Genomic DNA, 72,089 nt, shown 5'->3' on the forward strand with positions numbered 1-72,089 from the left:
AATTTTCATGCTTAACCAAATTTATTCAGATTAATTGACATCCTATCTGCACACTTGTCATGTAAACAAACACGGACAGACTTCACTGATCTCTTTGACTTCCAAAAGTAACTTCAAAACTATCTGACAAAACAACAACTTAACAACTAACTCGCAGCCTTGTTGCATCGCTTTTTAGAGAATTTGAACAATAACTTTCAAAATAAAACATTATTAATTTTGTACAATTTTGATGTCACAATTAAAATTTACAAAACGTAAAGAAACAGCCGAATAAGGTATAAAATACAAAATTAATTACGATAATGTCTCGTATTAGTTACGTAATTAATTACAGTTTGTATTTGGTTGCTAACATGTAATGGTATTAGAGAGCTCGTACTTTATCCGATTAAATACATAGAACGTACAAATAAGGCCACAAATTTTGGAATTAGCAAAACTGCGAGATGTAAACAATTGGAGAGTTAATTACAAATGCAGTTAGAAAGACTATTAACTGCAGAGTAAAACATAGAAATAAATAATAAATGAAAATACATTGCCTGGCAATAAGTTTTAAGCTGTTTCTTAAATTCAAGACGTTTTCCATTACTGGATTTTTAGATTACCATTTTAGATTACCATTTTGTTGATTTTTCTTGCCAACATCTCTGCAGTCTCTAGTTATTTATTGGTAAGGACTTATTACTTCAGTTTCTTGTTTACTTAATTTAGTGTATGTACATAATTTTATTAATGACCACAATCCACCGATAATTATGACAACGCACGATCTTCTAGAACATTCTATTCGCCTTTGCAATGAATATCAAGTTTTTTATCTGATAGGACTGAATATATATATATATATATATATATATATATATATATATATATATATATATATATATATAACACACACACACACACACACACACACACACACACACAAGGTCTTAAGAAGTACAGAACTGGCCGATAACTATACGGACGCATATAAAAAGAAGGTGGTATCAGACATTTCAATGAAAGCTGTATCTTTACAATTGGTTGACAGTTTTCACCTCCGGGACACGTGGCGTGTGCTCAATCCGGACAAGACTCAGTTCACCTACTTTTACGCCACCGGCCACAGTAGACTAGACAGGATTTATGTGTCATCGCTGCTCGCCGCCCACATCAGGACGAGGGAAGTGATGCCAGTTATTTTCTCCGACCACTGCAGTTATATGTGTCAACTCGTCCTACCACGTGCGCGACCACCTCGACGCAAAAACATTTAGAAGCTTAACTGCAGTTTTTTTGGATGACGCCAGCCTCACGTCACAATTCACTGACTTGTGGCGCAGGCTCCTGCGTGACAAGAGCGATGACGGCAGTACAACACGGTGGTGGGGGTGGCGGTTGCTCAGCCGGCTATCAGGCGTTTTTTAATCGATTTTAGTCGAGACGCGGCGCATTGGTGTCTGTCAACGACACACTTTTCACAGACCTCTCTGAAGGATCTCGCTCAGCGAGTCACAACGTCTCCTAATCTGCTTCCTGTTTTTAACCAATTCAAAGCAAAACTCCTCAATGATCTCCGATGGAAGAGTGTTGGGACAGTCACGTGGAGACAACCTGTAGGTGACGTAGAAGGGGAACGGCTCTCTCTTTACCGTCTGAACAGACAGCGAAAACGGCGAGAGAGGTTGGCCGTACGTGCCTAGATCAAACAGGATGGAACGACAACTTCTGATAGGGCAGAAATTGAGCGGGAGGTTCATTCACATTTTTCAACGCACTTTTTTTTTGCAGAGGATACCGCATGTTGTCATGTTGTAACAAGAGCGGACAGAGCCCATCTAAATGAAATTTTCCTTTGGCGATTTAGATGAAACAGTGAAAAGTGAAAATCCCGTGGGCTGGACGGGATCCCTGCAGAATTTTATTTAAAATTTTTCCGTCTTTTTAAGTGACGAGTTGATTGCAATAATGAGTGAAATCCACAGCGGCACTTATATACCGCCGGAGTAGTTTGGAAAAGGGCGCATTACACTATTCCCGAAATCGGACGCAACGCCGAATATCGACAGTACTGAAGGCGCGGTGTGTTACGCACAGAATGAAGGAAGTTATGCCGAAAGTCGTAAGTGAACATTAGATGTGCGCTGTGCAGGACAGGAACATTTTGATGCCATTCTAGCATATCGGAATTGCATCGGATATGTTGAAAGTAACAGGCTACGAACGGCTGCGATATTGCTGATCGAATTTAAGAATGCCTTTGATCGGATAACTCACGCTTATCTGCGGCAAGTGATGGTCGGAATGGGATTTGGAACTAAAATAACAAAGATGGTGGAAAATATTTTGCGGAATGTCACGTCACGAGTCGTCATCAACGGTGTTGCAAGTAGTGTGATGGCCGTTAGTTCAGTCCACGACGCTCCACGCCTTGGCGTTAGATCCGCTCGTCCGCTGCATCGCCCAGGAACGTCAGCCGATCTCCTGAGCATATGCTGACGACCTAGGAATGTTCCTCGACCAGCCGGCGGACATTGACAGACTGCACGGTGTTTTGAAACAATTTGATAGGGAAAGAGGGGCTCACTCGGAAAACCGTTTTACTCCCTCGTACACCTCGACTGCGTAGTGTACACGGCGATTGGTTCTGTATTAAGCAACGCCAAACAGTGCTCGGTGTCATTTTGATTGACAATCCGCAGCGCATGGAAGCTCTCAACTGGCGGTCCAAGTTGTATAAGATTCGGGCTGTTGCAAAAATATATGCACCCAGGAATTTGGCACTGCGTCAAAAGGTGGCTCTCGTCAGCACGCATATTTTGGCCAAAGCATGGTATCTGGCCCATGTCTTACTGGTGCCGAAATAACTGGAACGGGCCATTCAACAGGCGGTCTATTGACTGCTATGGAAGGGTGACATTTTTAAGGTTTAAATGGCAACCTGTACCTTGAGCCTGTTGGAGGGGGGAGGGCGGGTTAGGCTTCGTTGATTCTCACACCAAGTGAGCGGCGCTGTTAGTGAAGCCGACGATTGGAAATGGGCCACGCACTAACGGCTGCATTGTTCCATAAATACCGTCCGCAGCCGGTAATCGCTCCAGTGTCCGTCATTCACATTCCGATCACGTTTAACTTCGTGCTCCGTTTCTATATTCACAACAGCTATCCTGTGCTTGTTGATGTCTGTGAGTGCAGTGTTAGTTATCCCTTTCGAACTTTTCGCGGATCGCTGGAGAAACCTCGCCACAGTCGCCATTCCGGAAAAAGTTCATGTGACTTGGTACAAAGTAGCGAATCGTGCAATTCCGACCAGTGCCAAACTTCATTCTGTCGACTTTATGTCGTCGGGAGCATGCAGCATGTGATTCGTGCACTGGGGAGGAGACCATCACACATCGATTCGTGTGTCGCAAAGTCCGTGTTGTTTTGGATATTGCGTGTGACATGGTTCGCTTAATTAATAGGGCGGACAGGCAACATGTGACAGGCCTGGACGCAATCGTACCTCAGTACGCGGCTTACCCGACCACTAAACGTAATACCACACTTTGGAGTCTTGGACACACAATTTACTGTATTTTTTCCCTAAAATTGACTGATGTCTGGACTTCCTCTCTTACCTGTGGACGGAACATGGTCAGGACCTAGCTCGAGCAGCTTATCACCAATTTTTTTACGGATCGTCTTGGATCATGCATTTACCAAATTGTCAACTGCTTCATAGGACGGCCTACCTAATTTTGACTCATACCACATTATCGTCAGGTAATAATGCCAATAGTACTAATTAAGGTGATTCAGCGGGACTTTGATTACCAAGGTACTTACTTTAATCGAGTGATGGAACTATAGTTTGGCAAAGCTGTGTTTATATGGCACGAAAATTAACGAAAAAGTAAAATGCTCTAAAGTTATGTAAATGGTGTTTTGTCAGTAGGAGTTTATATGTGCTTCTTTCCGTTTGCTTTTTTCCCATGTGGATTGTTATTTGTTATTTTTTCAATCACAAAGAATGAAGGACAGTCTTGTGAAGATAGTTTTCATTAATTTTGATTTTGTATGTGCATTGAAGATGGATACCTTACCCTTTGTGCGGGTGGACATTCTGTTCTATTCTCAACGTAACCTCCGTCGACCATTGGCGGCGACTGTTCCGAATGGTTCTAATTTTTATTTCTGGTGGATTTAGTTTTTCGGCAGACGCCAAGTATTGGTTGCTTTGGAAGATTGTGGTCATGTGGTGACGAGGTGTGGCCAGGTGACACTGCGTTAAGAAGCCTATTTTTTCTGTTATTTGGAACACCATCAGGAAGACATTCTCATTTCAGGTCATTCTCAGGAATTGGAGAATATATTTCCTTTCTGTTTTCCGTACAGGAAGCCAACTGCACACATTACATTCAGAAAAGCTCGAAGATGAAGGCAATACTTGGAGAGCGTAAGGCTGGGCTACGAGGGGAGTTGGGGGGCCCACCAAAATTTTAAAAAAATAATAAGAATTAAAAAGAACACAAAAAGAAATCATCAGCAGCCAATTCAATCATTAAATGATGTGGCCTCTTCGTGTTGTGGATTCAGGTAGGCTTTCAGCAGGCTTCTCCAAGATGGACGGTCGTGGGCAGTTCTCTGCCAGGTGTTACCAGCGATCTTGATGTCTTTGTCCCATCTGTCTGGTGGTCTTCCTCTAGGACTCCGGTGCTCTCTCGGACTCCACTCCAGTATGTGCATCTGTTGTCTTTTCTTCTTGCGACCTGGCCAGCCCACTGCCATTCCAAGGAATCTACTGCCTCTAAGATGTCATTAACCTTCGTCACAGACCGGATGTCATCTGCCCTTTGCGTATCCTTGCTTGTATAGCCCAGCATTGATCTCTCCACGGCTCTTTGTGCTGTCCTAAGTTTCCCTTTTGTAAATGAGTTCAATGTCCATGTCTCGCAGCCATATGTCATCACTAGGAAGAATGCATTGATGAAATACTGCTTTCTTCAGATTTACTGGCATTTTTGATCTGAATACTGTCTGGCCGTATGCCTCCCTTCATATTTATATTCTGGCCAAGGTAGACAAATTCACTTACCTCTTGTAATAGACTGACCTTGACTTTCACATCTCCAGCTGGGACCCATTTGTTAGAATTCACTTTTGTTTTGGAAAGGTTCTTGTTCAAGCCAACCGATTGACATTCCGATGCAAGATCTGTAACTAAGTTTTGAAGCTTAGCAATGTCTTTGGCCAGTAAGGCAATATCATCAGCAAATCTTAAGTTGGTAAGCCTTCTTCGATTAATTCTAGTTCCCTTACCTTCCCAGCTCAGCTTTGACATAGCCATTTTCAGTACAGCAGAGAACAGTTTTTCGGGAGATGGGATTGCCTTGCTTGACACCCCTCATGATGCGAAATTCTTGAGTTGATTCGCCGATGTTAGCATAAGCTGAAGAATTCTCGTAGATTTTCCTGAGCACTTCAATGTATGCTGCTCCCACTCCTTGCTCACTCAAAGCTTGGAGAACAGCTACATGGTTAACATAGTGAAATATCTTTTCAAAGTCAACAAAGGCAATGCAGAGAGGCAGTTGGTATTCATTCGCTCTGCTTATCACTTCACTAACGGTCAGAATGTGGTCAACAGTGCTAAAATTGCTTCGGAATCCCGCTTGTTCTATAGGTTGGGTTGAGTCTGGGGTGGAACTAATTCGGTTTAACAAGATCTTTGCGAAAATTTTGTACAAAATTGAGAGCAAGCTGATAGTACGGTTGTTTTTAATATTGTGAATATATCCTTTCTTGTGTATCAAAATAATCTTAGCCTTGTTCCACGATAGTGGGATTGAAGCTTAGTGCAGGCAGGAAGTAAATACTTTTGCCAAGTGATTTGTTGTTACCTCTGCTGCCAGTTTGAGGATGTGAACACTGAGCTCATCATCACCCGGCACTGTTCCGTTCTTGGTGCTATCTAGAGCACACTTGACTTCCAATGGGAGTAAAAGAAATGAAAAAAAAAACAAACAAAAAAGGTGATGTTGGGTATCCTTCATTTTTCCATTTTTATGTAGCTAAGATAGGAAATTGCAGGAATTAACTCAGTTTGAGGGAGAATGTGCTAACAAAGTTTGCCAGGAAGTCTTTGAAAACGACAAAACTGTATGAATCGGCAGATATGTTTTGAAATACGTCAGCGCCTATTCTCCTGTAGCAGTGTGCACTTCCAAATTTGATTTGTAATCATAAATTTGTTCTTTAGTCGTCTCGTCTCCTCCCGCAGACATTTCGCGTGCTCGCGCTGTCGTACGGACCACGACCCGAGCGGCAGTCGAGCTAAGTCGGGACGAGTGTAAACGAGGAAAAGGACTGGTGGGAATGCAAACAGTCGGTGCACTGTGCTCGAGGAACTCGCTGTCGCTGAAGGCAGTGTCTCGCGTTAAATCCGTCCGATTGCGACCGAAAACTATGATTTGTGTGTCAGAAGAAGAGCCGAATGCGAATTCTGCCGTGCGCCTACAGTATACGAACGCCAACGGCCAGAGACCGGCCAGTACCGGGCCGGCGGGCCGGCTCCGGCTCCGCGCTCCGGCCGGCCGGTGGCGCTGGCGTCGATCGTCCGCCCTGCTGTGCCTCGCGGCGTATTCTTCGCTCTGCGTCTTCATTTCTTGTTTACAGTCGCACTCACGGTATGCGAAGATGGCGAGAATAAAAGACGGTGCGAATTCGACAGAAATGTAGCTCGTCCGTCCGCCTCAGAAATTTACCGTCGGACGATTGCCGAGTTGAAATTAACGGACAGTCACGTCACGGGATTCCAGTTAAACGTGTTCTCGTGTTGTTTCTTTGTGAACTAAATGACTCGGAAATCTGTGATACTATAGTAAACGTGATCGGTGGTGCGAGGAAGTTTAAGCGAGCCGACGGTAGTGTCAGCAACGAAAATGTGTCCGATGTCGCTTTTGGCGTACGTACTGTGCGTGTGTTTAATCTTCCTCTTGAAGTAAAGAACGAGACTATCTCCCGTTGCCTCTGCCCGTACGGAACTGTTCTCACGTTCGTGAAAGAAAAGTGGTCGTCTGCGTACCCTTTTCATGTTGAAAATTAAATTCGCAGTGTGAAAATGATCGTGCGAAAGCGCATTCCGTCATTCTCGTACGTGGCCGGTCACCGTGCCTTTATTACCTATAGCGGGCAAGCTCAGACTTGCTGCTACTGCGGTGAAACTGACCACTTTTGCCGACATCGGCCGCGTCGTAGGCTCGGCGGTGAGGACGGCGCACAGGCGACACGGGCGGCGGTTGCGCCCGCCGTGTGTCGTGCCGCTCGTGCCTCAGTTAGCTGGTGTGGACACCGCTCCGTCTGAGCGACCTCATGTGCCGGTAGATTCGTCTGAGGGGTTCACAACCTGTTCCGACTATTGTTCCTCACACGGAAATGACAACGTCGCCCTCAGATACAGCTAAGACGGAAATTGACCGCACGGTTTCTTCCAGCGTTGCAGTACCTGTACACTCAGACACTTCCGATTCTGTCCCTATTGACTGTGTTATCGTGTCGCCACAGACAGTATCTGACACGTCAGTGATACCATAAACAGAATGGCGCAGTGGTTAGCACACTGGACTCGCATTCGGGAGGACGACGGTTCAATCCCGTCTCCGGCCATCCTGATTTAGGTTTTCCGTGATTTCCCTAAATCGTTTCAGGCAAATACCGTGATGGTTCCTTTGAAAGGGCACGGCCGATTTCCTTCCCAATCCTTCCCTAACCCGAGCTTGCGCTCCGTCGTCATGACCTCGTTGTCGACGGGACGTTAAACACTAACCACCACCATAAACAGAACCTGTCGGAGTAAGTAGCCTACTGCTCCTGTTTCGAACTCTCGTCAGTCGGCTCCCGTTTCCGTGGCTGCTTCCGCCCAGACACGAGACGCTGGCGACCTCGACTCCCGTGTTGGCGCTCCAGGCCTCCACAGCAGCATCAGGCGGCGCCGCAGGCAGCCGCGCGGCCCGTGGCCCGTGGCCCGTGGCCCGTGGCCCGTGGCCCGCGTGCGGACGACCGGCGGCCATTTGAAGAGTGCATCACATTCTGAGAAAGTAGCCTCTGGCACGGAGACTGACGTGCAACCCGCGTCACGCCCGGTACAGTTTTCAAACGAGTGAAAGCTTCAGACCCCTAAGAGGCGCGCGCGCCCCTCTACGCGACACTTTATGTCGGTCCCTCGCAGACGAGACACGTCTATTTATTTCGGCAACCTCCGTATCACCACAACTGCCTGAGTAATTTGCCCTACACGCATCACTATGTTCGTTATTAGTTTATTAGCACAGTCACAGTATTTTGAGAGTACAGCCACGTCAGTGACCTTTCTGGTACGACCACTACTGCCACCCCTTCCCTGCCACGTGCCACCCAAAGCTGCGTCTTCTACAGTTTGATGCGTAGCCTGTTGGGCTGCATCCCTATCTGCGAGGTCTAATGCATAGTTGTACGCGTCCATTCTGAACGGGGTTAGGAACGTTGGTAACACCACACAGCGTAGCTCCAGCTGCTCTGCACAGCCTATATACCGACCTTTCATTCGTGCAATAAACGTCAGTGTCATTAATTTTCGATGAAAGAAAACTGAAGATTGGTATAAAGTGACTAGCCAGATCAATACAGCGTCCAACTCTGTTACAGAAAATCGGATCATTTATTTGGGTCGATATATTCAGAAAATTCCTTGCCCTCGACAAGCATTTCAGCATGTTCCAGTTTCCTAGTAGAAGTAATAGCAGGAGGAGAAGGTGCATAACTTCTGAGGATCACCTGCATTGGGATGTCTTCGTTCTTCCGTCATTGATGACATTGAAACTATATTCCCATTGACTACGAGCTGCTTTTCAGTTGTTTCTGCCAAATCATAATTTTGAGTAACTTTATACTAGTCCTAGTTATTTTTACGTGAAAATGCAGACAGTGAGTGGGAATGTTCTTCAAATAACTGTCACATTCACCACATGTAAATAATCAGTGAAAGCAAAGATATAAACAGATAATGAGAGAGCAACTTTTACAAACTGGCAAACACTGATATTTTGTATGTGTCAGATACCAACCAAACTAAACTGTGAACAGGTAGAGTCTGCAAATCGTGACAAAATGTTGACAGAATTCCAATTTGTCATGGTTGCACACGGGCAAAACTCGTATAGGGACTTCTGGTAGCACAATCTCGGTTCGCTGCCAGGGAATTTGGAGTGTCGAACGTGTATCAGACTTTCGTCATCTCCTTTTCTTAGTGTGTCATTTAAAGTGTTCCATATTTATTTTCATTTTGTAGTAGACAGAAGCGACTTTCCTCACATTGTGTTTCTGATTACAACTTCTTGGGTATATTGCACTCTTCTAGTTGTACTGTTAATTTGTTCCTCGTATTGTGCTTGACATTTGCTGGCATCCGTTACTTTGCGCAGAGTAAACGATTCTGTCCAAATCCCACACACAATAAAAGACCCTGTTATAAGAAACCAGCTATTTATTACGTCCTGGTGTGGACAGCTTCAGTACAAAGATACATAAAACTGCCGGTGAGAGACGGTGCACAGCTATGCTCATAGCATTTGCCAGCCGGGGGATCCTCGCCATCGGCAGCAGGTGGCAGAGGCACCTCACCTAGGTCAGTGGTCTCTGGGCCCAGAGCGCTTGAATGGTGTGCTACCTGAACAAAAGTACGTGTCGATGTGCACTGCGATGGAGGTGTAAAGGTGCAGTAATGTGTGAGTTACTGATCGCCTCCTTCCCTGAGCGGGGCAGACGGGGTGGGTAGCAGAAAAGCTGAGAGATGCCACCTCACCTACGGTGCATTGACTGTCGTCTGAAGTGGGCACCCTGGGGACGAGCAGTACGTGCTGGCAGCCAGGCAGGAAAGAGGTGTGAGCGCAGACACACGCACAGCCACCTGCACCTATTCCCCCTGCTCATCACCTCTAGGAGAGCAGGCGCAGGACCGTGGCATCCCGTACACGTCAGACTAGTGTCCAGAAAAAATGAAGGCGGCACTGGCAGGTGGACTGCAGTTGTCGACATCCGTGTAGCCCCGGCTATCCCATCCTGTGCCTGTGAGAGAAGGCACTGCAGGGGCAACGAAAGGCCGAGCCGTATCTGCCAGTCGACTGACGGAGGAGCCGGAGGGTGGCCGGCTGAGGCCCGTGGACGTGGCGCCTGCGGCAGACTGCAATCACGGCGGAAGAGTTGTGCGTGTGGTGATTCGCGGGGAGTCTGTACCCACCGAGTGCATGACTGATTATAATAGGGTGCCACGAGGTGATCGTCAGTTCGTGCCGTGAAAACGCGGTACCCCCACTGACTGTGACGGTGCCTAGAATCCGATGCGAGTGTCGTACGAATGCTCAGGTCTGGACTGCAGTTCTGGACACAAACCGTGACAGGTTCAGTGGCTCTGTATGACACAGGATAAAGAGCAGTGCCTGTGGCTGCTGGTCGTATAAGAGAAAAACGGTTATAAGTGCGCATTTTAGTTTTGAAGGTCCACACAGTACGTTCTGCCCCGCCATCGGATTACAAATGAAAGACGAACACTGTGACGTGTAGAAGGTAGGCCGCAGAGAGAAAAAGTTCTGACAGAGCCTCGACAGTTGCATCTGCTGTGGTACTGACGACGAACAACTTAAGGAAATGTGGAAAAGGCGTCGACAACCGATAACAGAAAAGTGTGTATACAGGTCCAGGAAAGTTGGTACGGAATCTTCCCTGAGGTAGTGTGGGTGCTGCCCAGGGATGTGACGGGACATTTCACAGCGGCACCTCTCTATTCCGACACTCGAGGCAGGCCACAACCGGAGCAGACGGGCAACCTGCGTGCCACACCACATTCCATTCCATTGTTGGCCAAATATATTCGACATGGCAGCAATGACGTCATCCGAGAAGGCAGCATGTAGACTTTGCAACAGCGCATGGCGTCATGCGAGATGGTGTCTTTTGGCTGGAAAAATAGACCAACTGTGCTATGCCGACTAAACTAACCTCCAGAAAAATGGGGGAAACTTGAATATTGGCGGGAAAATAGACTAGTTGGGCTACGTCCACTAACCTAAGCCTCCAGAAGAAATTGGCGCCAAATTCAAATTCCAACAAGATAATGCATGAATAACCATGCTTATCTTTATTATTATTTAGTATCATTTCTTCTTCTTCTTCTTGTTTTTATTATTTATTATTATTGACCAATCTCCACTAGAAAATTTGCGTCAAATTCAAATTCCAGCATGATAATGCCTGCAAAACGATACTTGTCTTTATTATTATTGATCATCATTCATTATTTATTACTATTACTACTACTACTACTACTACTACTATTATTATTATTATTGGTATTATTATTGGTCTACCTCCACTAGAGAATTGCGCCAAATTCAAATTCCAACACTATAATGTCTCCAAAACTGTTGTTCTATTTGTTATTATCATTTATTATTTATTCAAGGTGTCCAATTTCGGTGGGAAGAAATCTATTTGCGTTACATCCATACATCTCTCACAATTTCAAATTCCAACACCTTAATCTATCACACATATGAAGTAGCCCACATCCTACGAACTTTCGCGCTCATTTATCCTTTCACTGCTAAGCTTTGAAAATCGCGTCAAATAATAAAATGCACTTATATTAACCTAATTCACATCCTTTCATTTTGCGCGGGAAAAAAGGGCTTATGTCTTTATTTTAAGCAGTACGGTCATCACTTGTTCTTCAACACAATCAGTACACATCTTCGAGATCGCAGTGTGGTCGCACGACTTCCACGCTACAACTGAATTAGTTGAAATCACCGCCGCACCTGCCCCCCGTCTCTCAGGCGCCACGGTCGCCGAGCGAGCGACCGCATAGCTCCGCGCGCCCTACGTCACAGCCGGTCCGGCGCCATCGCTAACAACACGTTTTCACGGAGTGGCTAGTCAGCCCCCACCGACAAGTTGGCGCCAAAGCTGTTCGCTGGACACATTCAAACCTGTCGACGCCGACCGTCCACCGTCCACCACGTGTCTTCTGCGACCGAGAGTGCCGTGCTACACTTTTGGCGCCAAAGTTTGCTTGACAGTGGAATCCGCCATGACTATATAACAGCACGTCTGCTCGCCACGGAATCCCTCGCTAAGTTAATTGACTATCTCTCGCTCGCGCGTTATAACCGGAAACACGCCGCGCCGCTGCCCCGCTGACGTCCGACTGCTTACGTCACACACCCTCGATCACACCCTTCATACACAAGGCGGACGTAGTCTTCTGTAAATACGCTATCTCCCACATCCCTCATCTAACCTATCAATCACCTAAGTACTTAATTCCATTTCAATTTTAATCATATTAAATAATTCAATTTACAATTTCATATACATATACAAAGGTGTTCAACTACCTACTTTCAACTACTTTTCGAGAACCAGACCGCCACCTCAGTACGTCCATTCACACTTAATTCTCGAACACATAAAAACGATCAAAGTATAACAGACAATGCTATACATATTTCTAAGACCTCGCGCATAGGACTCGATCAATCTCTCTGCGTATGGCGGTCACAGAGCAATCTCGTCCTCTTACATTAAAAGACCATCATCACCTTGGCATTGACCAGCCTACCCCCGCAACATCGCTCCTCAAATGATGAGACTTTACCTCTCTTGACTGAATAGAGCTTTCATAGACCTAACCCCTCCAAGTGCACCACATTTCTCGAGATGTAACCAAGTCTTGGAGCTTAGCACACCATATCGATCTAAAGTAACAGATCTCAAAGTGCCTTAATTTAATAGCAGACAGTTAAGAAGAACTAGAACGGAGTGATATTTATACGCAACGTAGTACGACACATTTTTACGTAAATCATCCAATCTAGCATATGTAAAGTATTGTAGCTGCATACGAATAGAACGCAAGCTGTATCACGTGACTAAGACATCCAAGTAGAACACTGGGGAAAAAAAATTGACCTTGAGCAACTAGTCCTTCTCTGGAATAAATGAGTCAACGTTTAAATCTTACCTAGCTACAGCTCTATCTCAATCGATCATCCCGTACACTCCTTCCGCCTTCCGCGAGGTGTGCATGTACACAGACATACAGAAAACACTCTCTCCGAATGTGGAGGTGGCTGGATACGCCTGGGTTACATTTATACGCACTTTTAGAACACAGAACGATAGGTTATGTCGCGGTCGCATGGATGGATCTGACATAAAACAGAAAGAAATGCGAAAACTGATTATCGCATACGCATAAAGTAACCTAATATACACCGAAATGCAGTGTAAATGAGAACATACTTGCTTATGTTCTGGTTCGCAGGGGGCAATTTGTACATGGAGTCAAGTATGCGGCAACAAGAGGAGTGTAGGAAAACGATGACATCGAACCGAGAGGAATCAGGAAGATAGTCAATTTTTTTCTCGATGAGGTCGTATTACAACGTATGTGTACTGAGGTAGCAGCGATACACACGAGTTGAATGCTGTATTTGATGCTTTTCAGGAGGACAAAGAATCATTCATGTCTAAACTTACTCACATCTGTGTTAAAGGATACGTTGCATATAAATATGACTCCATTCTTGTTTTTCTTAATTGTATGCTATTAAATTAAGGCACTTTGAGATCTGTTTCTATAGATCGATATGGTGTGCTAATCTCCAAGACTTGGATGCATCTCGAGAAATGTGGTGCACTTGGAAGGGCTAGGACGATCATTCATCACAATAGTAATTACAATTTTTTTTCTCAAAGTCTGGGCAGTAAAAGAAAAAGACCACGGAAGTAGTGGATATCCATGCAGTCTTGAAGAAGTAGTGTTGTCCATCCAACGGAAAGACAGTGCTAACTCTTGACATGCAGACAGGTCAACAGAGCAAACCCACAACAGAGTCATTCGAATTTTTGAAGAATATTGGTAGGTAGTTCATCACAGAACAGACCCACTGTAGTCTTGGTAGAGAGTATGGTACTGGTTGGCCATCAAAGGTGCAGACCAACAGCAGTCCTTGTAGAGAGTGCCAGCAGCCATCTGTTGCGGCTGTGCAGGTGCACAATCACCATCTAAGAGTGATGGACAATGTAGCAAGTAGATAAGGCACTATTTATGCACTCACAAAGTTATTGGAATGGTCCTTAGAACCAGCAATGCTGTTAAACATGCCCTTGCTGAATTATTAACACACATGCAAACACTAACAGTCACAACTTTTAACATATTGTGCATATACTATGACCAACATAAATGTGTGCACTGATACGAATGCTTATAAGTTACTTAAATTGATGAACTGGTTTCAATTACAATTTTTTAACATTACATTACATTTGCAAAGGTACAGAAAACGTCATTAAATACATAATAATATGGATAACCTTTGTATTAATACAGGCATTATAAAAGAATAGAAATAAACACACATCAGTGTTACAGGAATTATGACATAAGTACAGCTTTGGAAAATAATGTCTAATCATCTTTACAAAGTAAATAACATATTATTAATGCAAATTACATTTGAGGATAACAGTATTCCTCATCATAGTGAAAGTAGCTTAGAAATGAAAAGATTGTACAACATAAACCTTGTTACCTAAACACATAGAGACAAGAAAAACACAAATACACAAGGGTACATAAACACATAACGGATTAACACAAAAGGAAAGGTCAGGGTTTGTTTCCAGTGTAACATTTGGTACTGCAGTCCGAACCAAAACTTCAACCCATAGATCTTTCCTCCTGTATCAATCTTTGTTCACACACAAAAAATTCTATTAAAGCATGCTTTCTGGATTTGCATGTAAACATATTTCTTACCTCATTATTTATTTTCCATTATCTTATCTCATCGTTTGTTTCCAAGAAAATCCTACCTAAGCCTGGCAATAGACACTCACATCAGCCACTGCTTCAACTCCTCGCACATTCTGCTACCCTGGCCCAGGTCCAGGCAATAGACGCTCATATTGGCCACCGCTCCACCTCCACACACCTGCTGCCACCCTGGATCAGGTCCTCAGAATAGGCGGTCACATCGGCTACTGTGCCATCTCCAAACACTGGCTGCAACCCTGGCCCAAGTGATGGCGATCTTAACTCACATCAGCGTCCGTGCCACATCCTTGCTCTTGCTGCAACCCTGGTCCAGGTCCTAGCAATAGACTGGCACATTAGCTACTGCTCCTCCTCCACGTGCCTTCTGCTACCCTGGCCCAGGTCCTGGCAATAGACACACCAGCCACGCTACACCTCCTCTGTCCTGCTGCCACCCTGGACCAGGTCCTGACAGTAGACACTCACGTTGGTCACCGCGCCATCTCCTCTCGCTCTACTGCCTCCCTGCCCCAGGACCTGGCGTGAGCCAGATCGCTGGTCGATCATCAGCGATTGGCTTATCTTTGGTGCGTCCCCGGGCATGAGCATCTTTGCGTTTTGGACTGGGGCGCCTGGGAAGGTGAGAGGCAGTCGGTTTCAGGCAGTCAGTGAGACTGGCGGAGTTGTGGCTTGGCCTAAGCACAGGTGTGATGTCTTACGCTGGGGCATTTTGCTAATCGTGAAACTCTTACTGGTTACTGGTTGGCTGGAAGGCATCTCTTATAAACTGTGCAATGCCTCACAGTGAGAGGGGAGTCCAGAGTTGTTGTTGGCCTAGATGTTGGTACAAATTGAGGTGCCTGTGTGAGAAGCATGGCGTGGGCCTGTTGGTTACGTTGTCCATCTGGCAGCCACCGCAAGCGGATGTTCTGCCGGAATGTCTACAGTTTGTGGTGAGCATAGTGTGACCAAGTTCTCGTAGGATGTCCTCCCAGCCTGAGTCTTAGCCTGTGGTTTTTGTGGGTGTCGACCCCTTGTCTGTTACTGCTTCCGGGTGTCCCTTAAAATTTCACAGCAAAACTGTGTTTTTGTGGCATTCTGTGTTTCTGGCTCAGCCTCCGCACAGGAAGGGGAAAGATTGGTGCCTCAATTGAAAGTGGGGGGGGGGGGGGGGCTCGATTGGGCATCTTTGTAATTGCTTAATGCTGTAATTTAAGCATATAAAAAATTTGTTCTTTCAGAATAAGCGCCTGTTTCCTTGGGACACTGCAGTTCAAACACGAGTGGCGTAATGTTAATGAGTATTTGTTATCGTCAAATGAAGTGTATTTAATGTCTTGTAGTTTTCTGGGGCACGCAGCTGTGTTACTGAACTCATTTTGAAGTGTTCTGTCGGGTGAATGACTGTTCCCCACTTCAGTGTATTCTTTTGAGTAGTATTGTAAGGTTTTTTGGATATGTCTCAGTGTGGTGTATTGATTCAATTTTGTATTTCTCTTTCCTTTGAATTACGGAGAATTGTTTAGTTTATCTGACTGTTAGCTTTACTCGCGCTTCACGCACTAAATCAGCTGATACTGAATTTTTAAAAAAAATTCCTGTTTATGTCTGACAGATTCAAATGTAACTTCATTTATGTTATCTGAAATAAACGTGTTGGATTGATCTTCATTAATTATGTGCAATCGAAGTAAGGGACCCAGTCCTTCATTAGTGCTTAACAGTGGCGTGTAGTTCGGGTTGTGAGCCCCGTGCTCGGACCAGTTCTGGTAGCAGAGCGTGGTTGCTCTGTGTTTACTGCTATTGCACATGCTTCATTTTTTAGTTAATGGATGTTGTCTTTAAACTGTAAATTTGTGGTTCTGCTGTGTGCTGTTCGTGTGCGTATTTTACAGAATTGTCAAGTCGGCACGGTCGGTCATAGGGATTGGGTGCCTGAAGAAGGACCAATTGCAATACGAGTTACGGATTCGAGGGCAGCCTGACGACGGTGGCGTGAGTGAGCTGTCTGGGCCGCTCCTTCAGCATGGCCTGAGCAGGCACACGGGGGCAAAGGCTTGCTTGTTATTGGGAGCTCCAACGTTAGGCGGGTGTTGGAGACCCTTAGGGAAATAGCGTACAGGGCTGAAAAGAATTGCAAATTGCACTCGGTTTGTCTGCAGGGGGGCCTCATCCAAGATGTGGAAGCGGCTTTGCCTGCGGCAATCGAGCTTACAGGGTGCAGTCGTCTGCAAGTAGTTGCTCACGTCGGCACCAGCGATGCCTGTCACTTGGATTCTGAGGCGATCCTCAGTTCGTACAGGCGGCTGGCTGATTTGGTGAAGACTGCTGGCCTCGCTCGCGGGGTGCAAGCAGAGCTCTCTATTTGCAGCATTGTTCCCAGAGTGGATCGGGGTCCTTTAGTTTGGAGCCTAGTGGAGGGTCTCAACCAGAGGTTTCGTCGAATCTGTGACGGTCTTGGTTGCAGATTTCTAGACTTGCACCATTGGGTGGGGAATTGTAGGGGTGCAATACACAAAGGAAGCGGTTACTCGGGTAGCAGAGTACTTATGGCGTGCACATGGTTTTTTTTAGACTAGGTAGTAGTGCGAGGTGTCTTGAACACTCACCAGTCGACGTACAGGCAGGGAAATCAGGATGTTCTCAGTGTAAAGGCACTTCAGCTATAAAGATATTAGCAGTAAATTTTCAGAGTGTTCAGAATAAAGTTCCTGAATTTACTGCCCTCCAGGAAGCGAGTGGTGAGCAAATTATTCTCGGGACTGAGACCTGGCTGAACCCTGAGATAGAAAGTTCTGAAATATTTTGTGAGGGTTGGAACGTGTATCGGAAAGACAGATTGGACACCGTAGGAGATGGTGTCTTAATTGCAGTTGACAAAAATATTGTGTCTACTGAGGTCGAAGTAGACTGTGATTGTGAAGTTATCTGGACACGTTTAACAGGGCTAGGAGAAATAAAGTTAATTGTTGGGTGTTATTACCGGCCACCAGATTCCACTGTGACGGTTCTAAAATCATTCAAAGGGAGTCTACACTCTGTATCGCAGAAGTACCCGGATCATGCTGTATTAGTCGGAGGCGACTTCAATCTACCTAGTATAGACTGGGATGTCTTTGGATTCATTACAGGTGGTACAGACAAGCCGTCATGTGGATTACTTTAGAGCTAAATCGACAGCCAACGCGTACTGGAAATATTTTAGACCTGGTAGTCACGAACAGACCAGACCTCATCGACAGTGTCAGTGTTGAGACAGGGATTAGTGATCATGATGTTGTCATTACGACTAAGGTTCCGAAAGTTAAAAAGTTGGTAAGAAGGCTAGGAGAGTATTCTCACTAGAAAGAGCAGATAAGCAGTTCTTAGCATCCCACTTGGTAAATGAATGGACTTAATTTACTTCCAGTACGATGGACGTGGAAAAATTTTGGGCAAATTTTAAACACATTATAAATCACGCATTGGACAAGTATGTGCCGAAAAAGTGGGTTACGGACGGGAAAGACCCACCGTGGTATAACAGCGCAATTCGGAGAATGCTCAGGAAGCAAAGACAGTTGTACTCGCGGTACAAGAAAGATCGGGAGAATGAGGACAGGCAGAAGTTAGTAGAGATTCGTGTTGTAAAAAGAGCGATACGCGAAGCATCCAACCACTAGCATCGTCATACCTTAGCAAAAGATCTTGCTGAAAACGCAAGGAAATTCCGGTCTTACGTAAAATCGGTAAGCGGGTCGAAGGCTTCCATCCGGTCACTCACTGATCAGTCTGTCCTGGCAACGGAAGACAGCTAAAAGAAAGCTGAAATTTTAAATTTAGCATTTGAGAAATCTTTCACGCAGGAGGATCGTACTAACATACCGCTATTTGAGTGTCCTATAGATTCCCGTATGGATGACATAGTGATGGACATCCATGGGGTTGTGAAGCAGCTGAATGGGTTGAAAATAAATAAATCTCCAGGTCCTGATGGGATTCCAGTTCGGTTTTATAGAGAGTAGTCTACTGCATTGGCCCCTTACTTAGCTTGCATTTATCGCCAATCTCTTGCCCAACGTAAAGTCCCGAGAGACTGGAAAAAAGCGTAGGTGACCCCTGTATATAAGAAGGATAGAAGGATAAAAGGACGGAACATGAAAATTAGTGACCAATATCCTCAACATCGGTCTGTTGCAGGAATCTCATACATATTCTCAGTTCGAAAATATGGAATTTTCTTGACACAGAAGTTGCTGTCCATGCATCAGCACGGCTTCAGAAAGCATCGCTCCTGCGAAACGCAACTCGCCCTTTTTTACATGATATCTTGCGAAACATGGATGAAGGGTATCAGACGGATGCCATATTCCTTGACTTCCGGAAAGCGTTTCACTCGGTGCCCCACTGCATACTCCTAACTAAGGTACGAGCATATGGGATTGGTTCCCAAATATGTGAGTGGCTCGAAGATTTCTTAAGTAATAGAACCCATTACGTTGTCCTCGATGGTCAGTGTTCATCGGCGGTGAGGGTATCATCTGGAGAACCCCAGGGAAGTGTGGTAGGTCAGCTGTTGTCTTCTATCTACATAAATGATTTTTGGATAGGGTGGATAGCAATGTGCGGCTGTTTGCTGATAATGCTGTGGCGTACAGGAAGGTGTCGTCGTTGAGTGACTGTAGGAGGATACAAGATGACTTGAACAGGAATTGTGATTGGTGTAAAAAATGGCAGCTAACTCTAAATATAGATAAATAAAAGTTAATGCAGATGAATAGGAAAAAGAATCCCGTAATGTTTGAATACTCCATTAGTAGAGTAGCGCTTGACACAGTCAAGTCGATTAAATATTTGGGCGTAACATTGCAGAGCGATATGAAGTGGAACAAACATGTAATGGCAGTTGTGGGGAAGGCGGGTAGTCGTCTTCGCTTCATTGGTAGAATTTTGGGAAAATGATGTTCATCTGCAAAGGAGACCGCTTATAAAACACTAATACGACATATTCTTAAGTACTGCTCGAGCGTCTGGGATCCCAATCAGGTCGGATTGAGGGAGGACATAGAAGCAATTCAGAGGCGGGCTGCTAGATTTGTTACTGGTAGGTTTGGTCATCACGCGAGTGTTACGGAAATGCTTCAGGAATTCTGGCGGGAGTCTCTAGAGGAAAGGAGGCGTTCTTTTCGTGAATCGCTACTGAGGAAATTTAGAGAACCAGCATTTGAGGCTGACTGCAGTGCTATTGTACTGCCGCCAACTCACATTTCGCGGAAAGACCACAAAGACAAGATAAGAGATTAGGGCTTGTATAGAGGCATACAGGCAGTCATTTTTCCCTCGTTCTGTTTGGGAGTGGAACAGGGAGAGAAGATGCTAGTTGTGGTACGAGGTACCCTCCGCTACGCACCATATGGTGGATTGCGGAGTATGTATGTAGATGTAGAGTTTCGAGAGCGGGTTTTGAAATTGCAAGTTCAGTTGAGTGCTTTCGAATGGGAAAGCGCTATGGTGGAGGGGGAACAGGGAGGTGACGCTTCGTTGAATTTGCCAATGGAGTCCTCTGGCACCGGATTCCGAGATCAGACAATAGTGGGACAATTATTTTGCTAAACTTCCAGATCCTTGGCGTCCATATTTCAGGGAGTTGAGTCCTCGTCGATTGAATCCATGGACCATTTAGTTCAGTTTTTGTGGTTTTTAGTTAAGTTGGAGAGGATTGCTGACGTTTTAAATACGCCGGCAAGGGTGGTGTGTCAGTTGCTCTGTCCTTTGTCCAATGGTTCCTTGACTCAATTACTAGCATCCGTTCTTGAGAGTGACAATAGCTTGAGTGGGTTGCGAATAAAGATCGAGCAGGAAAGGTTAACCGCTTGGGACAAAAGCCACCTAGTGAATAAATATGTATTCAAAATATGTATTCAGAGTACAGAGGAAACAGGAGTCCCTGAGGGACTACATAACCGATGTACGAACAGCGTTGCTGGCCTTTCACACTCGCCTACCGGAGCCTGAAGTCGTTTCAAGTATAGTTCGTGGGTTGAAACCGGAAGAACAGAGTCGTGTATTGTTCAGTGAAAGGCTGACTTCTTACGCAGACTTGGAACGGTTAGTTCATGAAATTGAGGGAGTTCCGGGAGCAGATGACATGTTAGGGTGCGAAGAAATTTCCGGTAGCAGTGGGTGTAAGGAAAATGGAAGGAATTACCAGACTGCAAGTAGCGTTCCCGCTAAGGTCGTGTGCTACCGTTGTAACCAACCAGGACATTTCGCACGTGAGTGCAAGGTCAAGGGAGGAGCAATATCGAACATCTGATGCCAGCTGGCACGCAGGCGAAGTCGCCGCGGTCCCATACCTAGACCCTGCAACAGAATCTGGGTGGTGTCGAACGCAAGATAACAATTCGTTTGCGTAAGAATGAACAATGTGCCGGTGTGTGCCCTGATTGATTCTGGCAGTAATATATCGCTTCTAGACGATCCGTGGTATCAAAGATATAAGTCCATTTGTAAATTCCCGGTGCCGTGGAGTGTTTCGGTAATCTGTCGGGGTGTGAATGGCCAGTATTTAGATGTGGTTGGCGAAATGAAGGTGGGGTGCAGAGTTGGCGATTTTTCTTGGCCTGTTAAGGTACGTGTAGTGAGGAATTAGGGGAATGGATATCATATTGGGGTTTAACTTTATAAAGCTTACTGGGCTGGTATTGGATTACGTGGAGGCGTGTCCTATTTTCGATTTTCTCCAGTTACCAAGTTTCAGTTTTGTAACCATTATATGAGGGACTGTCGGGTGTGTAGTCCTAGTAGTAATGGCTCTGGTTGTAGCTTGAGTCATCTTACCGAGAAGCAAGCCTCGCAGTTGTTGCAAGTCTTGGTGAAGTTTCCTCGTGTGTTAACGGACGAGCTGGGGGTCACCAATAAAATTCAGTACTGTATCCGTGTCACCGATAATCAACCGGTGAGTCAAGCACCGTGTGGGCTGTCGCCTCCTCAGATGAAGGTGTTGAGGCGGATAGTTGATGACATGCTTGAAAAGGGGTTTATTCGGCCGTCTACGTCGCCTCACGCTTCCCCAATACTCTTGGTTCCTAAAAGTAATGGAGGAGGCTACAGGCTGGTGGTTGACTATTGGGCCTCAAATAAGAAGGTGGTCTTCGAATCGGTCCCACTTCCTGATTTACACAACTGCTTTACTTGGTTTACGGGAGCGCGTTACTTCACTGTATTGGACCTCAATCGAGCCTACCACCAGATTCTGCTGGCCGAGGAGTCTAAGCCCCTTACTCCATCACGACAGATTGGCATCTATACGAATTTCACCGCGTGATCTTTGGTTTAATGACCGGTGCCGCGGTTCTCTATAGGCTTCTCGACTCTGTTTTGGTGGACATAAAGTTTCAGTTTGTTTTTAATTACTTGGATGATTTGGTCATCTATAATTAGACCTTCGAAAAGCATTTAGGACATATTGATAATGTGCTAGTTCGTTTGGAATAGGGAGGGTTAACTGTTAAACCTTCTAAGGTCGAGTTTACCTGTCAGAAAATCTCCTTTCTGGTCCATGTGGTGTCCTGCAGTGGCATCAAGGTTGATCACTCGATGACCCATGCCATCCGTGATTTTCGACCACCTAATAGTGGAGAGGGGGTGACTAGGTTCGTGGGTATGGTAAATTTTTTAGGAAATTCATTCCCCATTTTGCGGAACTGGTGGCTCCGTTGAACATTCTGAGAAAGAAATGGGTGTCCTTTAATTGGACCGAGAGCCTGCTCTTAAAACTGCATTGAGTAATGCCCCGATTCTGGCTGTTCCGAATTTTGATTTGCCCTTCATTCTTCAAATGGATGCTTCAGGCTCCGGTATTGCGGCCGTGTTGCTTCAGGAACATGATGGAGAGAGCCGCCGGTCGGTTATGCCACACGTGCCCTTACTGCCACTGAGATGAAGTATTCCACCTATGAGTTGGAGTCGTTAGCGGTGCTCTTCGCCACCGAGCGATTCAAGTTCTATCGAGAATCGCGAGTTTCTTTTAGAGTCCAATAATCAGGCTCTCACTTGAGTTTTGGCGCGACCGCTGAAAACGGATCGGATTGCCTGTTGGGCTGTGCGTTTGTCAGCCTTTAAGTTCGTAGTTCGGCATCTCAAGGGGACCGAAAATGTGCTAGCTGACACCCTGAGCCGCATGTTTGAGGAATCCGATGAAGAGGCTAGCGAAGATCAACTACGTATCCAACCGGGCACGCGAGAAGAAGCTCTGGTGGCTGTTGTATTAGGGGAAGTGCCGGAGTTGTTTAGGAACCTGGAAGAGGAGCAGTATCAGGACACAGAGTCGGCCAGGATCAGGGAGTGGCTGGAAGCCGGAGGTACTATCTCGGGTTACGAGCTTAGGAGAGGAATTTTGTGTTTTTGTACTCGCCATGATCAGAGGTTTAAGATTTGCTTGCCCAAATCCTCGATCCCAGCTGCGTTTAGGTATTATCACTGTTCGGTTCTTGGAGGACATCTGGGGGTCTTTAAAACTATTAGTAGCGTTAGAGAATCTTTGAAGTGGCCAAACCCATATCGGGATGTTAGGAAAATTGCGAGAGCCTGCAGAGAATGCAGTATGGCTAAACCCAGTTCTAACGCGCGTCGGGGTTGCTTGCCACTTTACTGTTGGCATATTCTCTGTAAATTCTCCGCTTGCTAACTTGTGGTCGATCTCGGACCTGTTTCCAGAGGAGATATCAGCAGAAATTATCCACGAGAATTGGCAGAGAGCAAGGGCCAATATAGATCTCGCCCACAAGAGGGAGGCGGCACGATACAACAAGGGGCGTCATCCTGCTAACATCAGAGGGGGTGACCTGGATTTTGTTAGGCGTGTGCCAGGACGGGGTAAAGGAAGCGTCATCTAAATTTGAGCCTCGCTTTGAATGCCCCTTCAGCTACCCACCCTGGTGACCTACCTTGTATAGCATCAATAATCTGACCAGGAAAAAAGAGTGCACTTGTCACAAACCAAACTTACCAATGTTGAGTAGTTGCCTAAGTTCCTGCTTGTGTAACCTCATCCCAAGGCTTTTACATTAATGGGGGGGGGGGGGACGGGGGGGAGGCTGAGCCAGATCGCTGGACGATCATCAGCGATCGGCTTGTTATCATTGGCGCGTCCGCTGGCATGAGCACCTTTGGGTTTGCGGCTGGGGCGCGCGGGACGGTGAGAGGCAGTCGGTTTGGGGCGGCCGGTAAGACTTGTGGAGCTGTGGCTCGGCCGTAAGCACATGTGTGATTTCTGTTACGCTGGGGCTAATCGAGAAACTCCTGCCGTGGTTACTGGTTGGCCTGAAGGCATCTCATATAAACTGTGCAAAGCCTCGCAGTGAGAGGGAAGTCCAGAGTTGGTGTTGGCCTAGATGTTTGTATAAATTGAGGTGCCTGTGTGAGAAGCACGGTGAGGGCCTGTTGGTTGCTTCGTCCTTCTGGCAGCCACCGCAAGTGGATGTTCGGCCGGAATGTCTACAGTTTGTGGTGAGCATAGTGTAAACAAGTTCTCGTAGGATGTGCTCTCAGCCCGACTCTTAGCCTATGTTATTTGTGGGTGCTGACCCCTTGTCTGTTACTGCTTCCGCGTGTCCTGTAAGATTTCGCAGCAAAACTGATTTGTGGACTGGACGAGGTGGCGCAGAGGTTAGCACACTGGACTCACATTCGGAAGGACGACGGTTCAATCCCGTCTCTAGCCATCCTAATTAAGGTTTTCTGTGATTTCCATAAATCGTTCCAGGCAAATGTCGGGATGGTTCCTTTCAAAGGGCACGGCCGATTTCCTTCCCCATCCTTCCCTAACCCGAGCTTGCGCTCCGTCTATAATGACCACGTTGTCGACGGGACATTAAAACAACACTAACCTAACTGTGATTCGAGCCATTCTGTGTTTCTGGATCAGCCTCCGCTTAGAAAGGGGAACGATTTGTGCCTCAACTGAAAGGGGGGACGGGACGGGCAGGAGGGTTCGATTAAGCATCTTTGGAATTGCTTACTGCTGTAATTTAAGCATATAAAAAACATTGTTCTTTCAGAATAAGCGCCTATTTCGTTGGGACACTGCAGTTAAAACAGGAGTGACGTAATGTTAATCAGTATTTGTTATTCGTCAAATGAAGTGTGTTTAATGTCTTGCAGTTTTCTGGGGCATGCAGCTGTGTTATTGAACACATTTTGAAGTGTTGTGGCAGGTGAATGACTGCTACCACCCTTCAGTGTATTCTCTTGAGTAGTATAGTAAGGATTTTGGGATATTTGTCAGTGGGGTGTATTGATTCAATTTTGTTTCTCTTTCTTTGTTTAGTTTATCTGGTTATTGGCTTAATTCGTGCTTCACGCACTAAATCAGCTGACATTGATATTGTATTTTTTATTCCTGTTTAATGCCAGACAGATTTAAATGTAACTTCATTTATGTTATTCGAAATAAATGTGTTCGGTTGATCTTAATGAATTATGTGCAATCGAAGTAAGGGACCCTGTCCACTAGTGATTGACAGTGGCGTGTAGTTCGGACCAGGGTGATAGACACACACACACACACACATCGGCCACCGAGCCACCACTTCACGCCTGAAGCCACCCTGGCCCAGGACCTGGCGATTGTCGCTCATATTGGCAACCACTCAACCTCCTCGCCCCTGTTCCACCCTGGCCCAGGTCCTGGCAATAAACACTCACATCGGCCACTGATTTACCGTGTCGCCCATGCCAAGTTGTGAGCAGGCACGATGAGGTGGAGCAGTGGCTGATGTGAGCATTTATTGCCAGGACCTGGGCCAAGGTGGTTGCAGGCACGATTAGGTTGCCTGGTTGCCGATGTGTGTGTCTATCGCCCGGTCCTGGGCCAGGGTGGCAGCAGGCGGGAGGAGGTTGTGTTGTGGCCGATGAGAGTGTTTATTGCCTGCACCTGGTACAGGGTGGCAGGATGCCCAGGACCTGAAGATGGTCGCTCACATCAGCCATCTACCCACCTAATCATGAATGCTGCCACCCTGGCCCAGGTCATGACAAGATACGTTCACATTGGAGAGAGCACTACCTCCACATACATGCTGTCGCCCTAGTCAAAGTCTTGACAGTAGACACTTAAATCAGCCACCACTCTACCTCCTCTCTCCTGCTGCTGCTCTGGCTCAGGTCTGTAAATAGACGATCATATCAAGTACTCTGCCACCTCCTCGCTCATTCAGCCACTTTGGCCCAGGTCCTGGCGATAGACACTCACATCATCCACTGCACCACCTCCTCCCACCTGCTGTAACCCTGGCCAAGGACTGTGCAATAGACACACACATCGGCAAACACGCTACCTCCTCGCATCTGCTGCCTCCCTGTCCCAGGCTCTGGCATTCAACGCTCACATCGGCCACTGCACCACCTCTTCACACATGCTGCTACCCTGTCCTTGGACCTGGTGATAGATTCTTCCACCGGCAACGACAAACCATCCTTGCACCTGCTACCACCCTGGCCCAGGTCCTGGCAGTAAACATCTTATACACCCACCAATCGAACTCATTGCCCCTGCAGACACACTGGCACAGGTCCTGGCAATAGACGCTCACATCAGCGTCCAGTCTACTTGAACGAGCCTGTTGCACCCTCGCCCATCTCCTGGTTGTAGACGCTCATATCAGCCACCACTCCACCTCATCGTGCCTGTTGCCAACCTGGCCTCGAGTCCAGTTACTTGATGCTCACATCAGCCAATGAATCACCACTTCACACCTGCCACAACCCTGGTCCAGGACCTAACGATTGACGCTCACATTGGCAACCATGCAACCTACTCGCACCTTCTGCAACCCTGGCCCAAAACCTGGGAATAAACACTCCATGACCACTGCTCCACCTCGTGCGACCTGCTGCCACACTGGCCCTAGTCTTGGCAATAGATGCTTACCTCTGCCTACACCCTACCTCCTCCCACCTGCTGCCACCCTGGTCCAGGAACTCGTGAGACACGCTCACATCACCCATTGCTCCACCTCCTCGCGCCTTTTATTACCCTTTCCCAGGTCCTGGAAATAGACGCTCATATTGGCCACCGCTCAAACTCCCCACACATGCTGCCACCCTGGGCAAGGCCCTGGCAATAAACACTCACACTGGTCACTGCTCCACACGTTGCACCTGCTGCCACACTGGCCCTCGTCCTGGAAATAGATGCTTGCATTGTGCTCCACTCAACCTCCTCGAGCCTGCTGCCACCCTGGTCCAGGCCCTGGCACCTGCCACACCTGCTTCCACCCAGGCCCTGGTGCTGGCTAGAAACACTCACATCAGCCACCACATCACTACCTCCTGCCTGCTGCCACCTTGGCACAAGGACCTGCCCATAGACACCCACACTGGCAACCACGCTACCTCCTCATGCCTGCTGCCACCCTGGCCCAGGTCTTGGCATTAGATGCTCACATCTGCCACCATGCTACCGCCCCACAACTGCTTCCACGCAGACCCAGGTCCTGGCAATAGATTTTCACATCATCCACCACAAATTCTCCTCATGCCTGCTGCTAATCAAGCCCCTAGTCCTGGCCGTAGACAGTCACATTGGCAACTGCTCCACTTGCTTGTGCCAGCTGTCACCTTCCCAGGTCCTGGCAACAGATTCTCACATCTGCCACTGCAACACCTCCTCACGCCTGCTACCACGCTGTCCCAGATCCTTGCAGTAGATGCTCATATCACCAACTACTCCACCTCGTTGTGCCTGCTGCCAACCTGGCACTGAGTCCTGGCAATAGACACTCACATCGGCCACCGTTTTACCGTGTCGCCCCTGCCAATTTGGGAGCAGGCTCGATGAAGTGGAGCAGTGGCTGATTTGAGCATTTATTGCCAGGTCCTGGGCTAGGGTGGCAGCAGGTGGGAGGAGGTGGTGCTGTGGCTGATGAGAGTGTGTGTCGCCTCTCCACCAGCTCCACCAGCTGCCATCCTAACCCAGGGCCTGGCAATATATGCTCAAAACAGCCTCTGCTGCCACACTGATGCAGGCCCTGGCAGTAAATTCCCACATCAGCCAACGAGCCACCACTTCACGCCTGCCGCAACCCTGGCCCCAGACCTAACGACAGACGCTCACATTGGCAACCACGCAACCTCCTTGCGCCTTGTGCATCCCTGGCACAAGACTGGGAAATAAAAACTCACAGCAGCCACTGCTCGACCTCCTGGGATGCTGCCACCTTGGCCCTGGTCCTGGTAATAGACGCTTACATCAGCCTACACTCTACCTCCTCAAGCCTGCTGCCACGCTGGGCCAGGCACTGGCAATTAACGCTCACATCTGCCACCACACCACCTCCCCACACCTGCTTCCACCCAGGCCCTGGTGCTGGCAAGAAACACATCAGCCACTGCATCACCACCTCCTGCCTGCTGCGACCCTGGCAAAGGACCTGCCCATAGACACCCACATTGGCAAGCATGCAACCTCTTCACACCTGCTGCTACCATGGCCCAAGTCTTGGGAATAGACGTTCACATCTGCCACCATGCCACCTCCCCACACCTGCTTCCACACAGACACTCACATCGGCAACTGCTCCACCTGCTCATGCCAGCTGCCACCCTTGCCCAGGTCCTGGCAATTGTTGTTGTTGTGGTCTTCAGTCCTGAGACTGGTTTGATGCAGCTCACCATGCTACTCTATCCTGTGCAAGCTTCATCTCCCAGTACTTACTGCAACCTACATCCTTCTGAATCTGCTTAGTGTATTCATCTCTTGGTCTCCCTCTACGATTTTTACCCTCCACGCTGCCCTCCAATGCTAAATTTGTGATCCCTTGATGCCTCAAAACATGTCCTACCAACCGGTCCCTTCTTTTTGTCAAGTTGTGCCACAAACTCCTCTTGTCCCCAATTCTATTCAATACCGCCTCATTAGTTATGTGATCTACCCATCTAATCTTCAGCATTCTTCTGTAACACCACATTTCGAAAGCTTCTATTCTCTTCTTGTCGAAACTAGTTATCGTCCATGTTTCACTTCCATACATGGCTACACTCCATACAAATACTTTCAGATACGACTTCCTGACACTTAAATCTATACTCGATGTTAACAAATTTCTCTTATTCAGAAACGCTTTCCTTGCCATTGCCAGTCTACATTTTATATCCTCTCTACTTCGACCATCATCAGTTATTTTACTCCCTAAATAGCAAAACTCCTTTACTACTTTAAGTGTCTCATTTTCTAATCTAATTCCCTCAGCATCACCCGATTTAATTTGAATACATTCCATTATCCTCGTTTTGCTTTTGTTGATCTTCATCTTATACCCTCCTTTCAAGGCACTGTCCATTCCGTTCAACTGCTCTTCCAAGTCCTTTGCTGTCTCTGACAGAATTACAATGTCATCGGCGAACCTCAAAGTTTTTATTTCTTCTCCATGAATTTTAATACCTACTCCAAATTTTTCTTTTGTTTCCTTTACTGCTTGCTTACTATACAGATTGAATAACACCGGGGAGAGCGGTTTATAATTTGAAAGACAATATTGCAGTCAACATTGTCAAAAGCTTTCTCTAAGTCTACAAATGCTAGAAACGTAGGTTTGCCTTTTCTTAATCTTTCTTCTAAGATAAGTCGTAAGGTTAGTATTGCCTCACGTGTTCCAACATTTCTGCAGAATCCAAACTTATCTTCCCCAAGGTCCGCTTCTACCAGTTTTTCCATTCGTCTGTAAAGAATTGGCGTTAGTATTTTTGCAGGTGTGACTTATTAAACTGATAGTTCGGTAATATTTACATCTGTCAACACTTGCTTTCTTTGGGATTGGAATTATTATATTCTTCTTGAATTCTGATGGTATTTCGCCTGTCTCATACATCTTGCTCACCAGATGGTAGAGTTTTGTGATGACTGGCTCTCCCAAGGCCGTCAGTAGTTCTTGTTTCGACTCAGGTCTTTCAGTGCTCTGTCAAACTCTTCCTGCAGTATCGTATCTCCCATTTCATGCTTATCTGCATCCTCTTCTATTTCCAGAAAATTGTCCTCAAGTACATCGCCCTTGTATAGACACTCTATATACTCCTTCCACCTTTCCGCCTTCCCTTCTTTGCTTAGAACTGGGTTTCCATCTGAGCTCTTGATATCCATACATGTGGCTCTCTTTTCTTCAAAGGTCTCTTTAATTTTCCTGTAGGCAGTATCTATCTTACTCCTAGTGAGATAAGCCTCTACATCCTTACATTTGTGCTCTAGCCATCCCTGCTCAGCCATTTTGCACTTCCTGCATTTTTATATTTTTTCCTTTCATCAATTAAATTCAATATTTCTTCTGTTACCCACGGATTTCTATTAGCCCTCGTCTTTTTATCTACTTGATCTTCTGCTGCCATCACTACTTCATCCCTCAGAGCTACCCATTCTTCTTCTACTGTATTTCTTCCCTCCATTCCTGTCAATTGTTCCCTTATGCTCTCCCTGTAACACACTACAACCTCTGGTTTTTTCAGTTTATCCAGGTACCATCTCCTTAAATTGGCACCCGGCAATAGATTCTCACATCTGCCACTGTGACACCTCCTCATGCCTGCTGCCACCCTGGCCCAGATCCTTGCAATAGACGCTCACATCAGCCACTACTCCACCTTGTCGTTCCTGCTGCCAACCTGTACTCAAGTCCTGGCAGAAGACGCCCATATCGGTCACATCCTGACTGCTGCTCACACTCTTTCCGGTTCCTCTCAATAGACGCTCACATCGGCCTCTGCTCCACTTGCTCGTGCCAGCTGCCACCTTATACCAGGCCCTGGCAATATTCACTCACATCAGGCATCCCTCCAAATCGTCTCGGTTGCTGCCCTACTGGCCCAGGTCCTCGGAATATTTTCTCACATCGGCTACTGGGCCACTTCCATACTCTGGCACATTGGCTACTGGACCACTTCCATACTCTGGCACATCGGCTACTGGGCCACTTCCATACTCTGGCACATCGGCTACTGGGCCACTTCCATACTCTGGCACATCGGCTACTGGGCCACTTCCATACTCTGGCACATCGGCTACTGGGCCACTTCCATACTCTGGCACATCGGCTACTGGGCCACTTCCATACTCTGGCACATCAGCTACTGGGCCACTTCCATACTCTGGCACATCGGCTACTGGGCCACTTCCATACTCTGGCACATCGGCTACTGGGCCACTTCCATACTCTGGCACATCGGCTACTGGGCCACTTCCATACTATGGCACATCGGCTACTGGGCCACTTCCATACTCTGGCACATCGGCTACTGGGCCACTTCCATACTCTGGCACATCGGCTACTGGGCCACTTCCATACTCTGGCTGCCACCCTGGCCGAGGTCATGGTAATAGAAAGACACATCAGCTACCGTGCCCATCTCCTTGCTCCTGTTGCCATGATGGCCCAGATCCTGGCTCTAGACGCTCACATCAGCCACCCCTCCGTCTCGTTGTGCCTGCTGCCATCCTCGCCCTGAGTCCCGGCAATAGACGCTAACATCGGCCACCGTGCCACCTCCACACTTGAAACATACCCTATGAAAAACTAATTAATTACTGTGCCGAAAAACCTCTGAGTTATTTGATTTTCAAATAGCTGAGCAAAACTGAACGTACTTAGTCATTACTCTCTTTACTTATTGTGATCAACACTAAACTGACACAATGTTTTTTAGCGTAACACAATCTTTCAAAAATCCCTACAAAAGAATGACCCTGACCAACAATAACCTATGGTTTTCATGAATCACTTACCTAATAAATATCTTGGTTACTCTAACTATTGCAATACAGTGAGCGCCACTATTGCCAGCTAAATAAAAGTATCTAACTAATGAAGGCACTAACTACTGATAGGCATAGTCAGCAAATGAAATATTTTTATAGAGAACAATCAATGTATTTACCTTAATAATTTTCAAAAGCCATATATATATATATATATATATATATATATATATAATCACTTCATGATATCCACTATTACAAATTTACTCTCTTTGGCGGACAGAAGTGCAGATCGTCTGCTCTTAAAATTCTGCCATCTCTCTCCCCACACCCACCACTGCTGGTGGCTCACCTCCAACAGTGCAACGCTACGCACTGCTCACATTACGCTACCCAACACTATAATAGCACAGATTCCAACAATACAAACTAGCCACAGGCTGCACACAGCACTGTCAGCGATTTTCGTACAGAGCGCTACGTGGCGTTACCAACATAAAAACTTACACAGCCTACTTACATAGCCCCCATGCTCCCCATAAAAAAATTTACAAACTGTTTTGGGCAGTGGCCAATAATGATTTGATAAAATTTTTCGAAATTACAAGAACAAAGATATCCAATGCATACACTTATTGATACAATCTTGGTCTAAAGCAAAAATTGTTCTCATAAAGTTTTCTATTTTTTTCCTCAAAGTCTGAGCAGTAAAAGAAAATACACACGGAAGTAGTGGATTTACATGCAGTCTTGAAGAAGTAGTATTGTCCATCCAACAGAAAGACAGTGCTAACTCTTGATATGCAGACAGGTAATGGGCCACAACAGAGCAAACCCACAACAGAGTCATTCGAATTTTTGAAGAATACTGGTAGGTAGGTCATTATAGAGCAGACCCACTGTAGTCATACTAGAGTGTGTTGTATTGGTGGGCCATCAAAGGTGCAGACCCACTGCAGTCGCCGGCCGCAGTGGTCTTGCAGTTCTAGGTGCGCAGTCCGGAACCGTGCAACTGCTACAGCCGCAGGTTTGAATCCTGCCTCGGGCATGGATGTGTGTGATATCCTTAGGTTAGTTGGGTTTAAGTGGTTTTAAGTTCTAGGGGACTAATGACCACAGCAGTTGAGTCCCATAATGCTCACAGCCATTTTGAACCATTTGAACCCACAGCTCACATCGGCCACCATGCCACCTCCACACCACTGCTGCCACCCTACACAGGTACTAGCAACAGACGCTCAAATCGGCCACGGCACCAGGTCTTCGAGCTTGCTATCGCTCTGACCCAGGTCCTGGCAGTAGAAACTCACGTCAGCCACTGCTCCACAACCTCTTGTCTGCTTCACTGCACCAGGTCCTGGCCACTGCTCCACTTTCCTACAGCAGCTGCCACCCTGAATCAAGCCATGGAAAAAGATGTTCACATCTGCCACCACGCCACCTCACCACACCCGATGCCTCCCTTGCCCAGGTTTGGGCAATAGATGCTCAAATTAGCCAACATACGACCTCCCTGCACCTGCTACCACCCTGGGAAAGGAAATGGCAGCAGACACTCACATCAGCTACAACTTCACCTAATAATGACTGCTGCCACCCTTGTCGAGGTAATGGCGAGAGACGGTCACATCAGACACTGCCCCACCTCTTCACACCTGCTGCCACCCTGGCCTACATCCTGTCGATAGACGCTAACATCAGTAACCACACCACCTCCTCGCTCCTGCTCTTACCCTGGCCCAGATCCTGGGAATATACACTCGCTTCAACCACTGCTCCACCTCGTTGCCCCTGCTACCACAGTGGCCCAGATCCTGGCAATATACACTCACATCAACCACTGCTCCACCTCATTGCCCCTGCTGCCCAGTGGCCCAGGTCCTGGCAATAGACGCTCACATCGGCCTCCACTCCACCTCGTTGTGCCTGCTGCCAACCTGGCCTGAGTCCTGGCAATAGACGCTCACATCGGCCACTGTGCCACATCCACACAACTGCTGCCACCCTGCCAGGTCCTCTGTAATGCCCCAACGACCATCTTTAAGTCAATTAAGAAAGAACATGAAGTAAGGAAAGTTATCTTCGCAGTTACGACATCTTTGCCGATGAGCTAACATGAAAGTTTTGTCAACAACTACGTTTTACTCCACTGAGCATATTTGTTAGCGAAAGAAAAAGAAGAAACATCGTATTTCAGCAATGGACCAATATCCATGTGACAAATGTGAAATTAATATCTCAAAAGTTAAGTCCAAAGTAATGTCATCAGAGATAACTTTTATGTAGAAGAAAGTTGTAAGTGCAACGAAGAAATTCAATGCGCCTACAATGCTCTTTCACGGAAGTCGCTTGCTGGAACTCATGCAGTGCAGACATACGAGAGCGGTTCTGATATGAATTATTGAGACTGCGAATCGTGACGAGATCGTTTTCGAGTATAGAAGTGTTGTTGTTGCGTGACGGTATTCGCGGCTTAAGAAACTTATTTTATTAGCTGAGACATAACAGATAGACTCATTTAACCGTGCACTGTGGGTTAATTGAAATCTAATAACGGAATTAGTGAACATTTGACTTGACTTTAAATTAGTTGGACCTTACGGAGAAGTGGACATTCTATGAAAGAAAACACGCAATTAGTTTTGAGTAAGACCCAAGTACACGACAGCATGAAGATAAAACAATTACGCTAGAGTTGTGGTAATTACCAAGAAACTATAACTCAATAGGACTGACTTAACTAAAATATTCCATGTGTGTGTGGTGCGGGAGTTATAAGTATTTAGTGACAAAATAACAATAAACTGTCCGTTACCAGCTAAATACCCGGTGTGGACTACATCATTAAATAGTTTGATGTTGTTGTTGTTGTCTTCAGTCCCGAGACTAGTTTGATGCAGCTCTCCATGCTCCTCTATCCTGTGCAAACTTCTTCATCTCCCAGTACCTACTGCAGCCTACATCCTTCTGAATCTGCTTATTGTATTCATCTCTTTGTCTTTCTCTACGATTTTTACCCTTCACGCTGCCCTCCAATGCTAAATTTGTGATCCCTTGATGCCTCAGAACATGTCCTACCAACCGATCCCTTCTCATCAAGTTGTGCCACAAACTCTTCTTCTCCCCAATCCTATTCAATACCTCATTAGTTGCGTGATCTACCCATCTAATCTTCAACAATCTTCTGTAGCACCACTTTCGAATGCTTCTGTTCTCTTCTTCTCTAGTGTCCCTATTTCACTTTCATACATGGCTACACTCCATACAAATACTTCCAGAAACGACTTCCTGATACTTATATCTATACTCGATGTTAACAAATTTCTCTTCTTGAGAAACGCTTTCCTTGCCATTGCCAGTCTACATTTTATATCCTGCCTACTTCGACCATCATCAGTTATTTTGCTCCCCATATAGCAAACCTCCTTTACTACTTTAAGTGTCTCATTTCCTAATCTAATTCCCTCAGCATCACCCGACTTAATTCGGCTACATTCCATTATCCTTGTTTTTCTTTTGTTGATGTTCATCTTATATCCTCCTTTCAAGACACTGCCCATTCCATTCAACTGCTCTTCCAAGTCCTTTGCTGTCTCTGACAGAATTACAATGTCATTGGCGAACCTCAAAGTTTTTATTTCTTCTCCATGGATTTTAATACCTACTCCGAATTTTTCTTTTGTTTCCCTTACTGCTTGCTCAATATACAAATTGAATAACATCGGGCACAGGCTGCAACTCTGTCTCACTCCATTCCCAACTGCTGCTTCCCTTTCATGCACCTCGACTCTTATTACTGCCATCTGGTTTCTGTACAAATTATAAATAGCCTTTCGCTCCCTGTATTTTACCCCTGCCACCTTTAGAATTTGAAAGAGAGTATTCCAGTGAACTTTGTCAAAAGCTTTCTCTAATCTATTTTCCAAGATAAATCGTAGGGTCAGTATTGCCTCACGTGTTCCAACATTTCTGCAGACTCCAAACTGATCTTCGCCGAGATCGGCTTCTACCAGTTTTTCCATTCGTCAGTAAAGAATTTTGCAACTGTGACTGTGCAGTATCTCCGTTTTCACATCTGTCAACACCTGCTTTCTTTGGGATTGGAATTATTATATTCTTCTTAAAGTCTGAGGGTATTTCGCCTGTCTCATACATATTGCTCACCAGATGGTAGAGTTTTGTCGGGACTGGCTCTCCCAACGCCGTCAGTAGTTCCAATGGAATGTTGTCTACTCCCGGGGCCTTGTTACAACTCAGGTCTTTCAGTGATCTTTCAAACTCTTCACACAGTATTGTATGTCCCATTTCATCTTCATCTACATCCTCTCCCATTTCCATAATATTGTCCTCAAGTACATCGCACTTGTACAGACCCTCTATATACTCCTTCCACCTATCTGCTTTTCCTTCTTTGCTTAGAATTGGGTTCCATCTGAACTCTTGATATTCATACAAATGGTTCTCTTTTCTCCAAAGGTCTCTTTAATTTTCTTGTCGGCAGTATCTAACTTACCCCTAGTGAGATAAGCCTCTACATCCTTACATTTGTCCTCTGCCCATCCCTGCTTAACCATTTTGCACTTCCTGTCGATCTCATTTTTGAAACGTTTGTATTCCCTTTTGCCTGCTTCATTTACTGCGTTTTCATATTTTCTCGTTTCATCAATTAAATTCAGTATTTCTTCTGTTCCCCAAGGGCTTCTAGTAGCCCTCGTCTTTTTACGTACTTGATCCTCTGCTGCCTTCTCTATTTCATCCCTCAGAGTTACCCATTCTTCTTCTACTGGATTTCTTTCCCCCATTCCTGTCAACTGTTCCCTTATGCTCTCCTTAAAACTCTGTACAACCTCTGGTTCTTTCAGCTTATCCAGATCCTATGTCCTTAAATTCCCACTTTTTTGCAGTTTCTTCAGTTTTAATCTGCAGTTCATAACCAATAGATTGTGGTCATAGTCCCATCTGCCCCTGGAAATGTCTTACAATTTAAAACCTGGTTCCTAAATCTATGTTTTACCATCATATATTCTATGTGATACCTACTAGTATCTCCAGGATTCTTCCAAGTATACAACCTTGTTTTACGATTCTTGAACCAAGTGTTAGTTATGATTAAGTTATGCTCCGTGCAAAATTCGACCACACTGTTTCCTCTTTCACTTCTTACCCCCAATCCATATTCACCTACTATGTTTCCTTCTCTCCCTTTTCCTACTCTCGAACTCCAGTCACCCATGACTATTAAATTTTCGTCTCCCTTCACTACCTGAATAATTTGTTTTCTCTCATAATACATTTCTTCGTTATCTGCAGAGGTAGTTGGCATATAAACTTGTACTACTGTGATAGGCGTGGGCTTCGTATCTATCTTGGCCACAATAATGCGTTCACTATGCTGTTTGTAGTAGCTTACCCGCATTCCTATTTTCCTATTCGTTATTAAACCTACTCCTCCATTACCCCTAACTGATTTTGTATTTATAACCCTGTATTCACCTGACCAAAACTTCAAAATGGTTCAAATGGCTCTGAGCACTGTGGGACTTAACATCTATGGTCATGAGTCCCCTAGAACTTACAACTACTTAAACCTAACTAACCTAAGGACAGCACAGTGACCATAAGTCTTGTTGCTCCTGCCACCGAACTTCACTAATTCCCACTATAACTTTAACCTGTCCATTTCCCTTTTTAAATTTTCTAACCTACCTTCCCGATTAAGGGATCTGACATTCTACGCTCCGATCCATAGAACGCCAGTTTTCTTTCTCCTGATAACAACGCCATCTTGAGTAGTCCCCGCCCGGAGATCCGAATGGGGGAGTATTTTACCTCCGGAATATTTTGCTCATAAGGACGCCATCATCATTTAACCCTACAGTAAAGCTGTCCTCGGGAAAAATTATCGCTGTAGTTGCCCTTGCTTTCAGCCGTTCGAAGTACCAGCACAGCAAGGCCGTTTTGGTTAGTGTTGCAAGGCCAGATCAGTCAATCATCCAGAGTGTGGTTGCACCTACAGTACGGGAATCTGTATCGCTGAGGCACGCAAGCCTCCCCACCAACGGCAAGGTCCATGGTTCATGGGAGTAAGAAATAGTTTGATAAATGACAATCAACGACTATTCATGAAAGACTATTTCATTGAAGTGCAAACAGACACGTCATTAGTTGAGAAGTGAACTTTAAAATATTTTCGTATTACGACGCAATCTTACAAAGACTGAATCAAAGTGTATCCCTGGAACTGGCTGCAGACCAGCACAACAATTCAATAGCAGCGAGACAAGACAACAGCGTAAAAAATAAAAATAAATAAATAAAGAAAAGAAAAAATATTCCTCGCAATCAGTGGTATGTGCTATGCGAACGAGAGAAGAGTTGATAACTACCGCAAATCCAGACAATTAACAGTACAATATTAGTAATAAAAAGCATCAGTTATACTAGTTCGCATAAGTGGAAACGCTGCGCATTTGCAATTGAGATACAACGACTACGCGAGGAACGCCTTTTCGGAAGTTTTTCAGGTTTTTTCTCCCGTTAATGTACGGGGACTGACGTTATATCGCGTCGTGTCTCTGCTCTGCCGCGAGAGCTGTGGCAGTAGCAGCTCTACATCAGCACGCGGTTCGAGTCTGGGGGCATGCACCACACCTCGCAATAAACGTTGTGACGTACAATTTTATATATATAAATTTTCGGTTCCTACAGTGTCAAGTCTTTCAGTTTCACACCAATTTTTATTTTTAAAGGGGATCACTTAAGACTAATTCCATGGATTTGCCCCTCAAATTTCTCCCTCATATCACAAAATTGTCGTCTGGTGTAGTACAAACTGAAAAAATAAATTCCTTTTAAAGCACAGTTTTGTATATAATTGATATTCAATACCTTACACCTGTGTCACAGAACAAATCCTAAATCGGGAATACTTTACACAAGTTTAAGGAAAGAAATGCTTCCTATAATTATTACAGTATTTAAAGAACATCAAAATATGAACAGGCTGAAATGAACAAACAGTACATGAGACTATGTTAATAAATTCAATTGTAAAAAGCTAAGGAGCATATTATTAGCAAAATGAGAAATATGCAAAAGTGAAATACCAAAATGAGCACTTCTCAATTGGAAGTAAATCAAAACAATCAAAATGGCTGAAAGAGCGCACAATAACACGAGCAATAAACGAGTAAGAGCTAAGTAACTAGGCGAACAACAAAATAGGCCAAAATGAGATGAGAACAAAACGAGAGCTGGCCGAACTCCGTCAGCACTCATACGCGGCTAGTGCTCCTGGCGGCACCTCGTGGCCCGCACGCAGCACGCGCGCCTGCCCATCGCAGTGCACTCTTAGCTCCTGGCGGCGCCTCGCGGCCCGCACGCAGCACGCGCGCCTGCCCATCGCAGTGCACTCTTAGCTCCTGGCGGCGCCTCGCGGCCCGCACGCAGCACGCGCGCCTGCTCATCGCAGTGCACTCTTAGCTCCTGGCGGCACCTCGGGGCCCGCACGCAGCACGCGCGCCTGCCCAGCGCAGTGCACTCTTAGCTCCTGGCGGCACCTCGTGGCCCGCACGCAGCACGCGCGCCTGCCCAGCGCAGTGCACTCTTAGCTCCTGGCGGCACCTCGTGGCCCGCACGCAGCACGCGCGCCTGCACATCGCAGTGCACTCTTAGCTCCTGGCGGCGCCTCGTGGCCCGCACGCAGCACGCGCGCCTGCCCATCGCAGTGCACTCTTAGCTCCTGGCGGCGCCTCGTGGCCCGCACGCAGCTCGCGCGCCTGCCCAGCGCAGTGCACTCTTAGCTCCTGGCGGCGCCTCGTGGCCCGCACGCAGCACGCGCGCCTGCCCATCGCAGTGCACTCTTAGCTCCTGGCGGCGCCTCGTGGCCCGCACGCAGCACGCGCGCCTGCCCATCGCAGTGCACTCTTAGCACCTAACGGCGCCTCGCGGCCCGCACGCAGCACGCACGCCTGCCCATCGCAGTGCACTCTTAGCTCCTGGCGGCACCTCGGGGCCCGCACGCAGCACGCGCGCCTGCCCATCGCAGTGCACTCTTAGCTCCTGGCGGCACCTCGCGGCCCGCACGCAGCACGCGCGCCTGCCCATCGCAGTGCACTCTTAGCTCCTGGCGGCACCTCGCGGCCCGCACGCAGCACGCGCGCCTGCCCATCGCAGTGCACTCTTAGCTCCTGGCGGCACGTCGCGGCCCGCACGCAGCACGCGCGCCTGCCCATTGCAGTGCACTCTTAGCTCATGGCGGCACCTCGCGGCCCGCACGCAGCACGCGCGCCTGCCCAGCGCAGTGCACTCTTAGCTCCTGGCGGCACCTCGCGGCCCACACGCAGCACGCGCGCCTGACCATCGCAGTGCACTCTTAGCTCCTGGCGGCACCTCGCGGCCAGCACGCAAAACGCGCGCCTGCCCATCGCAGTGCACTCTTAGCTCCTGGCAGCACCTCGCGGCCCGCACGCAGCACGCGCGCCTGCCCATCGCAGTGCACTCTTAGCTCCTGGCGGCACCTCGCGGCCCGCACGCAGCACGCGCGCCTGCCCAGCGCAGTGCACTCTTAGCTCCTGGCGGCACCTCGTGGCCCGCACGCAGCACGCGCGCCTGCCCAGCGCAGTGCACTCTTAGCTCCTGGCGGCACCTCGTGGCCCGCACGCAGCACGCGCGCCTGCACATCGCAGTGCACTCTTAGCTCCTGGCGGCAACTCGTGGCCCGCACGCAGCACGCGCGCCTGCCCATCGCAGTAGCTTTTAGCTCCTGGCGGCACCTCGTGGCCCGCACGCAGCACGCGCGCCTGCCCATCGCAGTGCACTCTTAGCTCCTGGCGGCACCTCGTGGCCCGCACGAAGCACGCGCGCCTGCCCATCGCAGTGCACTCTTAGCTCCTGGCGGCACCTCATGGCCCGCACGCAGCACGCGCGCCTGCCCATCGCAGTGCACTCTTAGCTCCTGGCGGCACCTCGTGGCCCGCACGCAGCACGCGCGCCTGCCCATCGCAGTGCACTCTTAGCTCCTGGCGGCACCTCGTGGCCCGCACGCAGCACGCGCGCCTGCCCATCGCAGTGCACTCTCAGCTCCTGGCGGCACCTCGTGGCCCGCACGCAACACGCGCGCCTGCCCAGCGCAGTGCACTCTCAGCTCCTGGCGGCACCTCGTGGCCCGCACGCAGCACGCGCGCCTGCCCAGCGCAGTGCACTCTTAGCTCCTGGCGGCACTTCGTGGCCCGCACGCAGCACGCGCGGTTGCCCAGCGCAGTGCACTCTTAGCTCCTGGCGGCACCTCGTGGCCCGCACGCAGCACGCGCGCCTGCACATCGCAGTGCACTCTTAGCTCCTGGCGGCAACTCGTGGCCCGCACACAGCACGCGCGCCTGCCCATCGCAGTAGCTTTTAGCTCCTGGCGGCACCTCGTGGCCCGCACGAAGCACGCGCGCCTGCCCATCGCAGTGCACTCTTAGCTCCTGGTGGCACCTCGTGGCCCGCACGCAGCACGCGCGCCTGCCCAGCGCAGTGCACTCTCAGCTCCTGGCGGCACCTCGTGGCCCGCATGCAGCACGCGCGCCTGCCCAGCGCAGTGCACTCTCAGCTCCTGGCGGCACCTCGTGGCCCGCACGCAGCACGCGCGCCTGCCCAGCGCAGTGCACTCTCAGCTCCTGGCGGCACCTCGTGGCCCGCACGCAGCACGCGCGCCTGCCCAGCGCAGTGCACTCTCAGCTCCTGGCGGCACCTCGTGGCCCGCACGCAGCACGCGCGCCTGCCCAGCGCAGTGCACTCTCAGCTCCTGGCGGCACCTCGTGGCCCGCACGCAGCACGCGCGCCTGCCCAGCGCAGTGCACCCTCAGCTCCTGGCGGCACCTCGTGGCCCGCACGCAGCACGCGCGCAGCACGCGCGCCTGCCCAGCGCAGTGCACCCTCAGCTCCTGGCGGCACCTCGTGGCCCGCACGCAGCACGCGCGCCTGCCCAGCGCAGTGCACCCTCAGCTCCTGGCGGCACCTCGTGGCCCGCACGCAGCACGCGCGCCTGCCCAGCGCAGTGCACCCTCAGCTCCTGGCGGCACCTCGTGGCCCGCACGCAGCACGCGCGCCTGCCCAGCGCAGTGCACTCTCAGCTCCTGGCGGCACCTCGTGGCCCGCACGCAGCACGCGCGCCTGCCCAGCGCAGTGCACTCTCAGCTCCTGGCGGCACCTCGTGGCCCGCACGCAGCACGCGCGCCTGCCCAGCGCAGTGCACTCTCAGCTCCTGGCGGCACCTCGTGGCCCGCACGCAGCACGCGCGCCTGCCCAGCGCAGTGCACTCTCAGCTCCTGGCGGCACCTCGTGGCCCGCACGCAGCACGCGCGCCTGCCCATCGCAGTGCACTCTCAGCTCCTGGCGGCACCTCGTGGCCCGCACGCAGCACGCGCGCCTGCCCAGCGCAGTGCACCCTCAGCTCCTGGCTGCACCTCGTGGCCCGCACGCAGCACGCGCGCCTGCCCATCGCAGTGCGCCCTCAGCTCCTGGCGGCACCTCGTGGCCCGCACGCAGCACGCGCGCCTGCCCATCGCAGTGCGCCCTCAGCTCCTGGCGGCACCTCGTGGCCCGCACGCAGCACGCGCGCCTGCCCATCGCAGTGCGCCCTCAGCTCCTGGCGGCACCTCGTGGCCCGCACGCAGCACGCGCGCCTGCCCATCGCAGTGCGCCCTCAGCTCCTGGCGGCACCTCGTGGCCCGCACGCAGCACGCGCGCCTGCCCATCGCAGTGCGCTCTTAGCTCCTGGCGGCACCTCGTGGCCCGCACGCAGCACGCGCGCCTGCCCATCGCAGTGCGCTCTTAGCTCCTGGCGGCACCTCGTGGCCCGCACGCAGCACGCGCGCCTGCCCATCGCAGTGCGCTCTCAGCTCCTGGCGGCACCTCGTGGCCCGCACGCAGCACGCGCGCCTGCCCAGCGCAGTGCACTCTCAGCTCCTGGCGGCACCTCGTGGCCCGCACGCAGCACGCGCGCGTGCCCAGCGCAGTGCACTCTCAGCTCCTGGCGGCACCTCGTGGCCCGCACGCAGCACGCGCGCCTGCCCAGCGCAGTGCACTCTCAGCTCCTGGCGGCACCTCGTGGCCCGCACGCAGCACGCGCGCCTGCCCAGCGCAGTGCACTCTCAGCTCCTGGCGGCACCTCGTGGCCCGCACGCAGCACGCGCGCCTGCCCAGCGCAGTGCACTCTCAGCTCCTGGCGGCACCTCGTGGCCCGCACGCAGCACGCGCGCCTGCCCAGCGCAGTGCACTCTCAGCTCCTGGCGGCACCTCGTGGCCCGCACGCAGCACGCGCGCCTGCCCAGCGCAGTGCACTCTCAGCTCCTGGCGGCACCTCGTGGCCCGCACGCAGCACGCGCGCCTGCCCAGCGCAGTGCACTCTCAGCTCCTGGCGGCACCTCGTGGCCCGCACGCAGCACGCGCGCCTGCCCAGCGCAGTGCACTCTCAGCTCCTGGCGGCACCTCGTGGCCCGCACGCAGCACGCGCGCCTGCCCAGCGCAGTGCACTCTCAGCTCCTGGCGGCACCTCGTGGCCCGCACGCAGCACGCGTGCCTGCCCAGCGCAGTGCACTCTCAGCTCCTGGCGGCACCTCGTGGCCCGCACGCAGCACGCGCGCCTGCCCAGCGCAGTGCACTCTCAGCTCCTGGCGGCACCTCGTGGCCCGCACGCAGCACGCGCGCCTGCCCAGCGCAGTGCACTCTCAGCTCCTGGCGGCACCTCGTGGCCCGCACGCAGCACGCGCGCCTGCCCAGCGCAGTGCACTCTCAGCTCCTGGCGGCACCTCGTGGCCCGCACGCAGCACGCGCGCCTGCCCAGCGCAGTGCACTCTCAGCTCCTGGCGGCACCTCGTGGCCCGCACGCAGCACGCGCGCCTGCCCATCGCAGTGCACTCTCAGCTCCTGGCGGCACCTCGTGGCACCTCGTGGCCCGCACGCAGCACGCGCGCCTGCCCATCGCAGTGCGCCCTCAGCTCCTGGCGGCACCTCGTGGCCCGCACGCAGCACGCGCACCTGCCCATCGCAGTGCGCTCTTAGCTCCTGGCGGCACCTCGTGGCCCGCACGCAGCACGCGCGCCTGCCCATCGCAGTGCGCTCTTAGCTCCTGGCGGCACCTCGTGGCCCGCACGCAGCACGCGCGCCTGCCCATCGCAGTGCGCTCTTAGCTCCTGGCGGCACCTCGTGGCCCGCACGCAGCACGCGCGCCTGCCCATCGCAGTGCGCTCTTAGCTCCTGGCGGCACCTCGTGGCCCGCACGCAGCACGCGCGCCTGCCCATCGCAGTGCGCTCTTAGCTCCTGGCGGCACCTCGTGGCCCGCACGCAGCACGCGCGCCTGCCCATCGCAGTGCGCTCTTAGCTCCTGGCGGCACCTCGTGGCCCGCACGCAGCACGCGCGCCTGCCCATCGCAGTGCGCTCTTAGCTCCTGGCGGCACCTCGTGGCCCGCACGCAGCACGCGCGCCTGCCCAGCGCAGTGCACTCTCAGCTCCTGGCGGCACCTCGTGGCCCGCACGCAGCACGCGCGCCTGCCCAGCGCAGTGCACTCTCAGCTCCTGGCGGCACCTCGTGGCCCGCACGCAGCACGCGCGCCTGCCCAGCGCAGTGCACTCTCAGCTCCTGGCGGCACCTCGTGGCCCGCACGCAGCACGCGCGCCTGCCCAGCGCAGTGCACTCTCAGCTCCTGGCGGCACCTCGTGGCCCGCACGCAGCACGCGTGCCTGCCCAGCGCAGTGCACTCTCAGCTCCTGGCGGCACCTCGTGGCCCGCACGCAGCACGCGCGCCTGCCCAGCGCAGTGCACTCTCAGCTCCTGGCGGCACCTCGTGGCCCGCACGCAGCACGCGCGCCTGCCCAGCGCAGTGCACTCTCAGCTCCTGGCGGCACCTCGTGGCCCGCACGCAGCACGCGCGCCTGCCCAGCGCAGTGCACTCTCAGCTCCTGGCGGCACCTCGTGGCCCGCACGCAGCACGCGCGCCTGCCCAGCGCAGTGCACTCTCAGCTCCTGGCGGCACCTCGTGGCCCGCACGCAGCACGCGCGCCTGCCCATCGCAGTGCACTCTCAGCTCCTGGCGGCACCTCGTGGCACCTCGTGGCCCGCACGCAGCACGCGCGCCTGCCCATCGCAGTGCGCCCTCAGCTCCTGGCGGCACCTCGTGGCCCGCACGCAGCACGCGCACCTGCCCATCGCAGTGCGCTCTTAGCTCCTGGCGGCACCTCGTGGCCCGCACGCAGCACGCGCGCCTGCCCATCGCAGTGCGCTCTTAGCTCCTGGCGGCACCTCGTGGCCCGCACGCAGCACGCGCGCCTGCCCATCGCAGTGCGCTCTTAGCTCCTGGCGGCACCTCGTGGCCCGCACGCAGCACGCGCGCCTGCCCATCGCAGTGCGCTCTTAGCTCCTGGCGGCACCTCGTGGCCCGCACGCAGCACGCGCGCCTGCCCATCGCAGTGCGCTCTTAGCTCCTGGCGGCACCTCGTGGCCCGCACGCAGCACGCGCGCCTGCCCATCGCAGTGCGCTCTTAGCTCCTGGCGGCACCTCGTGGCCCGCACGCAGCACGCGCGCCTGCCCATCGCAGTGCGCTCTTAGCTCCTGGCGGCACCTCGTGGCCCGCACGCAGCACGCGTGCCTGCCCATCGCAGTGCGCTCTTAGCTCCTGGCGGCACCTCGTGGCCCGCACGCAGCACGCGCGCCTGCCCATCGCAGTGCGCTCTTAGCTCCTGGCGGCACCTCGTGGCCCGCACGCAGCATGCGCGCCTGCCCATCGCAGTGCGCTCTCAGCTCCTGGCGGCACCTCGTGGCCCGCACGCAGCACGCGCGCCTGCCCATCGCAGTGCGCTCTCAGCTCCTGGCGGCACCTCGTGGCCCGCACGCAGCACGCGCGCCTGCCCAGCGCAGTGCACTCTCAGCTCCTGGCGGCACCTCGTGGCCCGCACGCAGCACGCGCGCCTGCCCAGCGCAGTGCACTCTCAGCTCCTGGCGGCACCTCGTGGCCCGCACGCAGCACGCGCGCCTGCCCAGCGCAGTGCACTCTCAGCTCCTGGCGGCACCTCGTGGCCCGCACGCAGCACGCGCGCCTGCCCAGCGCAGTGCACTCTCAGCTCCTGGCGGCACCTCGTGGCCCGCACGCAGCACGCGCGCCTGCCCAGCGCAGTGCACTCTCAGCTCCTGGCGGCACCTCGTGGCCCGCACGCAGCACGCGCGCCTGCCCAGCGCAGTGCACTCTCAGCTCCTGGCGGCACCTCGTGGCCCGCACGCAGCACGCGCGCCTGCCCAGCGCAGTGCACTCTCAGCTCCTGGCGGCACCTCGTGGCCCGCACGCAGCACGCGCGCCTGCCCAGCGCAGTGCACTCTCAGCTCCTGGCGGCACCTCGTGGCCCGCACGCAGCACGCGCGCCTGCCCAGCGCAGTGCACTCTCAGCTCCTGGCGGCACCTCGTGGCCCGCACGCAGCACGCGCGCCTGCCCAGCGCAGTGCACTCTCAGCTCCTGGCGGCACCTCGTGGCCCGCACGCAGCACGCGCGCCTGCCCATCGCAGTGCACTCTCAGCTCCTGGCGGCACCTCGTGGCCCGCACGCAGCACGCGCGCCTGCCCATCGCAGTGCACTCTCAGCTCCTGGCGGCACCTCGTGGCCCGCACGCAGCACGCGCGCCTGCCCATCGCAGTGCGCTCTCAGCTCCTGGCGGCACCTCGTGGCCCGCACGCAGCACGCGCGCCTGCCCATCGCAGTGCGCTCTCAGCTCCTGGCGGCACCTCGTGGCCCGCACGCAGCACGCGCGCCTGCCCATCGCAGTGCGCTCTCAGCTCCTGGCGGCACCTCGTGGCCCGCACGCAGCACGCGCGCCTGCCCATCGCAGTGCGCTCTCAGCTCCTGGCGGCACCTCGTGGCCCGCACGCAGCACGCGCGCCTGCCCATCGCAGTGCGCTCTCAGCTCCTGGCGGCACCTCGTGGCCCGCACGCAGCACGCGCGCCTGCCCATCGCAGTGCGCTCTCAGCTCCTGGCGGCACCTCGTGGCCCGCACGCAGCACGCGCGCCTGCCCATCGCAGTGCGCTCTTAGCTCCTGGCGGCACCTCGTGGCCCGCACGCAGCACGCGCGCCTGCCCATCGCAGTGCGCTCTTAGCTCCTGGCGGCACCTCGTGGCCCGCACGCAGCACGCGCGCCTGCCCATCGCAGTGCGCTCTTAGCTCCTGGCGGCACCTCGTGGCCCGCACGCAGTACGCGCGCCTGCCCATCGCAGTGCGCTCTTAGCTCCTGGCGGCACCTCGTGGCCCGCACGCAGCACGCGCGCCTGCCCATCGCAGTGCGCTCTTAGCTCCTGGCGGCACCTCGTGGCCCGCACGCAGCACGCGCGCCTGCCCATCGCAGTGCGCTCTTAGCTCCTGGCGGCACCTCGTGGCCCGCACGCAGCACGCGCGCCTGCCCAGCGCAGTGCACTCTCAGCTCCTGGCGGCACCTCGTGGCCCGCACGCAGCACGCGCGCCTGCCCAGCGCAGTGCACTCTCAGCTCCTGGCGGCACCTCGTGGCCCGCACGCAGCACGCGCGCCTGCCCAGCGCAGTGCACTCTCAGCTCCTGGCGGCACCTCGTGGCCCGCACGCAGCACGCGCGCCTGCCCAGCGCAGTGAACTCTCAGCTCCTGGCGGCACCTCGTGGCCCGCACGCAGCACGCGCGCCTGCCCAGCGCAGTGCACTCTCAGCTCCTGGCGGCACCTCGTGGCCCGCACGCAGCACGCGCGCCTGCCCAGCGCAGTGCACTCTCAGCTCCTGGCGGCACCTCGTGGCCCGCACGCAGCACGCGCGCCTGCCCATCGCAGTGCACCCTCAGCTCCTGGCGGCACCTCGTGGCCCGCACGCAGCACGCGCGCCTGCCCATCGCAGTGCACCCTCAGCTCCTGGCGGCACCTCGTGGCCCGCACGCAGCACGCGCGCCTGCCCAGCGCAGTGCACCCTCAGCTCCTGGCGGCACCTCGTGGCCCGCACGCAGCACGCGCGCCTGCCCAGCGCAGTGCACCCTCAGCTCCTGGCTGCACCTCGTGGCCCGCACGCAGCACGCGCGCCTGCCCATCGCAGTGCACCCTCAGCTCCTGGCTGCACCTCGTGGCCCGCACGCAGCACGCGCGCCTGCCCATCGCAGTGCACCCTCAGCTCCTGGCTGCACCTCGTGGCCCGCACGCAGCACGCGCGCCTGCCCATCGCAGTGCACCCTCAGCTCCTGGCTGCACCTCGTGGCCCGCACGCAGCACGCGCGCCTGCCCATCGCAGTGCACCCTCAGCTCCTGGCTGCACCTCGTGGCCCGCACGCAGCACGCGCGCCTGCCCATCGCAGTGCACCCTCAGCTCCTGGCGGCACCTCGTGGCCCGCACGCAGCACGCGCGCCTGCCCATCGCAGTGCACCCTCAGCTCCTGGCGGCACCTCGTGGCCCGCACGCAGCACGCGCGCCTGCCCATCGCAGTGCACCCTCAGCTCCTGGCGGCACCTCGTGGCCCGCACGCAGCACGCGCGCCTGCCCATCGCAGTGCACTCTCAGCTCCTGGCGGCACCTCGTGGCCCGCACGCAGCACGCGCGCCTGCCCATCGCAGTGCAATCTCAGCTCCTGGCGGCACCTCGTGGCCCGCACGCAGCACGCGCGCCTGCCCATCGCAGTGCAATCTCAGCTCCTGGCGGCACCTCGTGGCCCGCACGCAGCACGCGCGCCTGCCCATCGCAGTGCACTCTTAGCTCCTGGCGGCACCTCGTGGCCCGCACGCAGCACGCGCGCCTGCCCATCGCAGTGCACTCTTAGCTCCTGGCGGCACCTCGTGGCCCGCACGCAGCACGCGCGCCTGCCCATCGCAGTGCACTCTTAGCTCCTGGCGGCACCTCGTGGCCCGCACGCAGCACGCGCGCCTGCCCATCGCAGTGCACTCTTAGCTCCTGGCGGCACCTCGTGGCCCGCACGCAGCACGCGCGCCTGCCCATCGCAGTGCACTCTTAGCTCCTGGCGGCACCTCGTGGCCCGCACGCAGCACGCGCGCCTGCCCATCGCAGTGCACTCTTAGCTCCTGGCGGCACCTCGTGGCCCGCACGCAGCCCGCGCGCCTGCCCATCGCAGTGCACTCTTAGCTCCTGGCGGCACCTCGTGGCCCGCACGCAGCCCGCGCGCCTGCCCATCGCAGTGCACTCTTAGCTCCTGGCGGCACCTCGTGGCCCGCACGCAGCACGCGCGCCTGCCCATCGCAGTGCACTCTTAGCTCCTGGCGGCACCTCGTGGCCCGCACGCAGCACGCGCGCCTGCCCATCGCAGTGCACTCTTAGCTCCTGGCGGCACCTCGTGGCCCGCACGCAGCACGCGCGCCTGCCCATCGCAGTGCGCTCTTAGCTCCTGGCGGCACCTCGTGGCCCGCACGCAGCACGCGCGCCTGCCCATCGCAGTGCGCTCTTAGCTCCTGGCGGCACCTCGTGGCCCGCACGCAGCACGCGCGCCTGCCCATCGCAGTGCGCTCTTAGCTCCTGGCGGCACCTCGTGGCCCGCACGCAGCACGCGCGCCTGCCCATCGCAGTGCACTCTCAGCTCCTGGCGGCACCTCGTGGCCCGCACGCAGCACGCGCGCCTGCCCATCGCAGTGCACTCTCAGCTCCTGGCGGCACCTCGTGGCCCGCACGCAGCACGCGCGCCTGCCCAGCGCAGTGCACTCTCAGCTCCTGGCGGCACCTCGTGGCCCGCACGCAGCACGCGCGCCTGCCCAGCGCAGTGCACTCTCAGCTCCTGGCGGCACCTCGTGGCCCGCACGCAGCACGCGCGCCTGCCCAGCACAGTGCACTCTCAGCTCCTGGCGGCACCTCGTGGCCCGCACGCAGCACGCGCGCCTGCCCAGCGCAGTGCACTCTCAGCTCCTGGCGGCACCTCGTGGCCCGCACGCAGCACGCGCGCCTGCCCAGCGCAGTGAACTCTCAGCTCCTGGCGGCACCTCGTGGCCCGCACGCAGCACGCGCGCCTGCCCAGCGCAGTGCACTCTCAGCTCCTGGCGGCACCTCGTGGCCCGCACGCAGCACGCGCGCCTGCCCAGCGCAGTGCACTCTCAGCTCCTGGCGGCACCTCGTGGCCCGCACGCAGCACGCGCGCCTGCCCAGCGCAGTGCACTCTCAGCTCCTGGCGGCACCTCGTGGCCCGCACGCAGCACGCGCGCCTGCCCAGCGCAGTGCACTCTCAGCTCCTGGCGGCACCTCGTGGCCCGCACGCAGCACGCGCGCCTGCCCAGCGCAGTGCACTCTCAGCTCCTGGCGGCACCTCGTGGCCCGCACGCAGCACGCGCGCCTGCCCAGCGCAGTGCACCCTCAGCTCCTGGCGGCACCTCGTGGCCCGCACGCAGCACGCGCGCCTGCCCATCGCAGTGCACCCTCAGCTCCTGGCGGCACCTCGTGGCCCGCACGCAGCACGCGCGCCTGCACAGCGCAGTGCACCCTCAGCTCCTGGCGGCACCTCGTGGCCCGCACGCAGCATGCGCGCCTGCCCAGCGCAGTGCACCCTCAGCTCCTGGCGGCACCTCGTGGCCCGCACGCAGCACGCGCGCCTGCCCAGCGCAGTGCACCCTCAGCTCCTGGCGGCACCTCGTGGCCCGCACGCAGCACGCGCGCCTGCCCAGCGCAGTGCACCCTCAGCTCCTGGCGGCACCTCGTGGCCCGCACGCAGCACGCGCGCCTGCCCAGCGCAGTGCACCCTCAGCTCCTGGCGGCACCTCGTGGCCCGCACGCAGCACGCGCGCCTGCCCATCGCAGTGCACCCTCAGCTCCTGGCGGCACCTCGTGGCCCGCACGCAGCACGCGCGCCTGCACAGCGCAGTGCACCCTCAGCTCCTGGCGGCACCTCGTGGCCCGCACGCAGCACGCGCGCCTGCCCAGCGCAGTGCACCCTCAGCTCCTGGCGGCACCTCGTGGCCCGCACGCAGCACGCGCGCCTGCCCAGCGCAGTGCACCCTCAGCTCCTGGCGGCACCTCGTGGCCCGCACGCAGCACGCGCGCCTGCCCAGCGCAGTGCACCCTCAGCTCCTGGCGGCACCTCGTGGCCCGCACGCAGCACGCGCGCCTGCCCAGCGCAGTGCACCCTCAGCTCCTGGCGGCACCTCGTGGCCCGCACGCAGCACGCGCGCCTGCCCATCGCAGTGCACCCTCAGCTCCTGGCGGCACCTCGTGGCCCGCACGCAGCACGCGCGCCTGCCCATCGCAGTGCACCCTCAGCTCCTGGCGGCACCTCGTGGCCCGCACGCAGCACGCGCGCCTGCCCATCGCAGTGCACCCTCAGCTCCTGGCGGCAGCTCGTGGCCCGCACGCAGCACGCGCGCCTGCCCATCGCAGTGCACTCTCAGCTCCTGGCGGCAGCTCGTGGCCCGCACGCAGCACGCGCGCCTGCCCATCGCAGTGCACTCTCAGCTCCTGGCGGCAGCTCGTGGCCCGCACGCAGCACGCGCGCCTGCCCATCGCAGTGCACTCTCAGCTCCTGGCGGCACCTCGTGGCCCGCACGCAGCACGCGCGCCTGCCCATCGCAGTGCACTCTTAGCTCCTGGCGGCACCTCGTGGCCCGCACGCAGCACGCGCGCCTGCCCATCGCAGTGCACTCTTAGCTCCTGGCGGCACCTCGTGGCCCGCACGCAGCACGCGCGCCTGCCCATCGCAGTGCACTCTTAGCTCCTGGCGGCACCTCGTGGCCCGCACGCAGCACGCGCGCCTGCCCATCGCAGTGCACTCTTAGCTCCTGGCGGCACCTCGTGGCCCGCACGCAGCACGCGCGCCTGCCCAGCGCAGTGCACTCTTAGCTCCTGGCGGCACCTCGTGGCCCGCACGCAGCACGCGCGCCTGCCCATCGCAGTGCACTCTTAGCTCCTGGCGGCACCTCGTGGCCCGCACGCAGCACGCGCGCCTGCCCATCGCAGTGCACTCTTAGCTCCTGGCGGCACCTCGTGGCCCGCACGCAGCCCGCGCGCCTGCCCATCGCAGTGCACTCTTATCTCCTGGCGGCACCTCGTGGCCCGCACGCAGCACGCGCGCCTGCCCATCGCAGTGCACTCTTATCTCCTGGCGGCACCTCGTGGCCCGCACGCAGCACGCGCGCCTGCCCATCGCAGTGCACTCTTAGCTCCTGGCGGCACCTCGTGGCCCGCACGCAGCACGCGCGCCTGCCCATCGCAGTGCACTCTTAGCTCCTGGCGGCACCTCGTGGCCCGCACGCAGCACGCGCGCCTGCCCATCGCAGTGCACTCTTAGCTCCTGGCGGCACCTCGTGGCCCGCACGCAGCACGCACGCCTGCCCATCGCAGTGCACTCTTAGCTCCTGGCGGCACCTCGTGGCCCGCACGCAGCACGCGCGCCTGCCCATCGCAGTGCACTCTTAGCTCCTGGCGGCACCTCGTGGCCCGCACGCAGCACGCGCGACTGCCCATCGCAGTGCACTCTCAGCTCCTGGCGGCACCTCGTGGCCCGCACGCAGCACGCGCGCCTGCCCAGCGCAGTGCACTCTCAGCTCCTGGCGGCACCTCGTGGCCCGCACGCAGCACGCGCGCCTGCCCATCGCAGTGCGCTCTCAGCTCCTGGCGGCACCTCGTGGCCCGCACGCAGCACGCGCGCCTGCCCATCGCAGTGCGCTCTCAGCTCCTGGCGGCACCTCGTGGCCCGCACGCAGCACGCGCGCCTGCCCATCGCAGTGCGCTCTCAGCTCCTGGCGGCACCTCGTGGCCCGCACGCAGCACGCGCGCCTGCCCATCGCAGTGCGCTCTTAGCTCCTGGCGGCACCTCGTGGCCCGCACGCAGCACGCGCGCCTGCCCATCGCAGTGCGCTCTCAGCTCCTGGCGGCACCTCGTGGCCCGCACGCAGCACGCGCGCCTGCCCATCGCAGTGCACTCTCAGCTCCTGGCGGCACCTCGTGGCCCGCACGCAGCACGCGCGCCTGCCCATCGCAGTGCACTCTCAGCTCCTGGCGGCACCTCGTGGCCCGCACGCAGCACGCGCGCCTGCCCAGCGCAGTGCACTCTCAGCTCCTGGCGGCACCTCGTGGCCCGCACGCAGCACGCGCGCCTGCCCAGCGCAGTGCACTCTCAGCTCCTGGCGGCACCTCGTGGCCCGCACGCAGCACGCGCGCAGCACGCGCGCCTGCCCATCGCAGTGCACTCTTAGCTCCTGGCGGCACCTCGTGGCCCGCACGCAGCACGCGCGCCTGCCCATCGCAGTGCACTCTTAGCTCCTGGCGGCACCTCGTGGCCCGCACGCAGCACGCGCGCCTGCCCATCGCAGTGCACTCTTAGCTCCTGGCGGCACCTCGTGGCCCGCACGCAGCACGCGCGCCTGCCCATCGCAGTGCACTCTTAGCTCCTGGCGGCACCTCGTTGCCCGCACGCAGCACGCGCGCCTGCCCATCGCAGTGCACTCTTAGCTCCTGGCGGCACCTCGTGGCCCGCACGCAGCACGCGCGCCTGCCCAGCGCAGTTCACTCTTAGCTCCTGGCGGCACCTCGTGGCCCGCACGCAGCACGCGCGCCTGCCCAGCGCAGTGCACTCTTAGCTCCTGGCGGCACCTCGTGGCCCGCACGCAGCACGCGCGCCTGCCCATCGCAGTGCACTCTTAGCTCCTGGCATCACCTCTCGGCCCGCACGCAGCACGCGCGCCTGCCCATCGCAGTGCACTCTTAGCTCCTGGCGGCACCTCGAGGCCCGCACGCAGCACGCGCGCCTGCCCATCGCAGTGCACTCTTAGCTCCTGGCGGCACCTCGTGGCCCGCACGCAGCACGCGCGCCTGCCCATCGCAGTGCACTCTTAGCTCCTGGCGGCACCTCGTGGCCCGCACGCAGCACGCGCGCCTGCCCATCGCAGTGCACTCTTAGCTCCTGGCGGCACCTCGTGGCCCGCACGCAGCACGCGCGCCTGCCCATCGCAGTGCACTCTTAGCTCCTGGCGGCACCTCGTGGCCCGCACGCAGCACGCGCGCCTGCCCATCGCAGTGCACTCTTAGCTCCTGGCGGCACCTCGTGGCCCGCACGCAGCACGCGCGCCTGCCCAGCGCAGTTCACTCTTAGCTCCTGGCGGCACCTCGTGGCCCGCACGCAGCACGCGCGCCTGCCCAGCGCAGTGCACTCTTAGCTCCTGGCGGCACCTCGTGGCCCGCACGCAGCACGCGCGCCTGCCCATCGCAGTGCACTCTTAGCTCCTGGCATCACCTCTCGGCCCGCACGCAGCACGCGCGCCTGCCCATCGCAGTGCACTCTTAGCTCCTGGCGGCACCTCGAGGCCCGCACGCAGCACGCGCGCCTGCCCATCGCAGTGCACTCTTAGCTCCTGGCGGCACCTCGTGGCCCGCACGCAGCACGCGCGCCTGCCCATCGCAGTGCACTCTTAGCTCCTGGCGGCACCTCGTGGCCCGCACGCAGCACGCGCGCCTGCCCATCGCAGTGCACTCTTAGCTCCTGGCGGCACCTCGTGGCCCGCACGCAGCACGCGCGCCTGCCCATCGCAGTGCACTCTTAGCTCTCGCGGCGGCCCGTACGCTAGTTGTTGCTAGGGTACATCGTTTACCTGTCCTATGACTAAGGTATTTTCTTTTGTTTAGACATAAAAACATAAATACAATTTTTGCATTTTATGTACATTATACATATTTCCTTGTTTCTTTGCCCTTTTTGGACTTGTCACTACTCAGAATGGAAGTACTACAATTATAGGCGCTACGAATTTCGTGCGACTTATCGTGTTTTGCTTATCTTCACAAAACTATTAGCTATAGTCAATTTCGTTCTTGTAGTCAAGTTTATATTCACACGACTATTTTTTTCTTTTTCTTTTTTTGCATCTAATACCTAGTCTCAAATGATATATATACAAAATAGTACATATTCATATCTATTAAAAGAAAAAAAGGAGATAAAAGTATTCCTGAATGAGTGTAAATAACTTATCTTTCGTGAATTACAAGTTGAAAGAACTTGACTCTTCTGAGCCTTTTCTTGTATTGATGTGAATATAGAGAACAATAACTCTTAAGATATTGTCTCATGCTATGTTTCCACTATTTGTGACCCAATTGTCCTGTTATATTAGGAACAATTTATTCATTTAGTACTTATTTTAAAGAAAAAAACATTTTATGTTTTCCTTACACTACATTATCCTCATTCTGTTGCATTAGAAATATTTGTTTCATAAACATTTTACCGGAAGCATCTTTACAAAATTCTACTTGACACACTTAAATTTTATATAGAAAATGTACTGTTTCGATACTTACATTATTTCGTTACTACTTCCTGCTCTTTCACGTATCACATAATGTAGTCAATTTTTAGGTATTGTACTTCAAAAAATTTTTTTTCTTACAAGTGTAGGAAACAGCTTTAGACAGTTAACGTGTTCAGCTGAAAATTTGAATAAAACAGTGAAAAAGCAAATTTATTAGTAGCAACATATGACGTTCAGTTCAAGATGGTAATCTGTACAGTCACGCTGGTTTTTTTTTAAATCTATATACTTTTTAATGTCTTGATGAGGATATAGTCCCTTTTGTTTACGGGTACCAGAATACACTAATAGATACACACCAGGATGGGGTATATTTTCTATTAAAAAAGGTCCAGTACATAACAGCTGCCACTTTTTATTCTTTTTTGACAATATTGACGATTTCAGATGACTTCTAATCAGGACTATCACCGACTAAGAATGTTCTTTTCCCAGTTAGTCTATTATCAAAATATTTCTTCCTCGATTTTGCTTGGTGATGTAGAAAAATGGTCGCCTGCCTGATCTTTTCGTCGAAAGAGACGCTTTGATTTGCAAATTTCGGCCAAATTTCTATCCACTCGTTTTGTTTGGGCTTTTTAAACATGAGCTCCTCTGGAATGGAGTTTGTCGCCAAATGCGTAAGATTACTTACAATTTCCTGAAAGGATTTTATATAACTGACCCAAGCAGTATGGTTGTTATGGCAATATGTCCTTACAAATCTATTAAACTCACGAAATGCCCTTGCTACAGGGTTCGCTTCTGGATGATATTTGGACACAAGTATTTGCCGAATTTGTAGAGCTGCCAAACATCTTTTCTACGTGGATGAGGTAAAAGTGGTCGCATTGTCTGACAATATCGCTTGCGGTTTTCCCATGTGCTGTATAAAACCAGCAATTAATTTTCGAAGTATGGAAGACCGTTTGGCCAGCTTAAGAACATAAATTCTGAGGTACTTCGTAAAAACATCAAAACATACCACTAAGAATTTTGCACCACCCCTGGCTACTGGGAGTGGCCCGCAAATATCGATCGCTAAAATCTGCAATGGAGAGTTTGCTAAAACTGGGTGTAGTTCACCTTTTCTACATATATTTATGGCTTTCGCCTTTTGACAAATTACATACGTGCGAATCAAGTTCTGGACTTTCTTTCTAAGATTTTTGAAATAACATGTCCCAATTTTATTAGCACACTTATTAACCCCAAAGTGCCCCCAGGTGTTATGGCTATACCATATTAATCGGTATAGACAATCAACCGGAATACATACGCACCACTTTTCAGATGAAGGATTCTTCCTATCAAATAGCATCTGTTTTTCAAGTCTATAATGATTGCTGATTTTCGGATGACATCCTCTTAATAACTCCTGTTTAACCGAGTTCCACCAAGGGAAGGCATCTTGCAATGCTGCTATATTTTTACCTAAGTCAACTAATACTGTCTATTTTGCCTCATCTTTCATTAGAAACACGTTAAATTCTAATGTTAGATACGAGAATGAGGAATATTCGTTTAGTTCTTGAGGAATCCGAGATAGGTCGTCAGCAACAATGTTGTCATTACCACTGATATACACTATCTCGCAACTGTATTCTTGCAAAGCAAGAGACCACCTGGCAAGTCGTGCATGTAGGAGTTTGCAACGATGCAAAAAGCTTTGCGCCTTATGGTCGCAATAGACTTTGATATGTGCACCAGCTAAATAATAATGGAATTTTCGGAATGACCACAGAATGGCAAGTAGTTCCAATTCTGTAGTATAGTAAGATCGTTCACATGAGGTTTAAGTCCTACTCGCGAATGCAACTGTGCAAAAGGTGGGTTGTCCATCAATATTTTGAACTTGGAACAGACATGATCCTAATCCCACATTGGCTGCGTCTGCATACAGACAAAATTCAATACTCATATGAGGATGAGAGAGTAATTTTGCATTTAGTAAAGCCTCTTTGATTTTTTCGAAATCCGACTGGTATTCCAGAGACCGATTCCAGTAGGTATTCTTTTTGAGGAGACGTAACAACGGCTCCGCGTTTAGTATTTGACTTGGAACATATCGGCAATGGAATGACGCCAGTGCCAGAAAATCTTAATTGCCGTTTTGTTCTGGACACTGGAAATTTCGCTATGGCACTCAATTTTTCACTGTCTGTGAGGATACCATACAAATCAATCACATGGCCCAAAAATGTAATTTTCTCTAGTAAAAACTTGGATTTACAGAGATTAGCTCTAATACCAGCATGCAAAAATTTATTTAATACATTCTCCAGTATTTCCATATGTTCCTCCTAACTATTTGTGGCGATTAAAATGTCGTCTACAAACAGTGATATCTTACCCACAAGTGCGGGACCCAACGGTTCAGCAAGTGCCGCAATAAAGACATCTGAGCTTATATTTAAACCGAATGGTAAAACTTTGAATTGATAACTTGTTCTTGAGTGAATGAAGGCTGTATATTTCCTAGATTGTTCCGCAATAGGAATTTTCCAGTAGGAAACTCGGAGATCGAGGCTAGAAAAATATTGTACGCCATGATACCTCTGAATCAGTTCGTCTATACTCTCGGGCCTTGTTCTCGCCGGTGTTATAATTTTACTGACTTCTCTTGCGTCGAGGACTAGTCGTGCTCGGCCACTTGGTTTGTCTGCAGCGAGTCAGGGGCTCGAACAGGGACTGTCAGGTGGTTCTATCATGTTCCATGCAAGCATATTTTGAATTTCATTACTAACTGCGTTTCTTTTTGTCCATGGTACTTGGTACGAACTATGACAGAAGTTTTTATGTGGCATGACATTCATTCATCCTATATTCATATCCCCCAATCGCACCAGGATTTTCTTCGAATACTCGTTCGTATTTTACGAGAACCTTAAACAATTCAGAACGCTGCTCTGAGGACAGCTTAGCAGATTCAGAGACTATTTTTAACATTTGTTCATCTCGGTCAGATTTTATTTCTTGAACCTGATTCTCTGAGCCTGTAGTTTTATTTTTTGAAATGAACTTCATTTGTATACCCGGGCAAAACCTTCCATGTGTGTCGGTTATCCTCAGAGAGACGATTTTTGTTTGACCTTCAACTCACATATCCCGTTAGAAAAGCCGATCTTTGCGTCCTTTTCTTGCAAAAAAAACACCTAAAATACAGTCCATATCAGCGCATCAGTTATGAGGAACGTGCACTCAATCGCTACATTTCCAAATTCTATCTCTAATTGGGCTTGTTTTTTCACGCTTCTACTTCTCACTTCAATCGCTCCCAAAACCTTACAATTGCTAACCGGCAATATTGGCACCCGTTTTGCTTGAGTGATCTGTCTAAATAAGTCCATAGAAATCACATTAATATCAGACCCAGTATCAAATATTGCCTTCACTGAAATACCTTCGATTAATATTTTAACGGCAGCTTTTATAACTGCCAGATGATTGGTGCTGTATTTAGTGTCCTCGTTATACAATTCAGTTCTCATGTCAGTGCCATCATTGTATCTTAACATGTTTAATTTTTAATCAGAACCGTCCCTATCTCGCCCACCCGCCTGCACTTTGGGATTTAATGCGGCGGTAATTTGTTTTCCGCTGGCTGAGAAATTGACCGCATTTCGGTGTCATTTGCTTCATCGATTACTATTGGTGGCAGATGCTGTCGCCAGTTTTGATTTATCGGGTTTTGTGTCTGGGTATTCTGTTCCCCTTGATTTCTGTTTTGTGTCGTTTCGTTATTACTGTAGTATCCTGGAGTGAACCTACGTTCTTGCCTCCTATCCGCAGTACCTCGTTCTCACCGGCCTGTTCTACCGTAGCCGTACGTGTTGTTATTGTCTTGGCTTTGGTATGCCTAGCTGGGTTCTCTGCCAGCTGGCTCGCGACGCTGAATATTTCCATTCCTCCATGACTGAATGTGATTTAGAGATCTTGCCCGCACATCCTCCTGCATCAAATCAATTGCACCTAGGATGGGCATAAACTCATCAATGTGTCTGGGGCATTAATTAAATTTTCGCGTGTATCAATAGGCATCTTACTCTTAAGAATGTACAACAAATCTTTATGCGAAACTGGCTCGTCCCAGTATTTCGTTTCATTCAGAGACTTCTCTAAATACTTTCGGAGCGTTCTTTTGCTATAACTAAACTGTTCGGGGTTCAATACAGCCTCACGAATTCGTTGCTGTACCCATAAAGACCAATATTTCGCGAGAAACCTTTTTTCAAACTCCTCATATGTGCAACATTTTTAATGACTTCAGTGGCTCACAAGGCCGCATCATTTAGCATGAATCCACTTAGGTAACGCATCTTTTGCAATTCCGTCCATTTTGTGTGTAACACGCCACGAAAAAACGAATAAATACTACTGGATGAACCCCACTCATGTCAGGTGAGAATGACTGACCCCTTCTATGCTTGATAATGTTTTCCTCCATAATGACATTTTCATAAGGTGTTTTAGCCCCCGGTAATGAATATCATTCCTGAACCCGAGTTACCTCACAATTTACTTCGCCGGCTTGCCCCCGCTTTTGTGTACTAGCATCTACTACGTTCTCTCCACATGTCGGCGTGGAAACATCACGCTTGACTACCTCTTTAATATCGGTAAGCTCATTACTAAATTTGTTTAGCTGCTCATTTACTCCCCTCTACCATTGAGATAATTCCTGAGTAATTTGCATTTTTACTTCAGAAATCTGAGCAGTTGGATCTATCGATTTTCTTTCTTGTTCTTTTGAAATGGAATTTACGGCTTCCTTTACACGAGAATCTATTTATACAGACATTTCTGTATGCTTTAATGACAATTCGTTAAAGTGTCGTAGACAACTGATTTACTATGACCTCGAGAGCACCTTGATTTCCTTTTAACTGTTTTACATCCGAATTTAAGTCTCTGAACGCGTCCTCGTGTTCGCGTCTGAGATTTATTATTTCTTGAGCCATTTGTGTTTGATTTTGAGAAATTTTCCCTATCTTAAAAGACATTTCGCCTACTTGTGCCGACACTGATTCCAGACAAATATGTATGTCATCTACTCGTATCGACACGGCTTCCTGTTTTTTGTTCATCTCACCTACTGGAAAAAAATATAGCGGATTCGTAATTGCTTTTGTATACTGGAAAGATTTTCAGCAACTTCTAATTGCTCAGTCTCACTAATCTCCAGTTGTACTTCACCTACTTCCTTTAAATTCATGATTGAACAGGTCAATTTCACACCAAATACGGATAAATATTCAGGGACGCGTGTCCCTCACGCTTACACGGCGGCCTGTTTTGATTCCACTTGGCCGTGGCTCCACTTATCTACAGCACTACCCGCTACGATACATACGCTAGGGAGGGAAAACTGTTCACTAAGTATCGGTTGGAAACTATTCACTACACTTGGGTGTTCTACAGGTAGATAAACCACTAGGACAAAATAAAGTATACTACTCACCAAATACCTCGATTAACCAGCTGAACCGTTATGTTGAAGAATCCATTTATAATTACAATTGCTCATACACTCGTGTACATGAAAAAGAAAACAGACATAGATTAGCAGAATGCCAGTTTGTATCAGAAAAAAAAGAGATATTGTGGTGTGCGTACTGTAAGACCTTCGGTACACACACAATCAGATTATTTAACTTGTCGCTGTAACGAAGTAGGCGAGTGGCAGCAATACGTCTCGTGGTCTTATCGTGGCATGTATATCTTCTGCCGTTAGGTCAGACGATAGAAATGCCACTTGCACGCTTAGAGTAGCACATTGACGGTGACCCACTTTAAACAGAACTTGATTAATTTTCACACACATTTATTAAAATAATAAAAAGCACAGAAATTACTTAACTTGATTCTGGATGCTGTTTACAATTGACACTTTTTTCTTGGTACGTTAATCTCATTCTCACATATCTCTGATACTTGACAAAGTGTCTATACATTTATCTTCATGGCTATGTACAGGAATATGATAATCTTATTATGCGCACACTGAAACTTGACTATAGACTAATGCAGAATAATGGAGACTGACTAATCGGAGGTCTTTACACTCGTTATAATACCTCGCGCATGCAGGTATCACTGCGCGAATGTGATCCGCGAGGAGAAAAGGTTCTACGTTAGCAGCAATCTTGTAGGCTGCCTTGCATATTAATACGCGGATCGGCGGAAGCAGAATTTGGTCCGTCTCGAAGACAGCGCCATCTCTTACTGTGGAGCCGGACGAGCGCTGCGCCTGCGCTATTATGCTTAGCGGGGCACGCTCTATTGGGAAAGTTGTGTACGCGCTGACTACACGGAATTATGTACACAACAGATTTACATATAACTCCTATTTTTATGAATAAATTGTGAACTTACTTTCGAAAGAGGCATAAGCGAAACCCCTCCAGTGCCTCCAGTGTGACGTATAATTTTATGTATATATAAATTTTCGGTACCTACAGTGTCACGTCTTTCAGAGTCGCACAAATTTTTATTTTTAAAGGGGATCACTTAAGACTATTTCCATGGGTTCGCCTCTCAAATTTTTCCCTCACATCACAAAATTGTCGTCTGATGTAGTACAAACTGAAAAAATTCCTTTTAAAGCACAGTTTTGTGTATAATTTATATTCGAAACCTTACACCTGTGTCACAGAACAAACCCTACATTGAGAATACCTTACACAAGTTTAATGCTTCCGATAATTATTATAGTATTAAAAGAACATCAAAATATCAACAGGCTAAAATGAACAAACAGTACATGAGACTATGTTAATAAATACGTTAATACATTCAACTGTAAAAAGCTAAGGAGCATATTATTAGCAAAATGAGAAATATGCAAAAGTGAAATGCCAAAATCAGCACTTCTCAATTGGGAGTAAATCAAAATGGCTGAAAGAGAGCACAATAACATGAGCTTTAGCCGAATGACAGCTAAGCAACTAAGCAAATAAGAGAATAGGCAAAGCTGAGATGCCAACAAAAAGAGAGCTGGCCGAACTCCATCAGAACTTATATACGGTCGCGCTTGTGGCAGCACCTCGTGGCCCATATGCGACACGCGCGCGTGCAATCGCAGTGCACTCTTAGCTCTCGCGGCTCATGACGACCCGTACGCAAGTTGTGCGATTGCTGTCACAGGTCAACCCTTAATCTCTGATGTTACAATGCTCACATTGACCACTGACCCAACTGCTTGTGCCGGCTGCCACGCGAACCCAGGTCCTGGCAATAGAAGATCACATCAGCCACCGCGACACCTCTTCACGGCTGCTGCCATCCTGGCCCAGGACCTGGCAACAGACTATCACATTGGCCACTGCTCTACCTCCTAGCGCCTGATGCCATGATGGCCCAGGTACTGCCAATAGACAGTCACATCAGAGACCACTCCACTTCTCTGTGCATGCTCCCAACCTGGCCCCAAGTTCTGGCAATAGTTGCTCAAATCAGCCACTGTGCCATCTCCACACAACTGCTGCCATCCTGCACAGGTCCGGGCAATAGATGCTTACATCGGCCATCGTGCCACCTCCTCACAACTGCTCCCATCCTAATAAAGGACCTCGATATAGAGACACACATCTGCATCCACGCAACCTCCTCGCTCCTGCTGCATACCTGGCCCATGTCCTATCAATAGACACTCACATCTTGAATCACTACACCACCTCTCACCTACTGCTACCCTGGCCCAGGTTCTGGCAATAGAAGCGCACATTGGCCACTGTGCCACCTCCACACAACTTGAAACATACCCTTTGAAAAATTAATGAATTACTGTGCTGATAAACCTCTACATTATTTGATTTTCAAACAGCTGAGCAAAACTGAACGTACTCAGTACTTATTCTGATCAACACTAAACTGACACACAATATTTTAGCACAATGCAGCGTGACTTTCAAAAATCCCTACAACAGAATGGCCCTGACTCACAATAACCCATACCTTTCATGGATCACTTACCTCTGAAAAATCTTCGTTACTCGAACTATTGCAATACAGCGAGCGCCACTACTGCCACACATTGACACCGGTGTGTCAGACCCACCATACTTGCTCCGGACACTGCGAGAGGGCTGTACAAGCAATGATCACACGCACGGCACAGCGGCCACACAAGGAACCGCGGTGTTGGCCGTCGAATGGTGCTAGCTGCGCAGCATTTGTGCACCGCCGCCGTCAGTGTCAGCCAGTTTGCCGTGGCATACGGAGCTCCATCGCAGTCTTTAACACTGGTAGCATGCCGCGACAGCGTGGACGTGAACCGTAAGTGCAGTTGACGGACTTTGAGCGAGGGAGTATAGTGGGCACGCGGGAGGCCGGGTAGACGTTCCGCCGAATTGCTCAACACGTGGGGCTTGAGGTCTCCACAGTACATCGATGTTGTCGCCAGTGGTCGGCGGAAGGTGCACGTGCCCGTCGACCTGGGACCGGACCACAGCGACGCACGGATGCACGCCAAGACCGTAGGATCCTACGCAGTGCCGTAGGGGACCGCACCGCCACTTCCCAGCAAATTAGGGACACTGTTGCTCCTGGGATATCGGCGAGGACCATTCGCAACCGTCTCCATGAAGCTGGGATACGGTCCCGCACACCGTTAGGCCGTCTTCCGCTCACGCCCCAACATCGTGCAGCCCGCCTCCAGTGGTGTCGCGACAGTCGTGAATGGAGGGACGAATGGAGACGTGTCGTCTTCAGCGATGAGAGTCGCTTCTGCCTTGGTGCCAATGATGGTCGTATGCGTGTTTGGCGCCGTGCAGGTGAGCGCCACAATCAGGACTGCATACGACCAAGGCACACAGGGCCAACACCCGGCATCATGGTGTGGGGAGCGATCTCCTACACTGGCCGTACACCTCTGGTGATCGTCGAAGGGCCACTGAATAGTGCACGGTACATCCAAACCGTCATCGAACCCATCGTTCTACCATTCCTAGACCGGCAAGGGAACTTGCTGTTCCAACAGGACAATGCATGTCCACATGTATCCCGTGCCACCCAACGCGCTCTAGAAGGTGTAAGTCAACTAGCCTGGCCAGCAAGATCTCCGGATCTGTCCTCCATTGAGCATGTTTGGGACTGGATGAAGCGTCGTCTCACGCGGTCTGCACATCCAGCACGAACGCTGGTCCAACTGAGGTGCCAGGTGGAAATGGCATGGCAAGCCGTTCCACAGGACTACATCCAGCATCTCTACGATCGTCTCCATGTTAGAATAGCAGCCTGCATTGCTGCGAAAGGTGGATATACACTGTACTTGTGCCGACATTGTGCATGCTCTGTTGCCTGTGTCTATGTGCCTGTGATTCTGTCAGTGTGATCATGTGATGTATCTGACCCCAGGAATGTGTCAATAAAGTTTCCCCTTCCTGGGACAATGAATTCACGGTGTTCTTATTTCAATTTCCAGGAGTGTATATATCACTTCATGATATCCAGTATTACAAATTTACTCTCTCTGGCGGACACAAGTGCAGATCGTCCGCTCTTAAAATTATGCCATCTCTCTCTCCCCACATCCACCACTGCTGGTGGCTGACCTCCAACTGTGCAACGCTATGCACTGCTCACATTATGCTACCCAACACTATAATAGCACATATTGCAACAATACAAATTAGCCACAGGCTACACAGCACAGTCAGTGATTTTCATACAGGGCACTACGTGGCGTTACCAACATGAAAAATTATACAGCCTACTTACATAGCCCCCATGCTCCCCATAAAAAATTTTACAAATTGTTTTGGGCAGTGGTCAATAATGATCTGATAAAATTTTTCATAACTGCAATAACAAAGATATCAAATGCACACACTTTTTCATGCAATCTTGGTAAAAAGCAACAATTGTTCTCATAAAGACAGTCTTGATCATCCATCACAATAGTAATTACAGTTCCTTTTTTTTCATCAAAGTCCGAGCAGTAAAAGAAAATGCACACAGAAGTAGTGGACTTCCATGTAGTTTTGAAGAAGTAGTTTTGTCCTTTCAACGGAAAGACAGTGCTGACTCTTGACATGCAGACTGGTAATGGGGCATAACAGAGCAAACCCACAAAAGAATCATTCGAATTTTTAAAGAATATCGGTAGGTAGATCATCACAGACCAGACCCACTGTAATCCTGGTTGAGAGTATGGTATTGCTGGCCCATCAAAAGTGCAGACCCACTGCAGTCCTTGTAGAGACGACCAGCAGCCATCTGTTGCGGCTGTGCAGGTGCACAATCACAATCGAAGAGTCTTGTGGACAATATAGCAAGTGCATAATCCACTATTTATGCACTCACAAAAATTTTGGAATTGTCCTTAGAACCAGCAATGCTGTAACCAGTCCCTAGCTGAATTAATTACACACGTTCAAACACTAACAGTCCCAACTTCTCACATATTGTGCATATATTATGACCAACAGAAATGTGTGCACTGAAAAGAATGCTCACAAGTTACTTAATTTGATGAACTGGTGTCAATTACAATGTTATAAAATGCGAATACAATTACAAAGGTACAGAAAACATCATTAAAAATCTAATGAAACAGATAATATTTGTAGTAATACAGGCGTTACAGAGGAATAGAACACATCGTTGTTACAGAAATTATGACATTTCAACATTTATTCACACACAAAAAAATCTTATTAAAGCATGCTTTCCGTATTTATATTTTCATACATACCTTACCTCATAATTTTATTTTTATTATCTTACCTCATCATTTATTTCCAATAAAATCCTACCTGAGTTTGGCAATAGATACTCACGTCAGCCATTGCTCCACCTCCTCGCACATTCTGCTACCCTACCCCAGGTCTCTGCTACTAAACTGGCACAGGCCCTGGCAATGGATGCTCATATCGTCCTGCAATCTACCTCCTTGAGCCTGCTGCCACCTTCGCCCAGATCCTTGCTGTAGATGCTCACATCAGCCACCACTCCATCTCGTCGTGCCTGCTGCCAGCCTGGCCCTGTGTCTTAGCAGTAGACACTCACATCTTCCACTGTGTCACCTCCACACAACTGCTGACACCGTGCACAGGTTCCCACAATAGACACTCACTTTGGACGCTGCTCCACCTGCTTGTGCCGTCTGCCAGCCAAACGCAGGTCCTGGCAATAGATGTCACGCCACCTCTTCACACTTTCTGCCACCTGGCCCAGGTTCTGGCAATAAACGATCACATTGGACACTGATACACCTCCACACACCTGCTGCCCCCCTGGCCAATGCCCTGGCAATGGTCTCTCACATCTGCCATCACTCCACCTGCCCACACCTGCTTTCTCCCTGCCCCAAGTCCTGGCAACAGACACTCACATCAGGATCCACTCTACCTCCTCGCATCTGCTGCCACCCTTTTCAAATCCTGGCAGTAGACGTTCCCATCAGCCGCCACTCCATCTCATTGTGCCTGCTGCCAATGTGGCCTCAAGTCCTGGCAATAGACGCTCACATCTTCCACTGTGCCACCTCCTTACAACTGCTGACACCCTGCACAGGTCCTCTCAACAAACGCTCTCATCGGGCACCACGCCACCTCTTTGAGGTTGTTTTCGCCCTGGTGCACGTCCTGGTCCAGGTCAGCTACCACTCCAGCACCTCGCGCCTGTTGCTACCCTTGACCAAGTCCTGGCAATAGAAGTTTGCATTGGCGACTCCTCCAATTCCCCACACCTGTTACAACCGTGGCTCAGGCCCTGGCAATTGATGCTCACATCTGCCACCACACCACTTCCCCAAACGTCCTGCTGCCTGGCCCAGTTCATAGCCATAGACACGCACATCAGCCAACATGCCATCTCCTTGCTCCCACTATCATTCTGGCCCAGGTCCTGTCATTGGACGTTCACATCTGCCACCATGCCACCTCCACACCCCTGCTTCCATTCAGGCCCATATCCTGGTAATAGACACTCACATCAGCCACCGTTACACCACCCCGCGCCTGCTGCTATGAGGAACCGAGTCCTGGCAGTAGACGCTCACATCGGCCACTGTGCCACCTCCACACAACTGCTACCACCCTGCCCGCGTCCTCGCAATAGACACTCACATCGGCCACTGCTCCACCTGCTCGTGCCGGCTGCCCCCCTAACCCAGGTCCTGGCAATAGATGCACATGTTGGCCACTGCGCCACCTCCTCACGTCTACTGCCACCCTGGTCGAGCACTTGGCGATAGAAGCTCACATCGGCAACCACGCAGCATCCTCGCGCCTGCTACTACCCTGGCCCTAAGTACTGGGAGTAGACACTCACATCGGACACCATGCCACCTCCACACAACTGTCACCACCTTGCCAACGTCCTGGAAATAGATGCTCACATTGGCCACTGCTCGACCTGCTCGTGCTGGCTTCCACACTGACCCAGGTGTTGGCGATAGATGTTGACATTAGCCACCGCTCCACCTCGCCACACCTGCTCCTGCCCTGGCCCAGGTCCTGACAATAGACATTCACGTCAGTTATGCGCATACCTCCTCGCTCCTGCTGCAGCCCTGGACCAGGTCCTGGCATTAAATGGTCACATCGGCCACTGGGCCACCTCTTCCCACCTGCTGCCTTCCTGGCCCAGTTCAAGCCGATAGATGTTCTCATCAGCAACAGCTTAACCTTGATGACATCCTGTCCCAGGTCCTATCAATAGACAGCCAGAGCAGCCACCGTCCCACCTCCTAACTACTGCTGCCACCCTGGCGCAACAGACGCTCACATTAGCCACTGATCCACCTCCACGCATCTTCTGCCACCCTGGCCAATGTCCTGGCAATAGGTGCTCAAATTTTCCTCCAACTCTTCATGTGTGCTTCCACCGTGGTCCAGGTCCTTACAAACTATTTGCCTTTACATATATCTGCTTGTGTCTGTATATGTGCGGATGGATATTTTTGTGTTTGTGCGAGTGTATACCTGTCCCTTTTTCCCCCTAAGGTAAGTCTTTCCACTCTCGGGATTGGAATGACTCGTTACCCTCTCCCTTAAAACCCACATCCTTTCGTCTTTCCCTCTCCTTCCCTCTTTCCTGATGAAGCAACCGTGGGTTGCGAAAGCTTGAATTTTGCGTGTGTGTTTGTGTCTGTTGGTGTCTCTATCAACATACGAATGATTTCGTTTGGTAAGTTACATCATCATTGTTTTTAGATAATTATTTATATAAATAAATAAATGGCATTGTGGTTCTTTTGTCAGAAACACCACATCATTCTTGCTGTTGGCTCATTCTTAGTATTGTCACATACATTTTACAGAAATGCAATCTGTTGTAAGGTGTCCACAAAGTGCTGTTTTAAGTTTGTTTTGTTAATGTGCATTTAGCTCCTTGTTGTAATTTTTACAGCAAAATATCTCTGTGCAAGACAAGCTGCACAATTTTCAGGTGATTTTATTATAGACACATTGTGATATTTGTTATGGTGTTTTACAATGTCACTTTTTTGTTTTAGTAATTGCCTTATCCCAAGATGAAGAGGTAGTGAAATTATGTCTGTCTTATAATACAGTAATTTGTGAAAAATGATGTAAAGTTGATAAGACAATGCTTGTTCATAATCTAGTGCACTGCTGTTAATATTTGTAGTACTGCAATTAAAGTATTCACTGTAATGACTGTTTGAAATTCAAGTGGTATCAAACTCCTCATCACCACAAGCAAAACATAAAATCTAAAGATTGCCCCATATACAGGGCATTTCATAATTCCTATTACAAGCTTCTATGGGTTGTAGAGAGGACTTGGTTCATTTCCAGAAATATCATCATTATCAAAACATAACAGATAAGGCTTGCTCTGGGAACGCCCATTGAAGACTGTTATGGGAATTGTGTCATGCTGGTGTTTTTAGTGACTAGATGACTGGCAAATGTTTAGATATGAAGTAAACTGGATTATTGATTGTCAATGGTCCACAGTAGTTAGCATATAATTCCACTGGATGCAAAGTGACAGATGTTTCCAGTATCATTAGACACAAGCCCACACACACAATTAATATTTGCTGGCTTTGTTTCTTGTTTTGATGCTGATGTAGTGAACTATGTTCAGTACTTTGTAAATGTTTGCTACATGGTTTGTGAGGAATTCGTTACCACGTAGTGAGAGAAAGTGCTTGGACTTAGCAAGATTTGCTTCAGTCTTATTTATTATTTAGTGGATACCTAAATGCTGTAATAGAAATTATATGTAGAAAATATTTTTCCAAAAGTTCTGAACAGACACACATATTTCAGAATTAAAAAAAATGGATTAATCAATTGAACTTGTCATGGAAACTTGACTGTCAAAAATTTTGCAGTGATTAAGAAAGTGAACAAAGTATGTGCACTCTTGATAGTAGGATATGCACTTGAAAATGTTATAATGTTATGAACAAACTAATGTAATTTCTAAGACTTTCCCGGCGATTTGTTGACATCCTGTGAAATCGGGTGTACTGCCGGTGGTCCGCGTCTTCCCAACACGATATTTCGACGTCGTAACTCGGCGTCTTCATCAGGTGTTCCCTGAGACTGGTTGGCGAGCTGACCTCGTCCCATATTTATGCCTGGGCGGTGTGTGGTGCTCCCTATGCCGTCCGCGACAGCTGTGGCCATTTCTGTCGGTGGTATCAGTGTCTAGGCGCTTCCTCTTCCGTCCGCGCCCGTTGAGGCTCTCTTCTGAGGTATCGGACGTCCCAAGGCGTTCTCTATTGGGTCCGCGCCCCATAGGCGCGATCCTAGCACTATCATGGCTCTGCTGAAGCTCCTTATGCTGTCCGCGACCGCGGCGAGTTTCTCTCGTGGCCGAACCATTGTCCTGGCCTTCTGAACCCGGTATGCGCCTATGAGGTGCGCTTACTGTGGCATCCGGCTGTTGTTGGAGCTGCATATTATGATGGCCATCCTCCAAGGAGCTTGCTGCCGCCTGGTGTCGCGTATGCCTTTCTGTTCCGTTACTTATACCCTTGGACGTCTGTAGTTCATTCCTGGAGGATGGAACTTCCTTCCGTTGTTTCTGTAGTAGTTCCAAAGCAGGATTCCACGCAGTACTAAGCTGATATCCTGCTTCTCGGTTGATCAAGTTCTCCGTCATCTTGATTTAAATCGATTCATTAATGACACTAGCCCAGAATCGGGGGCGGGGGGTCTGAGCCAGGATCCTAGTTTTGTCATACTCCATGGTGTGCTCAAGGTCAAGGCAATGTTCTGCTATTGCAGATTTAGTTACCTGTTGTAACCTGGTGTGTCTCTGGTGTCCTTTACATCTTATTTCAACTGTTCTTGTAGTTTGACCAATGTAAGCCATCCCGCATTCACACGGTATATGGTAGACACCAGGTTTCCTTAACCCCAAATCATCCTTGACAGTTCCAAGGAGCGTCCTGATCTTGTTAGGTGGGCAGAACACACTCCTGATATTGTGTTTCTTCAGGATTCTGCTGATCTTGGCAGATATAGGCCCTGCATATGGTAGAAAGGCTACTTTCCTGGTCTCTTCTTCCTGCTCCTCTTCTGTTGCCTCAGGTCGTCTGGTGGGATGGAGCGCTTTGCGGATGTCCCTGGTGGAGTATCCATTGTCTGTGAACACTCTTTGTAGATGTTCTAATTCCGCTGTCAGGCTGTCTGGGTCAGAGAGTGTTTTGGCTCGGGGCACGAGTGTTCTCAGCACTTCATGCTTCTGTGCTGGGTGATGGCAGCTGTCAGCCTGTAGATATATTTATTTATTTATTTATTTATTTAACCTGGCAAGATTAGGGCCATCAGGCCCTCTCTTACATCTAACCAGGCATTCTACTTATTTTACAGTCATATGTTTTAGTAGGCATGTTAAACTACATCTAATACAAAAAGTGAGATAAACAATTAGAAAGGTACACCTCGAAAAATACATTATTGAAGAGAAAGATTTTAGATAGGAGTGCTGGCAGCAGGGAGTATGAGGGAGACTCATGGTGAAGGGAGGAGAAGAATAGAGAGACATGATGAAACATGATTAAGGAAAATATAAAGGAAAAGAAGACTGCGTGGCTAATAGAGATAGATGAAGTGGAAGGCATCTCAGGAGCAAGATAGGAGACGCTAGCTTTGCTATTTGACAGATGAGAGGATTGGCCTTGCACATTAATTTTGTGGCGAATTTTATGCGGATGATAGTAGGAAATGCTTCAACTTCTTCTTAAAAGCAACAGTAGATTGAATTTTCCTCAAGGTAAGGGGCAGTTTGTTCCAGAGGCGGACAGCGGCAACTGAGAAGGAGTTTGCAAAAGTTTTTGTTTTGTGAGCGGGCACAGTTAGGATACCAGTTAAGAGTGACCTCGTGTTTCGATTATGATGGCATGACAGGTTTTTAATCTCTGAAGCTAGGTACTGGGGTGCTTGGGCGACGAGGAGTCGGTGAAGTAGACATAGAGTGTGGTAGTCACGCAGTTTGTCCGGCCGCAGCCACCCTAGCTCGGAGTATGAAGCACTAACATGATCATATCGGCGAATGTTGCAGGTGTAACGCACACAGGCATTCATGGTTAGCTCTAGCCGTCTTTTGTTTTCACTACTCATGCCTTGTTGAATCACATCACAATAGTGGAGGTTCGGTAGAACGAGTGCTTGAACGAGCTGGCGTTTCAAGTCCTGTGGGAATATGTTCCGAAACTTTTTGAGAGCATAGAGACAAGAAGACGTCTTTCGGCACACTGCGACTGTATTCTCCGCCCAGTTGAGATGCTCGTCCAAAGTTACACCCAAGTTCTTCACTGTTTTCTGATATGGTATTGGAGTACCTTCGAGCAGAATAGGAGGTAGCCATTCGCGGAAATCTGAACTTATTAATTTCTGATGGGCTATTAAGATTACTTGCGTCTTTTTTGCATTTAATTTAAGCCCCAGGTTTTTCGCCCATGTCACTACTGAAGACAGATCATCATTCATCAGAGCGATTGCAGTGTTTACGTCTTCAGGTCTGACGCTTAGGTAGAGCTGGAGGTCGTCGGCATAGAAATGATGTTTACAGGAGGACAAAACCGACGAAATATCGTTGACATATAAAGAAAACAAAAGTGGTCCTAAGACTGATCCTTGTGGCACTCCCGAAGAAACATGTTTCCAGGAAGATTTTTCATTTGCGCAGACAACACATTGCTGTCTGTCTTTTAAGTAGCTTTCAAACCATCTCATTGCACTATCAGAGAAGTTAAGCTGTTGCATTTTTCTGAGTAATATGTCAAAGTTAACATTGTCAAAAGCTTTGCTGAAGTCCAGTAGCGTCAATATTGTTGCCTTTCGATTGTCGATGGCATATTTGAGGTC

At 51.1% G+C, this 72,089-nt stretch overlaps 1 protein-coding gene across 1 annotated transcript; it reads left to right on the plus strand.

Moving 5' to 3' along the window:
* The first annotated feature begins 40,452 nt into the window (after positions 1-40,452).
* On the plus strand, positions 40,453-44,754 carry LOC126335632 (uncharacterized). The gene is made up of 4 exons (XM_049999086.1): positions 40,453-40,488; positions 40,554-40,808; positions 41,012-43,708; positions 43,849-44,754. Exons 1-4 carry the CDS (start codon positions 40,453-40,455, stop codon positions 44,752-44,754), a joined length of 3,894 nt encoding a protein of 1,297 aa, XP_049855043.1.
* The last annotated feature ends 27,335 nt before the right edge of the window (positions 44,755-72,089 follow it).

The sequence above is a fragment of the Schistocerca gregaria genome, chromosome 2, assembly GCF_023897955.1.
Source record: "Schistocerca gregaria isolate iqSchGreg1 chromosome 2, iqSchGreg1.2, whole genome shotgun sequence".
Lineage (NCBI taxonomy): Eukaryota > Metazoa > Arthropoda > Insecta > Orthoptera > Acrididae > Schistocerca > Schistocerca gregaria.

What these genes read in the sequence shown, in the direction of transcription:
- LOC126335632 (XM_049999086.1), top strand. Translation starts at nt 40,453, where the DNA reads ATGGCCCGCACGCAGCACGCGCGCCTGCCCATCGCA. An exon ending in ACGCGCGCCTGCCCATCGCA is followed by an intron (nt 40,489 to 40,553) that starts GTGCACTCTTAG and finishes TGCCCATCGCAG; the next exon opens with TGCACTCTTAGCTCCTGGCG. An exon ending in ACGCGCGGTTGCCCAGCGCA is followed by an intron (nt 40,809 to 41,011) that starts GTGCACTCTTAG and finishes GTGCACTCTTAG; the next exon opens with CTCCTGGTGGCACCTCGTGG.